This window comes from Onthophagus taurus, chromosome 5 (genome assembly GCF_036711975.1).
Source record: "Onthophagus taurus isolate NC chromosome 5, IU_Otau_3.0, whole genome shotgun sequence".
NCBI lineage: Eukaryota > Metazoa > Arthropoda > Insecta > Coleoptera > Scarabaeidae > Onthophagus > Onthophagus taurus.
In genome coordinates, this window is record NC_091970.1 from 12895909 (window position 1) to 12967997 (window position 72089).

At 35.6% G+C, this 72089-nt stretch overlaps 3 protein-coding genes and 1 long non-coding RNA gene across 6 annotated transcripts; 1 reads left to right on the forward strand and 3 right to left on the reverse strand.

The window, feature by feature from the left end:
* Positions 1-25675: 25675 nt before the first annotated feature.
* LOC139429817 (uncharacterized) lies at positions 25676-29336 on the reverse strand. Its single transcript, XM_071196034.1, has 3 exons — positions 28937-29336; positions 26599-28765; positions 25676-26222 (listed from the first exon to the last, which is right to left on the reverse strand). Exons 1-3 carry the CDS (start codon positions 29334-29336, stop codon positions 25676-25678), a joined length of 3114 nt encoding a protein of 1037 aa, XP_071052135.1.
* Positions 29337-31249: 1913 nt separating this feature from the next.
* LOC139429818 (uncharacterized) lies at positions 31250-35130 on the forward strand. The gene is made up of 3 exons (XM_071196035.1): positions 31250-31894; positions 31959-32544; positions 32904-35130. The coding sequence occupies exons 1-3, from the start codon at positions 31339-31341 to the stop codon at positions 35128-35130; spliced, it is 3369 nt and encodes a 1122-aa protein (XP_071052136.1). The 5' UTR covers positions 31250-31338.
* Positions 35131-39276: 4146 nt separating this feature from the next.
* LOC139429830 (uncharacterized) lies at positions 39277-40555 on the reverse strand. 3 transcript variants are annotated; one of them, XR_011640391.1, is made up of 4 exons: positions 40488-40555; positions 40355-40424; positions 40141-40292; positions 39277-40076 (listed from the first exon to the last, which is right to left on the reverse strand). It is a non-coding gene; the product is annotated as an uncharacterized lncRNA (long non-coding RNA). The 3 variants fall into 3 exon arrangements; XR_011640390.1 differs by having other exon boundaries at positions 40141-40206; positions 40261-40292; positions 40355-40555; XR_011640389.1 differs by having other exon boundaries at positions 40355-40555.
* A 5633-nt stretch (positions 40556-46188) lies between these two features.
* LOC139429780 (uncharacterized) lies at positions 46189-47344 on the reverse strand. Its single transcript, XM_071195925.1, has 2 exons — positions 47240-47344; positions 46189-47174 (listed from the first exon to the last, which is right to left on the reverse strand). Coding segments are annotated over exons 1-2 (900 nt in total). The 5' UTR covers positions 47241-47344; the 3' UTR covers positions 46189-46275.
* Positions 47345-72089: the final 24745 nt, after the last annotated feature.

A 72089-nucleotide genomic window follows, 5' to 3' on the forward strand; every position in this document is an offset into this window, starting at 1 on the left:
AACCATCCTCAGAAGATTCACCTAAATAATTACATATAAAGATCAGTTTAGACATGCATGGATTTAGTGGCGCCAGTTCTATTTGCACGCCAGTAAAGGTAGAGTTTAAGGCCAGTTTTCATTATTTCATGTACTACAACTATATACACAAATTAGGACCTGAACCGAAACGAAAATAGATATATTCTAGGTTTAATGTGGATAATTAAACGTTATCTTTGAATTTGTTAACGTAATTGGGATTTAATTATGAATGCAATGAAAAATAACCTAAATTTGACATTAAAAAATGTTGTGTTTTTGTGAATACTCATCTATGTTGTCATGGTTATGTTTTTAGACTCATCACTGGCGCCAGGGATTTCAGAAGGATGCAGACTTTTCCGGTCCATGCATGTATGATTTCAACTTGCATGCCAGTTGATGTTTACACATGCCATTTAATTTTACTGGCATGCATGTCTAAACTCACTATTAAATTAACAAAATGTGTAAGGTGAAAGTTATAAATTTACTTACGGAAAAAGATAAAATTGGCATCTGTAAAGATATAGACAACTTTTTTGTGTAATAGGCTATAACTACAATTATTACTAGCAAATACGAAAATTCAATTTCAATTTTTTTATAAATTGCACCTGTCAAGCACGTGTTAATGTCAATTTTGTTGTGTGTTATAAGTTTTGTTTTCGTAACATTAACTCAGATTTGGAAAAAAGTATAAAAGTTGTAGCAAATTTCACTCTTAACATTATTGCCGTTTTACAGTTTTGCTCCCAGATGCATAAATATCGAGAAAAGCTCTAAAAGGTGAAAATTAGATCAAATCGTGGTTTTACATCTTGATGTTAGTGCAAAACAGGATTCGGAACATTTTAGAAATAAAGTTTTAATATAAAAATTGTAGCAAATTTTATTCTTAACAGTAAAGCTGTTTTACACTTTTGCTCTCGGATACTCTGGGATATAAATTGTGGTTTTGCATCTTGTTGTTGATAGAACACGAATTCGGAACGTTTTAAAACAAAAGTTTTGGTATAAAGGTTGTAACAAACGTGATTCTTAACAATATTGGTCCTTAGCACTTTGGTCTCAAATTCATCAATATCAAGAAATATTGAAACGGATTCGGGGTTCGGATTATTGTACAGGAAAAGTTTTAGTCGAAAGTTATGGTTTGAGAAAAATTGAGATATAAAACTTTAAATTTCGTCAAGCCGTTCTTTTTGTATTATTTTCCTGAATTTTCGCAATATTTTGGCGTTTTTGCGAAATTCTAAAAAAACATCTAATCGAGCATTAAATATTGTTCATCAAAATCGGTTGAAAGGTTCTCTTGTTATAATTGAAATACTATACAAGTAAAATCCTATCTAATTGGGGGCTAGAAAAATTGGTGGTAATGTTGCATAGGTCAAATCACGAACGTTCATAAATGTAATAAAAATCGTATTCGCTTTTTCTTCCTTCCATCATCCGCTCCTCCTCTTCTTGGCGACGGACAATTTAAAGTTACGACAGTCGAGTTTCACTTGAACCCCCAAGCGTTAATTGTATTAGAACTTCGTTTTCCAACCGTCCAAATCGAATTTTCAACCTGCGGAATTAAAACGAGTATTAACAGAGGGTGGAAAATTCACGTGGATTGTTGTGGGGGTGGTTTGAAAATGGCTGCCCAGGGTGTCGTCGTGGTAATTACGAAATGAATCGTCCAATAGCAACGTTTCTGGCGAGTTTCGACGACGACGTAGTCTCGCGTCGTACCAGAAGTTTGGTTACCACGACGACGACGACTAAGAGAACGCTTGTTTGAAAATATATACCGTTTCTTAACACATAGATAAAAAGAGTAAATTATTTGAATGTATAAAATTCTCAATATCTCCAGAAAAAAAAAATGTAAAGCTCAAATTTTATGTTATCAATTAGTTTGATATAAACTTTAACTAAAAATATGTTTTTTAAATCATTCTAAAATGTTGGTCAGAAAAACAACGTTTTTATTTTTCAAGTTAACAAATCATTTCAAACTTTCTTGATTCTAACTTAACTTCTATCATTTTTAATTTAACTTGATTTATCGATTCTAATCGATTTTTACTCTAATTCAATTCGAAATTCTCACCTTCAGGTTAACAATTACCGATTAATTGCATCACAGCAAGCGTTAAAGGTCTCCCACCACAGTCATCTACAATTAACCCCACTCCGAATATGCTGGCACCCTTCGATGCTCCTCTAAATGAAATTGATTAAATGGTGGGGATAAAGGGAGAGAGATAGACATTGCTTTTGAAGTGAAATAGTAATTTGAAAATAAATCTTATGGGTATACTTATGGTGACATCTATTGGTGAACGAGTAAATTATAAATATAAAGGAAATCTCTATACGTCCGCGTCAAAAGTAACCTTTACATGTCTAATTTTAAAACGGTTTAAGGTCGCCGTTCAATCACGTGATGTTCGCAAAAGTGCTAGTCTTACGCGATTCCTATTCTCGATATTATTTGGTGTTTTCTTCGTGTTTTTTGTGCTCGAATGCCTTTTGGTTTGCGAAATGCCGCACAAACATTTCAGAAATTTATCAATAAACTTGGTTAGGCCTTACTGGCCTAACTTTCCACCAGCGGCTTTCTTCTCTAAAAAGATGACCAATGGTCAAATGAAATATTCCACATTCGATAGAGAACTGCTAGCTATATATCTAGCAGTTAGAAATTCTACCTCTAATAAACGCATTTTTTTCAAAAACTGAAAAACCCCAAAACAAATTCGATATATCAACTATATAGTTGAATTAACCTCCGAGATATTATATATCAAAGGCAAATTCAACACAGTCCCGGATGCATTATCAAAAGTTGATATCAATACCTTAACTTCTGACTATCCCTCAGAGACAATAATAGGAAACGCACAAAATTTAGATAAACAACTAAAATTTCTACTTCAAAAACAAAATCTAAATTTAAACAAAACTTTCCATTTATCTAAGATTAGATCATCCACTTCTAACTTAGATCTTTGGTACGAGAATTCTTTTATACGTCCTAGATTATATATAGCTATGAAATTCCGAAAAATCATTTTCGACAAATTTCTCTAACACATTTAGGTTTCAAAACCACCTTAAATAATATCAAAAATCGTTTCTTTTGGCCACATTTAACCAAGCAAGTAAAATCATGGTGTAAAACTTGCATACCTTGCCAAAAAACTAAAATCCAAAGATACACAAAATCTCCACTTCAGAAATTTAATCTACCTACTGGTAGATTCGAACATATACACATAGATCTAATAGGTCCTTTTACTCCTTCATTAGGCTGTTCTTTTGTACTAACAGCCATAAATCGCTTCACTAGATAGCCCGAAGCGTACCCAATACCTGATGAACATTTTTCAAGATTTGGTATACCACACACTATCACACACGACCAAAGAAGGCAATTCGAGTCCCGATTATTTCGCAATTTCAATAGATTGTTAGGAACGCCTGTAGACGCTTATAGGTGGAACAACGCCCTCTCAATTATGCTATTGGGCCTTAGACCTTCACTTAAAGGAGATCTAGGTTGTTCCCCCGCGGAGTTAGTGTATGGTCAAACCATCCGCCTACCCGAAGAATTTATTATCAGTTCACAGGACCATTTAGAAACGGAACAACTTCTAGTTAGTCTCAAAGAAACGTTTTCAAGTTTATAACCAGTACCTACTACTTTCCATTCAAAAATGAAACCTTTCATTCATAAAGATCTATTTGTTTCAGACTTTGTTTTATTAAAATTAAATCATTTTAAACCTCCCAAGGTTTCCCTTGCACCAAGGTTTGAAGGCACTTTAAAGTTATTAAACGCTTTCAAAAAAACTTTATTATTTTAAAAGATAACAAGGAATTACACTAGTCTACAAAATGTACATTTGACGCCACTGTATTTTTCTTATGTATTTTGGTCCCCTAAACCCAAAAATCACTTTTAAAATTTTTTCTATGGATACATTTTGGAGATATGATTTTTTTTAGGGGTACGACCGATCTGGTCGTGCTATTCATCAAATTAAAGAGTATTGTATAGCCAATAAATGGTATTAATACTTTTTCCAATTGGTTTGGTAGTTTTAAAACAATGGTTCATAATATGTGAAAAAGGGATATTTTTTAGACGAAATGTGAATCAAAAATTCATTCAATATCCGTGGAGAGTCGCAGAAAACTTCTTTTTTACCTTCTACGTAAAGTTTGCTCTTTTAAGAAGACAACAAGGTACGCAGGATGAGAAACTATGATTAAGAATAGCAAGACCAGATCTGTCAAATCTAACTCGAGATATCCTGCAAACAGTCAACTAACCTCTAAAAAAAATCATAGCTCCAAAACGTATCTATAGAAAAAATTTTAAATGTGAAACTACATAAGAAAAATACAGTGGCGTCAAATGTACATTTTATGAATTTTTTGTAGACTAGTGTTAGCATTAATAGTTAATAATAGTTAACTAATTAAGTAGTTAATTAATAATCGTGTTAGTATTGATCGATTATCGCCAGCATTTATAGCTAACGATAAACTTGAAATTGCTTCTAATCAAAATTCAATTCCAAATAAATCTTTAAGAATATCTTGGCAACAAAAATTTGTTATTATATAAAATTATACATTCCTTTCAATAAACTCATAGAAGACACACGTATATAAAACTGCTTGACTAATTTAATTTTGATTAAATTTTTTATTAATTATGAAGGGGAAAATAAAATCTATTAACAATCCCACAACATTCAATATATCACGAATATTTTACTCTTTAAATATCGCCATCTATAAGATGATTTCCAAAATACCAAAGTTAGGTTGTTCAGCAGATTCCCTTACATATTTCAATAATTACCTGAAAATTGCACATTTTTAGATAAAACACAATCCTGAGATAACAACAAATCTATTATAGTTACACTGTCACGGAATCTCTTCTTATATTACACATCTCTTGAATGAAGCATTGTCGCCTCGTTTAAGTGCTTAATTTGTCATAAAAGTCAGTTTTTATTACGCCCTTTTCATGACAAAGTTTAGTAATTTATTATTGTTAATATAACAACTATTTTACAAAATAAATTATGTCATTCACTACTACAATATGTGTACTTCAATGCTGTGTATTTACTTTTCTGTAATAATTTGGCAGAAAGTTATAAATGTGTCAGAAAGTAACCTCTATCAGCCTCTATGGGCCCATATAAAAATGGCCATTGAACGGTGACCTTAAGATTTCGTAATGAACCAAAACATGTCGATTTTTATTTTTTATTAGCCCAAATATACAGTGTGTCCGTAAAGTAGCGAATATAAGCAATAAAATTCATTGAAACGGGTCTAAAGATTTAAATTTTTGTAGCCGTAGTTTTTGCAACAACAATTTTGCAATGACAACGAAGACTTTGTCAAAAGCATAATTTTTTCCGACCAAGGAACATTTACATTGAGTGGACAAGTAAATAGACAAAATTGTCGGTATTGGGCTACCCTATTGATTATAGATATAACAGATACCTCAACCTCATTATAAAATAGGTTACGCGTAAAACAGGAAGGTTTGGATATAATTATCCAGTGGGCGCTATCGCTTGCGTATTCATTTTTCAAAATTTTTATATTGGGTATTGTAGAATAAGTTAGCTAAGAACACAACCCGATCGGAGATTCCGTGGTGTATGTGCTATTAGCCGCGAGATGTCGGCTGTGAATAAAAGTATTTTAATAACAAAATTTTAGAATATCTACTTATAATTAGAATTTATTAAGAAGTTTAATCCTTGTTTATAGATATTACATAGGCAGGGTAATTTATGTGTCGCCATTCATAAAAATTTAAATTTTGCTATACGCGCCTTAACGTATTACCAAGGTCTATAGAACATAAGGTTACCCAATACCGATTCTCCTCCTCTGAGAGGCAAGGTGGGTCAGTGACGTAGCTGGTTCTATGAACAACACAACACGATGCGAGGTTTAAATATTTTATATAGACTGTACCACAGTATATGCACGTGTATAGGGTATCTTTTATTCTGACTGTATCGAACCAGTGACGTCAATTTGCGGGGTAATAATCGATACTACAGAGGCATAGGGAATGAGGTAACCTTATGTTCTATAAACCTTGACGTATTACTACGAAAAACGTAAAATAAGTTGCCTATATTTTAGTACATATTTCTTGCATAGAAAAAAATCGATAATGTGTCCTTCGAGAATAATACCGAATTATTGGAGACTATTCGTCGGTAGGTACCGATTTGTAGACGCCAAATTTTTTTAAGTAGGTGTATGAATAGGTTTTATGAGAGGAAACCAACTGCGTTGAATCTTTTTAGGAAGTTTGTTTAAAAGACTATATTTTATATACCGAGTAAGGCATTCAAATTGAGACTACCTAATAACTCATAAAACATCAACTTTATCAAAAAAGTTTGAAATAAAACTTTCATCGTAAAAAGGGGGAAAGTATTCTGAACGATTTTTATTGCATATTAGAAGCGCCATCAATATTTTTCAATTGTTAGCATACGCTTTTCAAAGGGTACATGTTTTTTAATAAGCATGGTTTTTCGAAGAAAGGGCCAATTGAAAAATTTCCTATAATCCTACACAATATATTAACTGCCCAACGTCGCGTCGTTAGTAATTCATTTCACGTAACCAATAAAAATGTTCTAGTAACCAATAAAGCATACTTGTATCTAATAACAAAATGAAATTGGCTTTTGGATATCATTCTACATCTTGCGATTTCAATAAAAAAAAATATTGCATTAATTGTTGTTTAATTAGTTGTAATTTGTCGTAAAGTTTACAAATTTGTCGCTTCCTTTTTTATAAACAATACTTGAAATATTGCATTTTTGAGGTAGTGCTAACTTGACAGTGGGAATCTGTGGTAAAGAGTGGAGATAACAAAAAACTAATGACGTCATTCATTGTCGCTTAATTTGTTGTAATTTGTCGCGTCCTTTTTTAAATATATGGATTATTACGAACAGCAGCTTAAACATTGAATTTCTTCTAGCGCCTTTTTCTCTATTGAAGATCTTACACAAGATAGGATGTTTGTGTCTAGAAATCTTTGTTCGAATAAATTTTGGGATAATTAATATCTCTGCCTGCTCAAAAAAAAGTCACAAAAGTCATTTTAGTTGTTTCAGCAATCGTGTCCCTTTCCGTGCATAATTAAAATAAGCAATAAAGTTACTAGTTTACAACATAAGTAATTTGCAATTATAAGTAGTTAGCAGGATTTGTTATGTTTTTTTGTTGTTATGTATTAATGATTTTCATTATGTTCAGTCAACACAATAAAGTCAACCTTAAAAAAGTTTATTAGTATATAACAAATCAACCCCATAATAGTTTGCATTAGAACTTTTTAATACGTCTACATTTTTCTGTTTAAAACTTGATTTAAATAGTGGGATTCAATACGCAAATTTTTTGTCTCTTGACATTTTCTCCTAAAATTGTTAGTTTTATCACAAAAAAATAAAATAATACATAGGCTCAAGTGAATTAATTCAGAGATTGATTATTACTAGTCAAAGAAATGAAGATATGTCAAATTGATCTCAGCATTATTTTATTTTTGTGATCAAATTAACAATTTGTTAGTTGTAAAATGTCAAGAGACAAGAAAGTTGCAAATTTTTTCCTTAATTTTAGAGGGCTATAACTTGGAGGAGAAGGGGTTTTGAACAAAAAGTTATATGAATGACACCCCGTAATTTTCGCTGAAAAATCATCCGTTGAAATCTTTCACATACATTGAGAAACACTGGTATAATAAAATCAGAAATACTTCATTTTTATTTATTGAATTTATTGATTCTAATTAATATTTCTTAATTTTCGTATTTGTATTTTAACCAAAGAATTCTCAACGACGAAATAATAAAGAAGGAATTTGTATACGTGAAGTCGTTTATCCAAACTCGAGTAGTTGCAGAAAAAATTTGTTTATACTACATGCTCGTTTGATATGTGTGATCCATTAAACTGTCGGTCGGCCAATTGCTCAAAGGAACGCTCGACGCTACCACGTCTGGAAGTCTGCAATAGCACGAACAAAAATCAAAACTGACTTTTTGAATTTCTACTACAATTTAAATCGAAAATAATTATTGGTTTTTTTTTTATTTTATCCGAGAAAAGTACTAATCGATTTATTTAATTAGTAAGTTAATTTTTGGTTCTCTATTATAAAAAAAGGACAGATATTTTTTGAAATATTTAGATGTAATGCTTAAAGTAATTAAATATTTTATATGTTAAACAATTTCGTGTTCAATCACATAAATTCAATTAATCTCTTATTCTGAGTATGCAACTTCTACTACAAGTTGGATTTCCAATTTTATTCAATTTATTCCTAATGATGTTTTTCTCGTTTGCTGTTAGAGGCAGCACGAGCTAGAGCAACCCAATTCAATCGGTTGGATAACTATGTATATCTATAAACAAGGTTTAAACCTTGTTTTCTAAAAAACCTAAAATAATGGAGATACAATGCTTTACCTCTAAGGTACAGATATATAGATAGCTATATACACCTAATGTTAAAAAGCCAAATGGGACACCAAAATAATAGCTGTGGGACAAAAAGAAAAAGTAGGCTTCGTTACAGCACTAAATACAATAGCTTCTGCTATTGAATACTACATGTCTCTGCCCAAAAATGCGGGCGTTTAAATGTCCATTTTTATATGTGCCGGTAGAGGTTAGTTTTTACCCAAAATACAACTTAATGGCAAATTATTATGGAAAAGTGAATACACAGAATTGAAGTACACACATTTTTCTACACATTGAAGTGTTCCGCGTTGTAAAATTGCTGTATTTGTAACATAAAAAAATCCTAAAGTTTGTCATAAATAACACTTGATTTAAAGCTACTTTTACGAGAAATTAAACATTAAATTGAGATGCCAACTCTTCAAGGATACTAGTAGAATGTAGGAAGAGGTTACGTAAGTAGACGTAAAATTGAATTGTTATTATCTCGAAATTTGGGTAAAACGAAAAATGTGCGATTTCATCAAAATGTTGAGAATTCGCAAAGAAATCTATATAAATCAATAAAATAAAGCTTTGCCATCCGCCTCATAGATGGCGCTAATTATTAAATTTTTTTTCAATGTAATTTAGTAAGTGGTTTGCTGATATTATGCGTATACTAATTGTATCGATGTTTAAAAAACAATATTAATCCAAAATAAAAGACGAAACATAGTAACATAAATAAACTTTATCTACAACTATTGAATTATCTATTCATTATACATTTGATTTTTGACGGGTAATGACACGCATGATTACTCATGATTGACAAAGTGTTGAATAATGAAGCCATTATTCTACAGTTCTGACACGGCCTACTAATCAAAAAATAAAATATTAACAGAAATGACAGCTTTCTTATATTGAGGTTATGCCTGAAATGTCTATCAAGTTTATTTTTTTTCCTTTTTTTGATATTTTTTTTCAAAATTAAATAGTTGTAGATAAAGTATAGTATTCAACTTGCGTATAATGGATGTTACCCACTCAGATTACAAATATTTGTAATAATTTGTATTAAATATATATAAATTATAAATATTAACAGCATCCGATGCTGTAATGAGATTTTAGTAACATTTTATGGAACCAGTTCAAGTTGGTGACATTGGGTCATTAATTTTTCTAGTTGTCAATGTGACAATTTTTGTCTATGGATGTTTAAACACGTTCTTAGCATCGAATACAAGCTCCACAATAATGAGGACATTGAACACTGAGCAATTTCTCTTATTTTGGGAGGTGTACATGAAACATTTTTTCAGGTGAATACATTTTGTGTTTTGACAGTTTCTAATTGTCAATTAAAATTTCTATTTTCAAGTGTTACGGTGTTACCAACTGCTGCATACCTATTGCCCTACATTGTCAAAATTTATTTTATTTTTGTTAAAAAAGAAGGATAAAAACGCGAATTACAAAAAATAGCATAAAAAACACGTTTCATAAGACTTAAAGCACTCATTCATTAAAAAACTCGTGGCTTCGCCACTCGTTTTTCAACTTGAATTCGTGCATTTCAAGCGTGTCATACGAAACTTGTTTTTTAATATACTATTATTATAAAGTAACCGATACAATAAGTTTTGAGAAGTTGTCGTTTGGCGTCTTTTAACAATTTCACCAAAGTTGGATGCAGTTAGTCAGCGTTTTTCTTCCTGGACATAAGTGTCACAAGCATACTATCCAAGAGTTTGCTCCGCTATTTGATTGCGTTTCTCTGGTGAAACCTGATATTATTACAATTATTTTAATTTTAAAAACAACGTGCTAGATACATGCAGATTTACATATCCACTAATTTACAAATCACTTGTATATCAAAAAAAAATCTACATACTGTAAGTAAAATTATATTATAAGTACACAAACCCTGAACGTTGTCAATGTGCTAAAATAATGCTAGAACAATCAACACAAAAGAATACATGAACTATTAAAAAAAAAATGAAGAAAAGAATGCTACTATGCAATACTATTACTATATATATTATAGTTGTACCCTACACACTAAATAACCTGTACTTCTGTAATGTCAGGAGTACGTCTGAAAAATATAATATTTATGAAATAAAAATGTATATTCTTTTTTAAAGCCCTTATTCGAAATTTGAAAATAACCTGCAGCGAGTGCAAAATTCTATCAGACTCGGAAGCAACCTCTGATGCCGACAGTTTCCCTTTGTTTTGATTCAAATTTAACCTTTTTCCGCAATTCAATTTTACCAACAACGACATATATAATTCTGCTTTATTGATAACTTCATTGTGAATCGATTTATGAGCTTTTTTTAATAAATTCTCTATTGCGCCTATGTAGAAATAATTACAGTTAGCAATAGTATACAGGTGATCCAAAAGTAGGCAGCAAAATTTAAATCCCATGTACAGCAACCAGTTTCAAGTCGAAATGAGAGAATAAAGTTTTTCTAGTCGGCCTTTGGGTTCGAGATATTCGATATTAGTTTTATGTGGGTATGACATTTTAGTCATTCAGTTCAACTCGAAATTGGTTGTTCTACATGGGATTTCAATTTAGCTGCCTACTTTTCAATTAGTCTGTATCTCGTAATAATATATATTAATACCATACCATTTATGTGATATAAAATTCCAGTTGATTTCAAGCGGTTCATCGTTTCTATGTTTACAACGCCACTCTCTTTGCAGAAATCAGCACTACAAAACTGGTGATTTTTAAACACGTGATTTATCGTGTTCGGTATTTTTGCTTTGAGACATATAACATCTCCCTTGTCACGATTAATCGCCCTTTGTACGCTCTTTTGCAGTTCTTTTATAATTGGGACGGTAAGATATTTACGCACTTACAAATCGAAATTGCAATTGTTCACCAAGTCGGGGGTTCTCTGTACGCTTTTAAGTGTAGGTACTTACCAATAATAAAAATATAAGATTCACTAAAACTAACACAATACTAAACTTGCACAAAAAGTGTGTAAAGTATATAAATGTAACAATATAAAATAACTAAAATAAAAAACCATATATAATATAGACCACGAAAAAACACAAGAAATAGATTGCGACGTTAAAAAAAAATTGAAAACCAAAATTTTGTATGTGGAATCAGGACTGATAAAACGTCACAAATAAAATAAACAATTCCCAGGAAGTGGGTTGGGCGCCACTTATTTGATAAGCTCAAATAAGAAAGCTTTGCCAATATTAGGGCAAGTCCCGGTTCCAAACACAAAAAAAAAATGAAAACAAAAAAAAAACCGTGTATTTAACGCTGTTGGACAGGGTAACAAAACAACAAAATTACTAAAGTTCAAAATAAAAATTAAATTTAATATTAAAACAAAAAAATATACAGGATTTAGGTCCTTTACAAAAAAAATGGATTAAACAAAAAAAAAGTTGAATACTTTAAAGCGTATCCGAAATCACTTTCTTTTTTTTATATACACGTTTGGACATATGTAATTCACGAGCACACCTTATATAATCTGAACGCGTGAAGATAAATCCATGATATTTGCGGAGCACAAAGGTTTACTGTAGACGAGTTTATTCATCGAGTTTCGAGTTGTTCCGTCGTGGCATTGTTGACTGAGCCGCTCTTCCAAATGGAACATTCCGTCGCTATGAAGACCGAAGTGGATGGAAAATACAGGTCGTTTTTGGTGTGGTGTAAGGAACCACATTGTTATCGTACTCTGTGCGCAATGGATGGGCAATCGCGTTACTTAAGCGGGGGAAGGCGCACTCACTACGCGAACTGTATGGCGGTGTTTGGTAGATAGTGGACTGCGTGCGCGTCGTGCGATACAGCGGATTCCAGTAACACCCGAGCACCGCAGCATACGTCACGAGTGGGTCGACGCTAGGCATTAGTAGGTTGCCGAGTAGAGGGACATTTTGTTTTCCGACGAATCAAGATTCGAATTGAGCACCGGTGATGCTCGTCTACTCGAGCAGTGTCTGCAAAAACGCCCTATCCACCGACAACCGAGCATTATGGTATGGGGTGCGATTACATATGGTGGACGTACACGTCTGCTGCGTGTATAGCAGACCATGATGGGTCAACGATACGTAGATGAGGTGCTACGGTCCGTAGTGCTTCCCTACGTTCGGCGGCGCCTAGGTCTCCTATACATGCACGACTACGTCCGAACGCACATCGGGCGTATTGTACAGACCTTTGTGGAAGAGCACCGTATACGAATGCTTCCTAGGCCAGCTCGTTTTCCGGATCTGAATCCAATCGAACATATTTGGGACATGACTGGTCAGAGACTTCTACGTTATCCGGCTTCCTTGGCTAACGTTGAGGAGCTATGGAGGCGAGTTGAGGTGGCATGGTTGGCCTCAATGGAAAGGTCACGGGGGATACTCTCGCTATCGATGTTTCTCCTCCCAGCAGAGTTGTGCCGCTCTCCTTGTGAGAGTAAGTTAGACTACTTTAGTACCACTTCCATACCAAATTTTATTGCGCTAGACATACGCGTTCAGATTATACAGGGTGTGCTCGTGAATTATTTCCAACAGTGTATATAATTACTTAAATTATTGGCTGCGCTAACTGTATGAATTGTGAATATTTTGCGATAAAACGACTGATACTTAGATTTTAAAGTAACTCACAGTTTCTCTTTTTCTTTCTATTTCTTTCGTGGTCCAGATGTTTGACATATACGTCACCGTAATACAAAAATGACGGAGTTATACTGCAGAATTTGTCGTCAGTTCTTCGAATCCAAAATAATTAAATTTATATAATGATTATATAAAGTGGCCAATAAAATGTCCAATATTTTATTCCCAAAACTAAAAACCCTTAAAACGGAAAACGAAAAGAAAATAAAAATAATCTTTAAAACGAGAGAGACATACCTGTTACAGGATTTTTATATCCCAACCAAAAAAAAAAAGAACCGTAAATGTCGATGCAAAACAAAATGTGTAATAAATCCCGGAATCTGGTGTAAATATAAGCGTAAACCAATTAAACGACTTGCGTTTTCCAAAATACGCCCAATTTATGAATTTTCGAGAGAGATCCCCCAAAATTAGGATTAACAATTTCCTCGCCGAAAAATTCTCAAAAACACGTTCCTTTTGCCTCCAACGTTCACGACCGACTCTCTATACACGAGCGACAAATATCAAACGGGTTTTTCCCTACACCCCCGACCATTACCAAAATTTTAAAACACGAAAATAAATTTCAAAAGGAAAAACAAAATATAGCATAATTAAACCGTGACAAAATATTATAATAACGACACGCTTTCATACGAGCTTCTGCAAATACGCTATGAACGTTTACGACTTCGAAATAATGAATAAATTTTTTATGAAATAAAAAAAAATTACGGTGCCAGTCGCACATTGAAAATCCGAACGCCGCGCGCGGCGCGACGGCACCAGCGCCCGAGTCTGAACCTAATCTGAATCGAACATCTAACGCCCTCTCTACATCAAGGTCGTAACTATATAAATTTTTTTTGCACTTTTAACAACCTCAGCGAATTGAAACGCGTGTAAAGGAATCTACTTAGAATCGGTAAACTAAGACGTTTTAAAACTTTGGTAATAGTCACATAGAGGGTACTTTTCAAAATTATATTTTTCTTAATTTCACTTTTAATGATAATAAAATAACTGATAATAAGAAGGGATAATAAGAAAAAGTTAAAGAAAAAAACTGTTATTAGTTCTAGTTTTAGTTTAATTAACAAAGCTTTCGTACTTATAACTGTTATGTTTATATTCCATTTTATTAAATTTGTTAATTGTGGAAATCTGTAAAACTCCTTAGTTTTACAGATTACCAGAGTACCTTTACTTAACACATAATAAATATCATTTGAAAATAAAACAAAACTAATACGGGGAAAGAAAGCGATGTAAATGCTATATACTAACGGTGGGCAAATGCGGCTCTTTGAAAGATTATTTGTGGCTCTCGATAAATGTAGTCGGGGTCCTTTTTTTTTTTTTAGTATATAAAATATAATTTCTTAAAAAAAATTGTTTTTAATACCTTTTTTGCATACCTTTTTAATATATACGTATTTAATTGCGGCTCGCGAAAAATTTTGAATTTTCAAAAATGGCTCGGACTATCAAGGAGCTTGCCCACCCCTGCTATATACCTTGCGTTAATTTAAATTAATAATTGGATTAGCCCACCAACGGTCACTTTAAGTAAGTTTTAAAGGTTTCAGCATTGATTATATACAGAGGGGTTCAGTTTTTAATCGGGAAACTTTACTAAGATGTAGTACTTGCCAAAATAACACAAGCTTGTATGTATGTAGTTTCATGTGAGGTTGGTTAAACCACAGGTGGTATAGCACTTAGGCCCCAACGGTCCCTTTGTACATCCTCACGGTTTACTTCGGCCATGTGTAGGTCTATTTGGAGGAGTGAAAGATGTTCGAAAGATGGCATGACAACCAGAGATGTTAGACTGGTTGCCGGAACCGACGGCTTAACGTCCCCTCCGAAGGACGGGGAGGCGACTCGGCGTGTATTCACTGGGAATCGAACCCAGGACGCCGGCGTGGTAGCCCGAGAGCTTACCACGGGGCCATTCGCCCCCCTTGGCGAACACAAGCTTGTTATATAAACGTGTTATAAACAATTTGTTTTCGAGCTATGAGCTGTCAAAGTTGAGCCAAAAATTTACCACCAGTTAGTTACCACTACGTAGTTACTACTAGTTAAGACCTTATTTTCAAGCATACCTTAAACTTCCCTAGCGCCCTCTAAGGGGATGAAATTTACCACCCCATTGATTTTTTTTATAAGAACTTTTTCACGCTATGGAATATTAACATAAAAAATATGGGTTATAGAGCACATTCTTTAGTGGTACTTTTTTGTTTCTTTAGTATTTTCCTTTAAGTTAATAGTTTCCGTGTAAAAGAATTAATTATCGTGCCATGTATCACTATGTGCCGCCATGTTTATCTAAAATTATTCTAAAAGTTGGCTCTGAGTAGTGATGTTACGGATGTGAGTTTAGCGGATACGGATGCGGAATCGGATTTTTTTATTCTAATTTTGCGGATGCGGATGCGTAAGCGGATGCCGATTTTTGGATGCGATTTTAACGGATGCGGTTTATTGGAAAAAATTACGTACTAAAATTTTCATGAAAATAACATTTCTATTGTAATTAATAGTAATTAGTAAATTATTAATTGGTAATCAGCAGGGCACGGAACTTTTGTAACAAAACGATACGATTTTCCCACTCCATTCGTTCTCAGCGGCGTTCGTTGAGAAAATCTTGATTAAAAGAACAACATACTGTTCAGTGGGACATTAAAATTTCAAGTTAGAAAAAAATTGTGTTAACAAAAATTATTCCTGAAACAATTCTAAACAAACTTTATCAACAATTTTTTTTGATTTAATCAGTAATTAAGGAGATAACCTCAAAATAATAATATTTCCGTTTTCACACATAATTACACTTAGATGTTTAATTAATAGAGATGTAAAAAATTTTTATTAACATAATTGATTCAAAATCGTGTCAAAATTGTGTTAACAAAAATTGTTCCTGAAACAATTCTAAACAAACTTTGTCAACAATTCTTTTTGATTTAATCAGTAATTAAGGAGATAACCTCAAAATAATAATTTTTCCGTTTTTACACATAATTACACTTAGATGCTTAATTAATAGAGATGTAAAAATTTTTTATTAAGATAATTGATTCAAAATCGAAATTGAAACAAATTTTATTTGAAACATTTTTTGATAAAAACAATAATTATCGAGATAATTAATTTTGATAGCATACTATTCAAAGGGAAATTAAAATTTCAAGTTAGCAAAAAATTTTATTAACAAACACTGTTCCTGAAGTAATTCTAAATAAATATTGTTAATGAAAATTTTCGATTTGATCAATAATTAAGAACATAACCTCAAAAACGTTTTTATATATACAGGCAAGGTCTATAGAACATAAGGTTACCCAATACCGATTCTCCTCCTCTGAGAGGCAAGGTGGGTCAGTGACGTAGCTGGTTCTATGAACAACACAACACGATGCGAGGCTTAAATATTTTATATAGACTGTACCACAGGATAGACACGTATAGGCTATCTTTTATTTTGACTGTATCGAACCAGTGACGTCAATTTGCGGGGTAATAATCGATACTACAGAGGCATAGGGAATGAGGTCACCTTATGTTCTATAAACCTTGATATACAGGTGTATCTGAATGACTGCAACAAACTTCAAGGGTGATTCTTTAGTGAATTTTAAGGGTACTTTGATATATGAACCATGGGCGACTTCGGCTCCCCTAAGGAGCTACACCCCTCCAAAAATGGAGGAAAATTTTGGCTTAATTTTTTTTTCTTAAAAACCATAAACGCTAGGAAAATGAAATTTGGGGAATATGTTTGACTCATAATAGGGCACGTTTTGACCCTATTTGTACTTTCAACCTACCCTACTTATTTATTGTAACGGAGCTCCGTTAAAATATATGCGGGTGCGGTTCCTCAAAACAATGCGGATTATCAGCAGTTGCGGATGCAGATGCGAATATCCGTTACATCACTAGCTCTGAGAACATTTACGGTGAATCCTCATAATTGTTGATGAGTATTAATAATTTTTGACTGTTATTAAGCAAGATAAATTTTTTAATATTGTTTAAAACAACGTAATTTGTTCAGACAGACATTCATCTTATTTATGGTTTTTCTAATGAAAATCACAATTAATTGGTGTTATTTAGTTAGTACTAGATCCTAGTAAGTGCACAACTTCCATGGCCAGTATAAAGAAAAATTGTTTTTCAATAATAGCAGCGCTTTACAGTACAATGTAGCATATTTTATTTTTTTACGCTAAAACTATTATCTTTAAGGAAAAAACTAAAGAGACAAAAAAGTACCAATAATGAATAAACTTTATAACGCATATTTTTTTATGTTAATATTCCATGGCGTTAAAAAGTTGTTATAAAAAAATCAAAGGGGTTGTGAATTTCATCCACTTAGAAGGCGCTATGTAAGTTTCAGGTATGGTTGATAATAAGGTATTAACCAGTAGTACATACATACAAAATTTCAAATTTTACGGTTTATTTATACCTGAAATAAAAGATAAAATGTAAATTTTTGGTTCAACTTTGACAGATCATAGCTCAAAAACAACAGAGTTGCGACCCTATATTTACTCGTTTTCAATCTCATAATTTGTTTTTAAAAGTTTTATTTTAAAATTTTCAAAACACAAAATGAAACAAATGTAAAAATTAATTGTAAGATTATAAAATAATTCGTAATTCTAATGTTACGATGCGGACGTTGAGAAATTCATCAACGAACTGAACTCTTTGTTTTCTTCTAACGTTATTTTTCTAATTCTTATCATTTCGGGTGTCATCATTTTTCTGGTGCACCTGCGAGCCGTAACTCTACACAGGAAAAAATATAGAGTAAAAATCAACTCTAAAACATGGTTCAGATCGTTCCAATATATTTAGAGTTATTTTTTTGCACTATATAGTGTAGGTGAATGGATTAAAATTTTACACTAAATAGTGAGAAGATGGTGTTTATTTAATAGTGTAAAATCGTTACTCTATAACAGTGTATTATATGTAATCTAACTAGATGTTGTCGTTACTCTAATTATATACATTTCTAATCTAATCAGCGTAAAATTAGCACTGTAAATTATTAAAGATTTGTCCTAATTTTACTCTATTAATTGACAAAATATCACTAAATAGTGTGTATCTTTCACTTATTAGTGTGAATTTTTAATAGGACGTATAGAGTATTTTTAGGGTTGTAATAAAAATCAAAATTATAAAATATTTGTTTTTATTTTTACTTGTAATATATTGTTGTAACAGAAATTTAAAAAAATTTAATTATTTTTATATAACCATACTTAATCCATTTTAAAGTTTCCACCGAGTCGCCATGAAAACTGCATCTAATGAGTCTTCTATAAGTTTTGTGTATGTATAGTTGTACTATCGCCCTAACCTTATTTACTACATGGCGTAAGGGACAGAAAACAAATCCCCCGCACGGTCGCTTTGCCGAGTACGGCCGAAGAATCGGAGACTGGAGGGGCGTACTCATTTTCTCTCGAACCTTTCCTCTAGCCTTGTCGTCTCTTCAACCCTGAAGTGCCGGGCGCCCGACGCCAGCTTAAAGTCGAGCGCGCCTTGGATTCGAACAAAAATACACAATTTCGTTTTTACAATTCAAATAACTGGACCAATGTTATGACGTAGTCGATTTTAAAAATTCATAAAATAGTCAAATATATTCATTAAAATAAACTAATTGAACTTTAATAAGTGAAAAAAATTGTTTCTTAATTTTAAAATACGTTTCTGTACTGTATATCTTCGTAAAGTTAAAGAATTTAGTTAAAATTCGATGTAAAAATCGTCTCTTAATTTCCATTAGTAATATTTTTTTCTCTTGGCATTTTGACCGTTTAATATTATAGAAAGTCTCAATAATTTCAAGCCATTTACGACCATTAATGCGTTTACGCACCATTTCTACACATTTTTTCCCCTTTTTTTGACATAAGGCTTTTGTGCATTTTTTTTTTCTTGAGTTGATATATTTTTTTGTAATAAGTCTTAAAATTTTACAATAATTTCACACCTTCATGGTAAATGGGTTAACAATAAACTTTTTATTTTTTGTACATTTTAGTAATGTTAAAAAATTTATTACCTTATTCATATAAGGTAATATAATAGTTATTTATATTACAAGTGGGCTAGAAACATAATTACAGTACGAGTGTGGAGAATTGCACGACGAGGTCGTAGACCGAGTCGTGTAATCACACGAGTACTGTAATTATACTAATTATGCTCTAGCCCACGTGTGATATACAGCATTTTATCTACGACTGCTAAAAATTACTAAAAAAATCAATTTCTTTAAAAAAGTCTATTTGACATTTATAAAAATATTTTGAAATGATTGTTGACAATTTTGAATTGTCAGTTTCAACAACATGTTTACTCATCTGGAATAAGTGTTTTGAAATGTAAAAGCATAACAATTAATGTTTATAATAAATAGTATTGTTTTTCTGTAAGTAGATAGCACTTTTTCTTTTGTATTGTTGCTCGTTTCAATAAATTAAGTCTGTTCTGATTAGGCTAAAAATGCGTTACGTAATGAAACCAGTGCGGTAATGAACTTCATTACGTAACTCAAATCACCTCAAATGAGTGCGGTAATGATGACTTATCCACGCAGTCGTAGATAAAATTTCTGTGGAAACTACCTTAATAAAAACAACCTTAATAAAATTAATAGAAACCATCAATTTTTTTTTTCTTGCAATTGAATCCTGGATATAATGGCGGCTCTACTATGAAACGTAAACAATAGAGTTGATTTCCGCAGAAATACCCTGAAGGGTGCTCCAGGAGAAGAGAGGGGGGGGGGTTTAGTGGGTAGCAGGGGCTAATTAATTGTAGTCCCACACTCCCGGCCGAAATACGATTTTTCCGACCCACGAACTATAGGCGTCATCAGTAGGCCGGGGTGCGTTAGGCATTTTCCCCTCCTCTGCGCAAAAAAAAGGAATATATATACGAGCCCTAACAACTATATATTGGGACATAATAGAATTTATATGTAATTAACAACAATTAAACAGATTATATTGTTTTAATACATTTTTTAAAATTAATATCATTTAATTATACAAGTAACAACAATTTTATCTAATGAACAACACAAAAACAAAATACATATCCTATTACTTCTAATTAAACTAGAAAAATGTAAATTTTGCCTGACAACTAAATATTGGGACATTGCACGATTTGTATTTCTAATATGGAATAACATCGCCCTTAGATTTTATAACCGCTTGAATTCGGTTGGGCATTGAATTCACTAAGGTTCTACACTGTTCAGGAGTAAATCCATCCCAAATTTGCTTTATTTTGGCTTTAATTATTATTATTTAAGTTCTGGCAATGTCCGTTGTGGGTTGTTCCTCAAAGTTTGTTTTATTTTGTGCCACACTGTTTCAATTACATTCAGATCTGGACTGTTGGTAGGCCAATACAGGACATTAATATTTTGATCGCCAACCACTTTTTTGTAGTTTTGGCCGTATGACAAGCCACGCCATCCTGCTAAAATATGTAATTTTCGCCAACATTTAACTGCACGATACTTGGTAGTATGCTGTTTTGTATTATTTGTTGATATTTTGCGGCGTTCACGGTGCTATCAATAAATTCAAAGCATCCTTATCCTGAAGCTGTCATACAGCCCCAAATGATTACTCCCTTCGGAAATTTTACACAACGTTTTAAACAATCTTTATGAAATGCGTCATGTTTATTGCAAATTTCGATTCATCGCTGAATATTATCTTGGAAAAGTCTTCTGCTGACCAAGACAGTTTAGATTTTGCCCATGTGAGCCTGGCTTTCTGTTGTTTTTCTGTTAACAGTGGTTTTTCTTTTGCTTATAAAACAACAATTTTCTAAAAGCGATATTTTTTAATTATTGCTTGTAAGTAAACCTCGTAAAATTTTAATTCACTTTTAAGAATCCATTTGCAACAGCATTCCCTTGATATATTTAATCCAGTTTCATTATTCCATTCAGCGGTAACTTGTCTTAAAATATTTCATCGTCCTTTTTTGCAGATTTTTACAAGTATTCTTTTATTTCTATCAGAAACTAACTTTGGACGACCTGAACTTTTACCCTTTTTTTCTAAAATTTGCCCAGTTTCTCCATAATGTTTAATTACTTTCCACGCTGTGCTTTTAGGAATATTAAGTTCGTCTGCCTTTTCACGTATTGTTTTATTGTGGCAATAATTTTTAATCACTAATTCACGGATTTTTGAATCTGTACAGATACCACGCACCATTTTAATTGATAAATACAGATTTACTCAACAGCAACAATGTTTAGAACAAGCTTTAGAACAAACCGACAATTTAACATTTTATTTTACGTCACAGTTTACTTATCTTAATTTGTTCCATTTTTATGGAAGTTACTTTGCATTGTCCCAATATTAAGTTGTCAGGTAAAATACACATTTTTCTAGTTTAATTAGATGCAATAGGGTATGTATTTTGTTTTTTGTGTTGTTCATTAGATATAATTGTTGTTAATTATATAATCAAATGATATTAATCTGAAAAAATTATTAAAAGAATTTTATTTTTACACATTTTATTTTGTCCCAATATAACTATAGTTGTTAGGGCTCGTATAATAAAATATTTTGTCCACGACTACCTTATAATATATACCTTATGAATGAGTTTTCTAAAACAAAATGGTAGTCATTTTTCACGGAGTGAATAATAGCGGTGAATAATAATCATTATCCACGGGTAGCCATCTTGACCAGACTAATAATAATTATTTGAAACGTTAAAAGTTCAAAAAACGTGAATTTAATTCAATTTTTTAGGAGTTTCTAAATGTTTGACATTAAAAAAACCTAAACAAATTCCTTTTTTCGTATGATTTAAGCATAAATTAATTAATTTTCCTAAAGAAAACGACGTTTTATAAAACTGACATTTAATTTTGACAAATTGTTGTGAAGTTGGTTACAGTTAGTAACATTGAATTTGTGTCACATTGACGTTTAACCTTTATTCAAAAATTTATTTAAAAAATAAATTTATGGAATCAATTTCAATAGTCGTGGACAAAGTATAGTATTCTACTCGTATATAATGAGCTATTATTCACTCAGGTTAATTATGCCACTCGCTACGCTCGTGACATAAACTTAACCTTCGTGAATAATAGCCCTCATTATTATTAATAAAATTTTCTTTGTAAATAAATGAATTATATACTCAAAATCAAATGGTTTTTCATTATAATATGGAATATTATCATGCTCATAAATAACAATCTATAAAATTCAGTTTACAGGTAGTTTCCACAGAAATTTTATACTACCTTATGTGAATAAGGTAAAAAAAAATTCGCAAAAGCCTTATGTCAAAAAAAAGGCAAAAAATGTGAAGAAATGGTGCGTAAATGGCTTGAAATTATTGAGACATTCTATAATACTAAACAGTGAAAAACCCATTTTAAATGAGATTAGAAAAAAATATTACTAATGGAAATTAAGAGACGATTTTTACATCGAATTTTAACTAAATTCTTTAACGAAGATATAGAGTACAGAAACGTATTTTAAAATCAAGAAACAATTTTTTTCACTTGTTAAAGTTCAATTATTTTATTTTAATGAATATATTTGACTATTCGCACTGCGTTTATGAATTGGAGTGGTTTCAAGACAATAATAACGTAGAACGATTAAAATGGCCTCCACGCTCGCCCGATTTAAATCCCATTGAAGAGGTGTGGGGCTATATGGTACGCGGGTGGGAATTTGACGAACGATTTCGGGACCGAGCTATTTTAGAAGAATACGTTATGCGGAAATGGGATAGTCTTCGTGGCGGGGATTTATGTCAGCGATTGGTCGGCTCAATGACATCCCGATTAGAAGAATGTCAAAATAATAACGGGTTATACACCCATTATTAAATTTTGACATAACAAATTTTATTCATTATTAAGTAGGTATAATTTTTATTATTATACTGTTCTTAATATTTGATGAAATCTTTTTAATTTTTTCAATGCTGACCGACAAAACCAAGTGAGAAACAATAAGCGCATACCTGGCTGTGGTCCTCAAGACGAAAAAGATAAAACTCTTCATCCCGCGGGATGAAGAGTCCCTTCCAAAGCCGGTAAGTTGAGACAACCTTAATAAAATTAATATTAACCATCAATATTTTTTTTCTTGCAATTGAATCCTGGATATAACGACTTCCGCAGAAATCCGGGTGGTCCGGGAGAAGAGTTGAAGAATTGTAGTCCCACACTCCCAGCCGAAATACGATTTTTCCGACCCACGAACTATAGGCGCCATCAGTAGGCCGGGGTGCGTAAAGCATTTTCCCCTCCTCTGCGCAAAAAAAAATATATATATATAATAAAATGTTTTATTATTAATAAAATTTTCTTTGTAAATAAATGAATTATATACTCAAAATCAAATGGTTTTTCATTATAATATGGAATATTATCATGCTCATAAATAACAATCTATAAAATTCAGTTTACAGGTAGTTTCAACAGAAATTTTATATTACCTTATGTGAATAAGGTAATAAATTTTTTAACATTACTAAAGTGTACAAAAAATAAAAAGTTTATTGTTTACCCATTTACGATGAAGGTGAGAAATTATTGTAAAATTTTAAAACTTATTACAAAAAAAATATATCAACTCAAGAAAAAAAAATTCGCAAAAGCCTTATGTCAAAAATACGCAAAAAAATGTGAAGAAACGGTGCGTAAACGCATTAATGGTCGTAAATGGCTTGAAATTATTGAGACTTTCTATAATATTAAACGGTTAAAATGCCATTTTAAATGAGATTAGAAAAAAAATATTACTAATGGAAATTAAGAGACGATTTTTACATCGAATTTTAACTAAATTCTTTAACTTTACGAAGATATACAGTACAGAAACGTATTTAAAATTAAGAAACAATTTTTGTCACTTATTAAAGTTCAATTATTTTATTTTAATGAATATATTTGACTATTTTATGAATTTTTAAAATCGACTACGTCATAACATTGGTACAGTTATTTGAATTGTAAAAACGAAATTGTGTATTTTTGTTCGAATCCAAGGCGCGCTCGACTTTAAGCTGGCATCGGGCGCCCGGCACTTCAGGGTTGAAGAGACGACAAGGCTAGAGCAAAGGTTCGAGAGAAAATGAGTACGCCCCTCCAGTCTTCGATTCTTCGACCGTACTCGGCAAAGCGACCGTGCGGGGGATTTGTTTTCTGTCCCTTACGCCATGTAGTAAATAAGGTTTGGCCGATAGTACCTGCCAGCCTTTTTTCAAATGCAATGTGTGCAGCAGTAGAAACAACCAAAGAGGAGATTTTGACCGAAATTAATATTTTGTATCAAAATTTTTATAAAGACCTTCATGCAAAGGTACTTCAATTGCAGACCTCTTTGAGAGAACTTGCACAGTTTAGGGAAGGGCTGGCGTCGAGTTCTAACCACTCTTTAACAACGTCACTCGACATCACCGTTGGAACATTAACCGTTGAAATGAAAAAAGCAGAATTCATTTTGTCTTCTTTACATACTAATAACTTCCCTTCCTAGCTAAAAGATGTCCGGTGGCAACAACTTCGGGAGGGTGCTCACGTTGGAGCGAAGAGTTGCGTCATTGGAGGTAAAAGTAGATACCCTGTTTCAGCTGGTAGGCTATATCTATAATCTTTTTTGCACGTTTTTAATTTCATAATCTTCTTAGGTAAACAGTATTGTCTCAGAGTCGGCAGTGGTGAGAGGGCAGGTGCATGTTCAAAACATGCACATACACCATTGTTCGACTGGGATAGAACCTCCGACACCGACACCTGCAGCGCTTCCGCCCCCGTATGAAGTGCGGGATGAGCAGGAAGAGGAGGAGGAGTGGTAACCATTTTTCCTCCTCTTCCTTAGGTTAGGTTAGGTTATGTTAGGTTAAATGGTTAAGGTGTTATACTTATTATTATTATTATTATTATTATTCTTAAATATATGTATATATAGTTTCTTTTGCTATATTTTCATTCAGTCTTATCCTGTTAATGTTATAATTCATTTAATACGAGAATCATGATCGACGAAAAATTAAAGTGTTTACCGCAACTTCTAACACTGCCTATAGTAAATTTTAGTAAAGGTTCGGTCGAAGAACACTTTACAAGACACAGCAATTTATTTGGTGGAAAATGTAAGCGAGGTTTAATTGTAGGACCCTCAGGTGTCGGAAAAACAAATGCTATGTTATCGCTTTTAGTTGCATGTAATGGGTTGCGCTTCCTAAACTTGTACTTATGTTCTAATTCGTTATACCAAAATAAGTCGATTTAAGTAAAAGTTCACAAGACTTTATTAACAATCGAACATTACAAATACATTATTATTATTATTATTATTCTTTACAATTTTTTCTAAAATTAAATTCATTTATTCGCATTCAATCTTTTTATCAACCAATGACCCCACGCCAAAGTATTACATCCGTTCGGTAATATGTATCGTTTATCATCGCACGATGAAAGAGCAATTTTATTCTTTAATTCGGTATACATAGTATGAAATTCTGACTTAAAAATGTACATTTTTTTATGAACCGATCCGCCACATTCAACCACACGTTTATAATCGGTCACGCTTAAATGTTTATCTATAACATATTTCTTTACTCCTTTAGCCTTTTTTACATTATCATTCAACAAGGTGATGCAGTACGCCTTAGCTCCTGTTCCAACAAATGACGTTATGCACCTGTTTGGATATTCATCTTTCATTCTTCCCAACACAGATCGACCGCGAGGTATATTGTGTATATTCTCTAACGGATAATTGGACGTGTCAAGAAATTCAATATTTTCTTTTATATCGTCATATACATTGGGAGTAGTAATTTCTAGGATTAGGGAGTCAGTATCGGTGTATAAAAGTGTTATGTTATTTCCATATTTAACTTTTAAGTAATCATAGAAGAAGCTGTAATCAAATCAAATTATCGCAAAATATTTTCGAAGATTTAAAATTTGGTTTAGCTATTAGGGCTTCCACGCCCGGTTTCTTATGGCGACATTCCCAGTGGGTAACTAGTCTTATATCCACTCGCTTTTCCACATTTTCCACTGTCTTACCGTATACGATGTTATTCATTGCTTTGTAATGATTTTTTTCAAATTCATTCTTAGCTTTCGCACGTTTATCGGAATTGAAATCGATGTAGCTCCGCATCCAGTTGGATTGTTTAAATTCTAATACTCTGTAAATCTTCGTTAGTTTCAATCCGAACTTGATACACTGCTTTAGATTCACGTAATGAATGATGTATTTTGTTTTATTTTCCAAATTTGCTATTAACTTTGCATTTTTTGAACCTGGGGGTACAATCCGTTCTGGACAAAATGGCAAATCGTTGTGTTCATCATGTATTGCTTCCGGATACTCTAAATCTACCTCGAACACGTAACCCTTTTCGGAATCGTCTTCCGTATTGTAAATATCTAACTTTTGAATCTCTTCATCTGATAGCCATCGAAATCCCCCCGTCGGTAATTTTCGTCTCATTGCGTGTCCATACAAATTCGTAGCGTCGAGATACAAAATATAAGATGGGTCTTTGGTTTCATCAAATTCCATCATTAATTTATTGTTAGCCTTCGCACTGCGTTTAGTGCACATACTTAATCCACCGCGAATACCATTTTTAAAGAAGCGTAACATGTCTATGTCCGTTAATAATTCTAATTTTACCCCTGTCATTCGTAATAATGCATCCCAAGCGAAGCCCGGCGCTGTGAAGTAATGACATGGATCTAAAGAGTAATACTTCATCGAGATGGTTCGGAAATTCTCAAATACGTCCGCCAAAAGTAAAACGTCAGACGTTAAATAAATGTCGCTATATTCGCCTAAAGTGCGACAGTTAAATAAGTTCCACACCGTTTGTGCACGACAATAATTTTCTTCGGTTATACTATCGTCGCATAAAGTATTGTAAAAACTACTTCGATCTGGCAGAGCGGTAAGATTCAGCTTTTCGAATGAATCCACAAAGGAATACGGAAAAACTCCTTTCTGATGTATAAGTCGAAACTGTTCTTCGTTCCTAAAATATTTTCTGATTTGAACGCATTGGTTGTCTTCCAAAAATGAACCCAACTTCTCTAGCGATAAAGCCATAAACCTAAATGAATCCACAAATCTCAATTTCATATGAACCAGCCTTAGCTTTCCCTTGCTGTCAATGTTTTCTCCTACGATAATTTTTTTCGAAAATGATATATACTTTTCTTTATTCTGTGCTATAACGTCCACGTCTTCTTCTTTTAATGCCATATCGTTCACAAACATATGACAATCGTAGTTCGAAAGATTGTGAAAGAATATCGGTATGAACTTTGGTAATTGATAATTGATGTTACATACAGCATGTGCGGGTCCTCTATACAACCCAGTTAGGTGATCATGATCGCACACTTTATTACCTTCTTTTATTTTGTGCGAACAAATGTGACAGATATCCTGCATCTCATGTATTAATCTATCTATAGGTGGTAATGGGAGCATTTCTTTTGGTTGGCTTAAATAATTTTTGTATATATTCAGAACGTCATGTTCCAACTTGCTCATGAAAATTTGAGCAGCATTACATCCGCGATATATTTCAAACTTCGACAATGATTCGTCATATGAACATTTTATATAATATGCAAATGCATAAGGTTCGTGTTTGAAACATTTGACGGAGTATGAATTATCATCGTTAAGTTCTGTTGCTTCCGCATCGGCGATCGGTTTCTGTAATGCTTCAAAATCTGCATACACCACGAACGGTATTTTTAATTGTCGTTCAAAATTTTCGAACTGTAGCATATTTTCCTTTTCTTCATTTCCATATTTATTTATTTTCAAATTTGTTGTTGGTAAAATTGCCCTTACCTTGCTGCAATCGTCACTTTGATGACGGATAAGTTTATTTTCTGACGTAAAGAATACCAAGCATCCGTCGCAAATATGCTTTTCATGACCATTCTGCGATGCTTGCGATGATAGTAATCGAGACAGATTTTTTATCCAACAATAGTGACTATTCCCGGAATCATTTGTAACCAATAATAAATTTATATGTCTTTCTTCTTTTTGTCGACATATATACATTGTAATTATGTCATAATTCATAACACCGTCTTTAAAATACTCATTTATTCCATATACATTAATAGATAGTTTGTTCTGCTTTTCAAATACAGGTATATCTCGTAATTTAACTGGAAAAACAATATTTGAATAGTCTAAGCCGCAGTCTAGGTACTTCGGATACGAAGATGTCCTCTGTGGTAAACCGTTCGGTTCATGTAGTGCGGATGTTACAGCCCATACAAAACATGCATCATCCGCGTTTTGTATATTTATCACAGCACGCTTTGCTTTTATTTGCGATGGTAGATCGATGTAATTAGATGCTCTGATAGGATTATATTTGTTTAAATTTAACTCCATATAGAGAATTTGCATTAAAGTCCATCCTAAATAAAATATTGAAACATTTATTTTTTAATATATAGACATTTTTGATGAAATTTCATCAATAAATTCCTTATATATTTTATACAGATCCGACGCTAATGATACTACCTTATTTTTCGTATTGAATGATTTTATTTCACAGTCTTCCTTTGATTGTAAAAAATACAAACCAAAACATTCCATATTTAATTTTACATTTCGGTGAATATCGATTGCGCTTTGTATTAGATTTAGTATTTTTTCTCGAATTCTATGAGAAAATTCATCCAAATCCACAAAAAAACCTTCTTCACTTATTCGATAACTGACAATTTTGTCACCGAATGCTCCAGCTATTCTCTCCACTCCGTCATCGATTATAACAAAAGCGTTACGCTTGTGTGCGTTGCTTCGTAAATGTGCAGAGTAACATTGTCTATTTACATAATCATCGCAAGCCTCACATTTTACTGCTTTTGGAATTTGCGGTGCGTCAAGCTTGATTCTCTTGCCAATACAAGATAATCGTTGATGTCTTTTTAAATTGTCAACTCGAGTAAAACTTTTTCCACAATCCTCACACACGACCATTTTACAATTTAATGTTGTACACTTCTACTTGTTATGAAAGAACTACGTCAATACCACATTTCGCAGGCGTTTATAAACCCTCACCGCTCCTGAAACTTATTGGGGAGGAGGAGGATGCATCGAGTGCGTTTGTATACATGTATATTTATAACTCCGTATACCTCTGCATAATAAATTAAAAAAATATCTCGCAGGTAGATCATGACTCACTTACTAGTATTAAGTTAATTGACCTCCTCCTCGAACGTATCCCCCCAAAAAATTTGCCGATTCAAGAACCTCCTCGCATATTTTAAAGCTCCGTATACCTTTACACAATAAATTTTAAAAAATATCCCGCAGGTAGATCATGACTCACTTATTTGTATACCTACATGTCCCAAAACCGTATACCTTTGTGTACAATAAGTTAAGAGATATATCGAAAACATTACCAGTTCATTGAGAAGCGTCGAAGGATAAACATAGTAATTGTTTTCATCTAGGTAAACAGGTTACATATAAAGATAAATTTTTAATAACATAACCTAAATAAAGATACATTTTTAATAAAGATAAATTTTTAATAATTTCGTCAAAATAACATGACCTTCTCAAGTTAATTGACCTCCTCCTCTCTTCATCGAATCTCCTCCGACCCTCAAAAGAATCGCCGATTCAAGAACCTCCTCTCCTCATCGAACCTCCTCTGACCCCCAAAAAATTTGCCGATTCAAGAACCTCCTCCTAGAACGCAGGTTCGAGGAGGAGGTTCTTGAATCGGCGAATCTATACTACTGATATTCAGGCGCCAAATGATATCTTGGAGCATGTTGGAGATAAAAAAACAAAATGTGACCAAAACGTGATATTATGACGTTATACGCCGTTCTGAGCCATGTTTGAACTTTCTATCACTTTTGGTTCCGATAATTCTGTTGACCATATTTGTGATATTCAGGCGCCAAATGACATCTTGGAGCGTGTTGGAGATAAAAAACAAAATGTGCCCAAAACATGATATTATGACGTTATACGCCGTTCTGAGCCACGTTTGAACTTTCTATCACTTTTGGTTCCGATAATTCTGTTGGCCATATTTGTGATATTCAGGGGCCAAATGACATCTTGGAGCATGTTGGAGATAAAAAACAAAATGTGCCCAAAGCGTGATATTATGACGTTATACGCCGTTCTGAGCCATGTTTGAACTTTCTATCACTTTTGGTTCCGACAATTCTGTTGGCCATATTTGTGATATTCAGGGGCCAAATGACATCAGTAGTATAGATTCGCCGATTCAAGAACCTCCTCCTCGAACCTGCGTTCTAGGAGGAGGTTCTTGAATCGGCAAATTTTTTTTGGGGGTCAGAGGAGGTTCGATGAGGAGAGGAGGTTCTTGAATCGGCGATTCTTTTGAGGGTCGGAGGAGGTCAATTAACTTGAGAAGGTCATGTTATTTTGACGAAATTATTAAAAATTTATCTTTATTTAGGTTATGTTATTAAAAATTTATCTTTATATGTAACCTGTTTACCTAGATGAAAACAATTACTATGTTTATCCTTCGACGCTTCTCAATGAACTGTTAATGTTTTCGATATATCTCTTAACTTATTGTACACAAAGGTATACGGTTTTGGGACATGTAGGTATACAAATAAGTGAGTCATGATCTACCTGCGGGATATTTTTTAAAATTTATTGTGTAAAGGTATACGGGGCTTTAAAATATGCGAGGAGGTTCTTGAATCGGCAAATTTTTTTGGGGGGATACGTTCGAGGAGGAGGTCAATTAACTTAATACTAGTAAGTGAGTCATGATCTACCTGCGAGATATTTTTTTAATTTATTATGCAGAGGTATACGGAGTTATAAATATACATGTATACAAACGCACTCGATGCATCCTCCTCCTCCCCAATAAGTTTCAGGAGCGGTGAGGGTTTATAAACGCCTGCGAAATGTGGTATTGACGTAGTTCTTTCATAACAAGTAGAAGTGTACAACATTAAATTGTAAAATGGTCGTGTGTGAGGATTGTGGAAAAAGTTTTACTCGAGTTGACAATTTAAAAAGACATCAACGATTATCTTGTATTGGCAAGAGAATCAAGCTTGACGCACCGCAAATTCCAAAAGCAGTAAAATGTGAGGCTTGCGATGATTATGTAAATAGACAATGTTACTCTGCACATTTACGAAGCAACGCACACAAGCGTAACGCTTTTGTTATAATCGATGACGGAGTGGAGAGAATAGCTGGAGCATTCGGTGACAAAATCGTCAGTTATCGAATAAGTGAAGAAGGTTTTTTTGTGGATTTGGATGAATTTTCTCATAGAATTCGAGAAAAAATACTAAATCTAATACAAAGCGCAATCGATATTCACCGAAATGTAAAATTAAATATGGAATGTTTTGGTTTGTATTTTTTACAATCAAAGGAAGACTGTGAAATAAAATCATTCAATACGAAAAATAAGGTAGTATCATTAGCGTCGGATCTGTATAAAATATATAAGGAATTTATTGATGAAATTTCATCAAAAATGTCAGAATTCCAGGAACGAGATTCAGGTAAGCTTAATGTGACATAATATACCTATATATTAAAAAATAAATGTTTCAATATTTTATTTAGGATGGACTTTAATGCAAATTCTCTATATGGAGTTAAATTTAAACAAATATAATCCTATCAGAGCATCTAATTACATCGATCTACCATCGCAAATAAAAGCAAAGCGTGCTGTGATAAATATACAAAACGCGGATGATGCATGTTTTGCATGGGCTGTAACATCCGCACTACATGAACCGAACGGTTTACCACAGAGGACATCTTCGTATCCGAATTACCTAGACTGCGGCTTAGACTATTCAAATATTGTTTTTCCAGTTAAATTACGAGATATACCTGTATTTGAAAAGCAGAACAAACTATCTATTAATGTATATGGAATAAATGAGTATTTTAAAGACGGTGTTATGAATTATGACATAATTACAATGTATATATGTCGACAAAAAGAAGAAAGACATATAAATTTATTATTGGTTACAAATGATTCCGGGAATAGTCACTATTGTTGGATAAAAAATCTGTCTCGATTACTATCATCGCAAGCATCGCAGAATGGTCATGAAAAGTATATTTGCGACGGATGCTTGGTATTCTTTACGTCAGAAAATAAACTTATCCGTCATCAAAGTGACATTGCAGCAAGGTAAGGGCAATTTTACCAACAACAAATTTGAAAATAAATAAATATGGAAATGAAGAAAAGGAAAATATACTACAGTTCGAAAATTTTGAACGACAATTAAAAATACCGTTCGTGGTGTATGCAGATTTTGAAGCATTACAGAAACCGATCGCCGATGCGGAAGCAACAGAACTTAACGATGATAATTCATACTCCGTCAAATGTTTCAAACACGAACCTTATGCATTTGCATATTATATAAAATGTTCATATGACGAATCATTGTCGAAGTTTGAAATATATCGCGGATGTAATGCTGCTCAAATTTTCATGAGCAAGTTGGAACATGACGTTCTGAATATATACAAAAATTATTTAAGCCAACCAAAAGAAATGCTCCCATTACCACCTATTGATAGATTAATACACGAGATGCAGGATATCTGTCACATTTGTTCGCACAAAATAAAAGAAGGTAATAAAGTGTGCGATCATGATCACCTAACTGGGTTGTATAGAGGACCCGCACATGCTGTATGTAACATCAATTATCAATTACCAAAGTTCATACCGATATTCTTTCACAATCTTTCGAACTACGATTGTCATATGTTTGTGAAAGATATGGCATTAAAAGAAGAAGACGTGGACGTTATAGCACAGAATAAAGAAAAGTATATATCATTTTCGAAAAAAATTATCGTAGGAGAAAACATTGACAGCAAGGGAAAGCTAAGGCGGGTTCATATGAAATTGAGATTTGTGGATTCATTTAGGTTTATGGCTTTATCGCTAGAGAAGTTGGGTTCATTTTTGGAAGACAACCAATGCGTTCAAATCAGAAAATATTTTAGGAACGAAGAACAGTTTCGACTTATACGTCAGAAAGGAGTTTTTCCGTATTCCTTTGTGGATTCATTCGAAAAGCTGAATCTTACCGCTCTGCCAGATCGAAGTAGTTTTTACAATACTTTATGCGACGATAGTATAACCGAAGAAAATTATTGTCGTGCACAAACGGTGTGGAACTTATTTAACTGTCGCACTTTAGGCGAATATAGCGACATTTATTTAACGTCTGACGTTTTACTTTTGGCGGACGTATTTGAGAATTTCCGAACCATCTCGATGAAGTATTACTCTTTAGATCCATGTCATTACTTCACAGCGCCGGGCTTCGGTTGGGATGCATTATTACGAATGACAGGGGTAAAATTAGAATTATTAACGGACATAGACATGTTACACTTCTTTAAAAATGGTATTCGCGGTGGATTAAGTATGTGCACTAAACGCAGTGCGAAGGCTAACAATAAATTAATGATGGAATTTGATGAAACCAAAGACCCATCTTATATTTTGTATCTCGACGCTACGAATTTGTATGGACACGCAATGAGACGAAAATTACCGACGGGGGGATTTCGATGGCTATCAGATGAAGAGATTCAAAAGTTAGATATTTACAATACGGAAGACGATTCCGAAAAGGGTTACGTGTTCGAGGTAGATTTAGAGTATCCGGAAGCAATACATGATGAACACAACGATTTGCCATTTTGTCCAGAACGGATTGTACCCCCAGGTTCAAAAAATGCAAAGTTAATAGCAAATTTGGAAAATAAAACAAAATACATCATTCATTACGTGAATCTAAAGCAGTGTATCAAGTTCGGATTGAAACTAACGAAGATTTACAGAGTATTAGAATTTAAACAATCCAACTGGATGCGGAGCTACATCGATTTCAATTCCGATAAACGTGCGAAAGCTAAGAATGAATTTGAAAAAAATCATTACAAAGCAATGAATAACATCGTATACGGTAAGACAATGGAAAATGTGGAAAAGCGAGTGGATATAAGACTAGTTACCCACTGGGAATGTCGTCATAAGAAACCGGGCGTGGAAGCCCTAATAGCTAAACCAAATTTTAAATCTTCGAAAATATTTTGCGATAATTTGATAGCCGTTCAATTGAATGTCGCGGAAGTTCGTTATTGCAAACCGCTGTATGTGGGTTTCAGTATATTAGAGCTTTCGAAAACCGTAATGTACAGCTTCTTCTACGATTACTTAAAAGTTAAATATGGAAATAACATAACACTTTTATACACCGATACTGATTCCCTAATCCTAGAAATTACTACTCCCAATGTATATGAGGATATAAAAGAAAATATTGAATTTTTTGACACGTCCAATTATCCGTTAGAGAATATACACAATATACCTCGCGGTCGATCTGTGTTGGGAAGAATGAAAGATGAATATCCAAACAGGTGCATAACGTCATTTGTTGGAACAGGAGCTAAGGCGTACTGCATCACCTTGTTGAATGATAATGTAAAAAAGGCTAAAGGAGTAAAGAAATATGTTATAGATAAATATTTAAGCGTGACCGATTATAAACGTGTGGTTGAATGTGGCGGATCGGTTCATAAAAAAATGTACATTTTTAAGTCAGAATTTCATACTATGTATACCGAATTAAAGAATAAAATTGCTCTTTCATCGTGCGATGATAAACGATACATATTACCGAACGGATGTAATACTTTGGCGTGGGGTCATTGGTTGATAAAAAGATTGAATGCGAATAAATGAATTTAATTTAAAAAAATTGTAAAGAATAATAATGTATTTGTAATGTTCGATTGTTAATAAAGTCTTGTAAACTTTTAAATATAGGTCTTTATACGTTTTAAAGAACGTTAGTTTTTGAGATCCAAGAATTATGAGACGGACCTAATCCTAACCATTTCACAAACACTTGATTTCCTTTTCGCCGTAGCACTTTTTCCACCAAGTAGACGTCAGGATATTTAACTTTTTGTAATTCCTCTCGATAAAAACCACCCATAATTTTTTCATTGGATGCATCTTTGAGCAGATATGTTGTTGGGAAAGTATTACGAACAGAATGTATTGTAAACACTTCGTTAGACCAATTGGGAGTATAGTTTTTGGTGAAGGCGTGTCGATGCTTGCTCACTCTGACGTGATCACCGACATTAAATTTTTTGGTATAAGGATCGGCAATTTTTATGTAATTATATACAGTTTTTAACAGTGTCGATGCGTTTCTGTTATTTACCTCGCTAGGTTTCATTCCTATCGTCCTGTGAACTTGGTTGTTATAATCCAGAATTAATTTGGGAAGCAATTCCAACCAACGATAGTTACCTTGCATACTAAATTCTTTCCACATTTTTTCTTTTATTGTTCTATTAAACCGTTCAACAATAGAACTCTTTAAATTGGAAAATGAACTGTAGTGATTGATGTGATATCGTGACATGAGCTTTTTAAAATCCTCATTGTAAAATTCTTTTCCGTTATCCGTTTGCAGATTCTTCGGTATGTTTTTCCGCTTTTCCGATAGAATTGTTTCCATAGCTCGCGTAACTTCTTTGCCAGTTTTGTTTTTTAGTGGTACAGCCAATCCATACTTTGAGAAAGCATTAATAACTGTTAGAATATATTTAAAATTACCATTTGCTTTTGAATAAGGTATCATCTCCACTAAATCAGCTTGAAATAAGTCCGTTAAACCTTTTATAATAACACGTCTGCGTTTATACTTTTTCCTCGCGGACGCGTGCAACTCGTTTACGACGGACCTTTTAATATCGCTCATTTTCTGGATATTTCAATGAGCAGTTCTACCATAAATGGTTTCTTGAGTAAAGTGGTCTTCGTTGTGGGTTTGCAAACTATTTTATCTCCAAAGAAGAGAACATTTAACTTTTTATTTGGATCGAAGATACTCCCGTTAATAATCATTTCAACGTCTCCTTCAAATCGGTATTTCACTATTTCACCAATATATAAAAAGTTTATATATTTACTTACGTAACCTAAATTTTGAATAATGTAATAATTATCCGTTGTATCCGTAGTTCCATCTCCGCTAAACGTAAGTATTGTTGGTTGTTTGAAATATCGTTGTAAGTTTTCACGTTTATTAAAATGAGCAGCAATGTTGTGTCCGTGTACGTGTTTACCAAACTTATCGATCGTCATACTAGACGAATGTTTTCCGAACTTGCTTAAACTCATCTGCTCTAGTTCACAAACGTCGGTGTTTTAAAACAAAAAATGTGAGAGTCGTATATTTATGATAATATTTTAACGTATAATCTCCGCCTCTGTTAGCTCCGATATTATTGATGATATTTCATTGACATGTGCAGAATGACCTGCAGTTTGCGAGGCCATCAACAAACGCAGTCTGTCGACAAGTTCGTTGGGATCGTCCCAATACTCGTATTCGATAAGAGCCCCAGGAACGACTTGTTTTTGTAATGCACCACCGACTTTTTTCTTCGGATTCGGCCAGTATTTAGCCCAATGCACCTTGGGTTTGTTACCTTCAACGATAGGCTTGATAATATTCTGAAATTTCCCACTGTCGTCCTCAGTAGTCATACCTGCCTCTGGAATGTAATTAATGTACGGAGCATTTGAACGTAGTAAGATATCTTTGTAGTTGCGCATGTCCTGAATTGTAAATTTGCCCGGTTCGTTTTTAAATAGTAAATCATATAAACCAACGGTTCCCGTATATTTGAAGTTTCCAACGTGAATATCCTGATCCTCAAAGTGAACAGGACTGACTCCAATGTAGAAACCTTCGGGAGTTTCGCGAACACCGTATAAACGATCATAATCATCTTTTAAATCAGTTGTTAAACCAACAATATACGTTCTGGGCAAAGGATGAAACTGACTCAAAGCGGCTTGTACCTCTGGATTGTTCCTCATCTTTCTTCTATTTCATCTTTAAGTCGTTCTATTCGATTATGTGCGTCCGAAATAAGAGCTCCGGTATCCTCGCTAGAATCGAGGAGTTCTTCTTCTTCGCCCGGCGGAACTTCATATACTTCTTCTTCTGCATGAGCTAATGGACCAAGAGGAGAAGACGTGGGAGAAGATACCAACCTTTTTTCAGGAGTCGATGTAGCAAATTTTCGTCGTTGTTCTTTTAATGGAACTTTCGGTTTTCGAATAAAATATTCGGTCTCGGTTTTAGCTGGTACGTCAGAAATATCCGGCGAGTAGCGTTGTATCTTAGATATCAATTTTTCTTCTTTTGGAGATAAACTTCGTTTTGGAATGGATAGTAAAGGCGCAGTGTCAAGTTTTGCGACAATATCCTGTAAGGGTCTTGCGATGGGTGCATATGCGGTTTCCGACCGAATCCTTGACTCCTCTAAGTCTTCTTTTAAAGAATGAATTTTGTCTCTCACGACTTCTCGTGCCGCGATAAGTTCTGCAGCTATCGTCTTGTTCATTGTATGATGTATGTGAAGTTACTACGAACTGTACAGCTGAAGTCGTTAGTTTTAAACTTCAATGAATTTATCAAAACCCTTACGGTAACGTCCCTTAGATACACTACAATCTAAATCAATAACTAGGATGCCGTGTCTATTCTCCCAACAAGCATCGCTAATTTCCTTTAGCCGATGAAACTCCATATCGCTCATTATGTGATCTTCAAATACGTGTTTTAAATTTGTTAAGTCTTGTTTAAATAACACCAAAAAGTTACAATTATCGCGAACTAATTGTTTTGGAATTGCACTATAACTTTGACAAATTAGAAAACAATCAATGTTTTTATGTCGACCATACGAAAAAAATTCCTTAATGACATTTTGACCTGTACAGGAAACATCGTCAAATACGACTACCGAATATTCTTTCGCATCTTCCGGTCGAATGAACTCGTCTATATTAGAAAATTCATAGTAACCGCAATCTTTTATAGGTTCAATTAAACGTCTTAAAAAATCGTACTTATTTTGGTATAACGAATTAGAGCATAAGTACAAGTTTAGGAAGCGCAACCCATTACGTGCAACTAAAAGCGATAACATAGCATTTGTTTTTCCGACACCTGAGGGTCCTACAATTAAACCTCGCTTACATTTTCCACCAAATAAATTGCTGTGTCTTGTAAAGTGTTCTTCGACCGAACCATTACTAAAATTTACTATAGGCAGTGTTAGAAGTTGCGGTAAACATTTTAATTTCTCGTCGATCATGATTCTCGTACTAAATGAATTGGATAAGACTGAATGAAAATATAGCAAAAGAAACTATATATACATATATTTAAGAAGAATAATAATAATAATAATAATAATAATAATAATAATAAGTATAATACCTTAACCATTTAACCTAACATAACCTAACCTAACCTAACCTAAGGAAGAGGAGGAAAAATGGTTACCACTCCTCCTCCTCTTCCTGCTCATCCCGCACTTCATACGGGGGCGGAGGCGCTGCAGGTGTCGGTGTCGGAGGTTCTATCCCAGTCGAACAATGGTGTATGTGCATGTTTTGAACATGCACCTGCCCTCTCACCACTGCCGACTCTGAGACAATACTGTTTACCTAAGAAGATTATGAAATTAAAAACGTGCAAAAAAGATTATAGATATAGCCTACCAGCTGAAACAGGGTATCTACTTTGACCTCCAATGACGCAACTCTTCGCTCCAACGTGAGCACCCTCCCGAAGTTGTTGCTACCGGACATCTTTTTAGCTAGGAAGGGAAGTTATTAGTATGTAAAGAAGACAAAATGAATTCTGCTTTTTTCATTTCAACGGTTAATGTTGCAACGGTGATGTCGAGTGACGTTGTTAAAGAGTGGTTAGAACTCGACGCCAGCCCTTCCCTAAACTGTGCAAGTTCTCTCAAAGAGGTCTGCAATTGAAGTACCTTTACATGGAGGTCTTTATAAAAATTTTGATACAAAATATTAATTTCGGTCAAAATCTCCTCTTTGGTTGTTTCTACTGCTGCACACATTGCATTTGAAAAAAGGCTGGCAGGTACATCGGAAATGACTGAAGTAGCGGGAATTGTGTCCACCCTTAAGATTTGTACTTTCGGGCTTAATGAGGGAATTTCTATGGTAGGAATGTTTATGTTAGTAGGGGGAGTGGGAATCGACGAAGCTTTAGAAGAAGAAGCCTTAGAAGAAGAAGCCTTAGAAACAAAAGCTGCATTAATAGCTTTAAGGTATGTCCGGTTTTCGGTGCAGTGTTGGGATACCGCCATTAAAGAAAGAGAGTCGTTGGACTCATCGCCGCTAGCCATTTCCGAGTGTGTCACTTCAACCTTTGACAGAGTCGCAGGTTCAACTGACACACGCTTGTGTTTGGTACTTCGCGAACGAGCACGGGTCTCCCGTCGAAGCTCTCTATACTTATCTGGCGGTAACCACACACCTGCACCCTTCTTCCGGTGTTCACGGTTCCCCGACTTTCGACGAAGTGAAAGTGAAAGGTGTTTCACATTCTTATCGTCGACTTTCGAGGAACCTGCGATGTTTGGAAGCGCCGTAGCTTGCTGCACATTAGATTCAACGTTTGGATCCATCGGCTGCTCATTAGGCTGCACGTTTGGATCCAGAGCCTTCTCAACAGTCGACATGTTCAACAGGTTTATGTCAAAACTGTTTAACAGAAAGGATTCCTGGCTGGCGAAACCCGGAGCAGTTAAATCAATTTGACTAAAACCGTCTTGAGACATCTTGATAAGAAAAGAAAAGAAAATTAATTAATTTTATTTTAATAAAAAAAACATGTATACTTACATCGCTTGATGAAAAATACAGTTGCACGTTAAAATCTAACTGCAGAGGGTGCTTGTCAACAAAGTGCTGAATGATAGGATATGAATGATAAAACGTTCGAAAAAATAAAGTTATGCTTACCAATAAAAGTTAACTTGAAAAAATAGAAGGAGCTATAGGAATGAAAAACACAACCTTAAAAACAATATATGTCAAGAAAGGAGACTATACTTACCAGAAAAAAGTTGCTGAAATTACGATGTTAAAAACTGATCGGTCTAATCGAACTGATCAGCAGTAAGCTCCTGTAGGAATTGGGAAAAAAATATCAATTTAACATAACAAACAAATAAACAAGTTGTACTCACAAAAACAAAGTAGAACGAGCTGTCATGATGAAATAAAGCAAGAATATATTATATAAACATGGAAGTAGAAAAGGTCACTTACCAAATAAAACACAGCAAAAAAAGAGAAAGCTGAATGAGCAAGGATGTCTAGGAGTGGAAAAAACAATTTTAAATATTATATAAACATGCAAAACAAATATAGTTTTACTCACCAAAAAAGAGAAAGTTGTAGAAAGAGCTGTAGTGATGGAGAGAAAATGAACGTTATATAAACATGATAATAAAGAAGGTTGTACTTACCAAAAAACTGAAGAACACAAACACTTAAGTGACTTTCAAAGGCTGGGAGGTGCCTTCTTATAGTAGAGTAATGAAGGGGGGCGTGGGGTGGGGCGTGACAAGGGGGAGGAGTGGGGAATGGGCGGAGTTAGAGTGGGGGTACTTTTTTTCTGGCTCTACTTTCCTGGCAACCGGGGGGGGGGGGGAATTTTAAATTTCCCCCACTCCCATCCCCACTCTTCCATCTCCACTTTGGGAGGAGCCTGAGGAGGAGCATGGGAGGAGCATAGGAGGAGCTTCAATAAACAATCCTTTTCCCTTTTTCTTTTTTTTTTTTTTTTTTCTTCCTTTTTTCCCCTTTCTTTCTTCCTTTCTTTCTTCCTTTTTTTCTTCCTTTTTTTCTTCCTTTTTTTCTTCCAATTTAATACTTTTTCAATGTACAACCCAAGTCATACCAACCCAACCCAATGTATACATACCATGTATTCATTTAGGTTAACTATTTTTTCTTTTAAATTAAAACAACTTTTTACACTTTTTACAATCTTTTATTATTATTATTATTAATTTACAATCTATAACTGACAATGTTTATATACTAAACCATACATAAAGAACAATCCTTTCTTGCCGATGGTGGACCATCAATATGCGTTTCCCAATGAGGCAAATTATAATGTTCAAAACAGGGCAGCTTGCTTTGTAATCGCTCATCGTTTCTATACTTCAACGGTAATTTAAACCAAACCGCCGCCAAATCTAATGGCTTTACTTTAATGATATAATAATCGATTGGTAAATAACATAATTCGTAGTTTTTAATATTCGCAAAAGATAAATCAGATTCGTATCTTTCCATAATATCCCACACTTTATTAATTATAAAAGTTGAAAGTCCCAATCTGGTAACTAACCGCCAAAGACGTTCCATCTTGAACTGCTCTACCGCTACTACCCGTCTGCCTTTCTCAATTCGTTTACATATAGTTATAGATGTCTGAATACGTATGAAAATAAATAAAAAACATTCGATAAGGAGCACATACTTGGTCTCTTTTTATGATAGGGACACATCGGCGCACCAACCTCCAATTTGCATTCATTTTCCGGCAATTCTTTTACCGGTATTGTTAAAATTCTTCTTAAAAATGTAGCTTTCTCACGTCCTTTTACGTACGCTACTTTTGTCGAACGACACAAATAATAAACGATCTCATCGAAACGAGACGCAGGAACAAACCCGTCGTTCCAATCAATACAATGATGATGACTCATTAACCAATTCGCCGTATTGCGAAATTTGGTAGATAGTGAAGAAAAGCTTCGACTAGGTTGAAACACGTAATGACTTATACAATGATTACTGTCGTAAGAAGCCAGTTCCTTTGGGATAAATTCTTCATCGTTTATCGTGAAACCTTGAATGTCCAAAATAATAAAATCCCTTTGAAAAACCATAATATCCATAACATACCACTATATGCAAACGTTTCCTTCGATGTTTAGAGATACACTAAATGACGTTGCTTCAACAGTACCACTATATTAATTGCTTAACCATTTTCGTAAGAGGCGAATACACAAATGCTCTGTCATGCAGAATTAATGCGTAAGCTGTCGTACCTTCCGGAATTGGATTTTTCGTTGAATACTCGATTTTTATTTCTACTCCGCTTTTATGTATTGCTTCCTGTTGATACGTGCAATCGATTCCAATTAACGGCGCGTAAGTTTTAAATTCTTCCGGTGAAAACAAAGGTTCGCTTTCTTGATAGTAGTATGCTTGCTGAAATCTTGAATACATATCATACAAAATCGCATAGTGATTGTTATCAAAATCCACATTCAAATTATCGTACGGAAAACGTTCTCCATTCAAGAAAACGGTTACGTTCGTTAAGTTTATATTATCAAATAATGCCATGTTTCCTTTAAATATACCCTTTCGATTTGTTTGAAATCCGATGATTATAAATCTAGGCGTTTCCAATTGTGGAGCAGTTTTGACGGCCCAAGATTGCTTAGTAGTTTGAGGTAATTGAGGGTACTCGTGTATTTCCCACGATCGAAAAGGAACGTGAATGTCTACGTTTCTTTCTGATAGTTTTGTTAATGCCAACTGTTCGCGTAATCCCACCGCCACGTGAGGAACTCTCCATATAATTTTATTAATGATCAATTTCAATTTTTCGTCGTTCGGAGCGGCTGCTGGTTGAAAGATGACGTCCGTATCATCGTGTCCGCGAATTAGCACAAGTTCCTGTCGAACGTTCATCATGATCTTTCTGAAATCTTCTGCGAATCCTAGCAACGTTTTTAGCGGAACGCTAAGACCGAAATTTCCATTTTTATCTAAAGCCTTTGAAACACCCGCTATATCATCTTTCCAAGGTTTTATGTGCCAACCGGCATTCTCTAATTTCACCACCTCGTTCTGCGTAGATGAGAAATAACCCTTCATGCATGAGCTTATACCGACGTTCCGCACACCATCAACATGTACTCCGTTAATAAGATATCGAATATCGCTAAACATAAATGCAACGGGATTGTTAACCAATTGCCCCGTTGCGCTGGCATCTTTTGTTATACTTCCGTCCGCGGCTAACTTACGAACGCTACCCTCGACGTATAGATAACTCTCGCTCGGTAAAGTATAATTATCTATTTCCGGAATTGAAATTCTAATTTCGTCATTGTTATCGAACGTGGTCGATCCAAACGGTTGATGCGAATGGAATTCATAACTTACGATAGAGTGATCTGTTTTTATCTTATCCGTTACTTTTAAAATGTCCATTACTTTAACACTTCGTATCCTAACTGAACTAAATACCTTCGATTGACTGGTGATAATCGATGAATGGATCGTCTTCTACTGCCGCTACGTTGACTGATGACGCGCGCTTTATAGTTTTCTCCATTAAACAATTTTCTCGCTCTGTCTCTTCTTGACCACCGCATTCTTTTGTTTTGATATAACACTGTCATAACGTTAGTCAAATTTAAATAATTCAATTTATCGATCTCAGGTGAACTCTCACTGTTATTTCTTCTTCTCTGAAGTCTACCAAGTTTCCGTCCTGATCAAGTATACGTACTGTTAAGCTACTAATCACGTTCGTTAAAACCGGTAAATAAATAGGTAGTTGTGGTGATTCGATTATTTTAAAACCTGCCGGAACGTTTGGGAAAAAATGATATAAAACGTGCACGGGAACTCCGTTATTATACGATCCCGTCACTAAATTACAATAAATTTGTAAGGCGTTCGTTTTATTTATGTTTACTACGAAATCGGATTCCACTTCCGTATCTCTAGGTAATATTTGAGGCTTGAAGCCAAGTAACGGCCCTATAGAATTATCGCATGCAAAATTAATTCGACGGGTACTTTTTATTAAAGAATGTTGTGTGTTATTATTCCCCTTAATCCTTATTACGACACTTTTAGCGTGTCTTTTGTCTAGCTGTTCATTCACGAACTCGGCAATATCATCAATATCGTACGTTCCAACAGGTACTATTATATTGTTTTTAAAATGTCCTGTCTTATCTTCGTATTGGATTACGTTGTTGTTTTTATTAACGTTTGCTAAACTATTAAACGTTTCGAAATTCAAAAGAGCCAACTCGTAACTACCAAATTCGTTCAAATAGATCGGAGGATTAAAATTACAAGTCAATTCAGATGACTTTCCAGTCAACGTAAATGTATATGTCGTGTGTATTGCTTCTTTCTCCATTACTTCTGAACGTCTAAACGTCTCTAGACTCTAATAGGTTCTTTTATTACTTAGAAACTTCAGACACAACTGTCCGCAATTTTGATCTATTTCTCTTTGATATCGACAGTAATTATACTTTACTTGACCACCCCTACCGTCTGACAGCAAATATTGTTCAATTTCTAACGGCGGTCTTAAATCACCGTAACTGTCGAAATAGTATATGTCCTTGTCGTCTTTCTTATAGGCGACCCAATGAGTCCCTCGTCCTTTCAAGTTATCCAAGTTAACAATACCTCTTTCCTTCTTTTTAATCTTACTCGGGAGATTGTCTCTCATAAATATACCCCGAAAATGTGGAATTTTTAGTACTTTCGCAAACTTTTCCAACTCGACGTTAGTTAACGCACGACGAGGTATTCGAACTAGTTTTTTGAACTAGTGGTTATACCGCAACCTTTCTTATAGGGCTTATTGAAGTAACCTGTGCCGCCAACATTATTCCCCTTTCCTTCAATAAACAAACCGCAACCTTTCTTATATGGTTTTATATAAAATCCGCTACCTACGGCCTTTGCTTCCATAGCCTTGTTATGTCTTCGTTCTTCATCTAATTGCTCTCTAGCTGTTTTCGCGTTGTTTATAGTTCTTGCAATAGCGGCAGCACCACCGCCGATACTACCTAGGGCACCTAAAGCTGCGAACAGGGGAATTAAAGGTAAAAATCCTCCCGTTTTCGGAATTCGAATAACTCGACCTCTAGGTTCGGAAATTCTTTTTCTTATCTTTTTCAAAGCTCCGTACGCCGCTTTAACGTTTGTCAACAAATTCTTAGCACCTGATCTCGATATTGCGTTGCGAGCGAATCGAAGTGCATCTACAAAAGATATAGCTCCACCACGCTTTACACGCGTTCGGACTTTTTTTAAAGGTCGTCGACCCGTACGATTTCTTTTTCTACCTACGCCCATACCGACCGCTACTTTTGCTTTCATTAAGGCGGCAACTGCGGACGATGCCACTTTTTCTCCAAGAGTAGACTCTTTATTTCGTATTCGTTCTTTCGCTGCTGTATACAATGCTCTGTCTGCGTCGTGTCTAAATTTTAAATTTGAACTGACCGTATATGCTATATCGTGTTTCTTACACGCTTCGTCTAATGGATTCACGCCTCGATCTCCTCTCGATAATCTCTTTTCCAACTTGGTACCCGGTCCACAAAAATTATATCCTGGCAAATGAAGTTCTATCGGAAGTTTATCTATCAACTTGTTAAAAAATCCTCGACCAATTCGTTTGCCTGTCAAACGATAACTGTTACGATTAGGTTCTAACAAATTCATTTTATAATTTCACTCCTTCTTCCTTTTCTTCACAGTTAAAAACTAGAAATGAAGCTCTGCTGTTGTGCTTTAAGCTTTTATTCCTTTTAAATATTTTACAAAAACAATTTTGCTCTTAATTTATACTTAAATCTATTAATATTATTATTATTATTATTCAGCTACACTTAAATCTACTAATATCCTAAAAATTAATTGTTACTCAGTTAAAAACATTTCGATTACTCTACAATGCTAAAACGTTCTTGATATATATTTAATCTATAATCTACATCTAAATATTTTTCTAATAACTTATTTACGTTTCTTATCCTAGTCTTAAATCTAATTCCGTCCAACATCTTTTCTTCCCAGTCACTTATCCTTGATTGTCTGTAAGCAAACGTCCAAGTGTGCATTCGGTACACTCTATTTTTCGATTCGCAAAACGTCACTTTTTTTTCCATTTTATTCACTTCACATCTTCATTAATGCGTGCAAATCTAAATCCAGTAATATCTTATCCATACCGTATACGAGCAGTTCTTTAGTTACGCACAAATGTTCACTTGGTGCACCGTTTGAAGCAACCAATATATTCGATTTTATATCACCTTGCATTGTTGATACCACATCGATCACGCTATCGTAATAATTTTTATATTCCATACACTTTAATACTTCTACCCTACTCGAAACTAAATCGCTAAGTTTCCACAATTCGTGTAACGAGTCGTAAGCCAGGTAAAATATTTCTGACCCCCTTTCCATTTTCAACACTTTTCGTACATTTTCTATCCATTGGCTGCTGCAGGTCACGCCGCTTACAACGAAATGTGGTGGTGTCGATAAATCACCAACAAAACTATTCATAATCAATTGTCTGCTATTAATCACATTTTTCCATTCGTCTTCGGTAAAAGTTATGCATTGTCCTTTTCCCATTAATCTTATAACCGGATCAAAATGTAGATTGGCAGACATGCCAACCGATATCCATTTCGTTCGACTTTTATTTAAATAATATGTACTCTCGGAGAATAATGGCGCTTGATTACCTTTTTGGAGATTATTTTTCACTGCTTCATTTAATACTACGTTACTTGTGAAAGGTAACTTTCCACAATTTTCTACATAATGTTGTTGATTGCTAGGAAATACGTACTCCGCTAAGTCGGAAGCCAACAAATTAATTCCATCGAATACCACATCCTTTTTTCTTTGATTATCACTTCCTAGCGACACATTTGTTGCAGTTGTCTCATTACAATTACCCTCCATTTTGATGTTTCGGGCAGGTTTTTTATTTTCACCCTTTTCAAATGAATTTACAGCAGCTCTCTTAGTTGGACATTTGGGGTTCGGTCTGGTTGCCACTAAACATCAATATTATTGTTTACATTAGTACATTATTTACTTGTATTACATTTGAATTACTTACTCGTTACGTTAAAAATCCTCTGTACTAAATGCACCAAAAATCTACACGATATTTTTAATATGTACTAAATACACAAAAACCTTACTCTGAAGCACAACACTCTGCGGTACAACTTCGACCAACGTTTGTATTTATAGCAATACATAAGGTTGCTGGTGGGGGGAGTAATATTTCACATCATTACCGAATATATCTATTATACATGTTCTAACATGTCATTATATCGTGAGACGTCAGACAAAACGCATGACAAATTTATTAAGAAGCTCTTAAAAAATATCTCGCAGGTGGATCATGACTCATCTACTACTAACAAGTTAGTTGACCTCCTCCTCAAACCTGTCCTCCCAAAAAATTTGCCGATTCAAGAACCTCCTCGCATATTCTTAAATACCCGTACACCTTTACATAATAAAATAAAAAATATCTCGCAGGTAAGTTATGACTCACTTATTTGTATACCTACATATCTCAAAACCGTATACCTTTGTGTATAATAATAAATTAAGAGATATATCGAAAACATTAACAGTTCATTGAGAAGCGTCGAAGGATAAACATAGTAATTGTTTTCATCTAGGTAAACAGGTTACATATAAAGATAAATTTTTAATAACATAACCTAAATAAAGATACATTTTTAATAAAGATAAATTTTTAATAATTTCGTCAAAATAACATGACCTTCTCAAGTTAATTGACCTCCTCCTCTCTTCATCGAATCTCCTCCGACCCTCAAAAGAATCGCCGATTCAAGAACCTCCTCTCCTCATCGAACCTCCTCTGACCCCCAAAAAATTTGCCGATTCAAGAACCTCCTCCTAGAACGCAGGTTCGAGGAGGAGGTTCTTGAATCGGCGAATCTATACTACTGACATCTTGGAGCATGTTGGAGATAAAAATCCAAATGTGCCCAAAACGTGATATTATGACGTTATACGCCGTTCTGAGCCATGTTTGAACTTTCTATCACTTTTGGTTCCGATAATTCTGTTGACCATATTTGTGATATTCAGGCGCCAAATGACATCTTGGAGCCTGTTGGAGATAAAAAACAAAATGTGCCCAAAACGTGATATTATGACGTTATACGCCGTTCTGAGCCATGTTTGAACTTTCTATCACTTTTGGTTCCGATAATTCTGTTGGCCATATTTGTGATATTCAGGCGCCAAATGACATCTTGAAGCGTGTTGGAGATAAAAAACAAAATGTGCCCAAAACGTGATATTATGACGTTATACGCCGTTCTGAGCCATGTTTGAACTTTCTATCACTTTTGGTTCCGATAATTCTGTTGACCATATTTGTGATATTCAGGCGCCAAATGACACCTTGGAGCGTGTTGGAGATAAAAAACAAAATGTGCCCAAAACGTGATATTATGACGTTATACGCCGTTCTGAGCCATGTTTGAACTTTCTATCACTTTTGGTTCCGATAATTCTGTTGACCATATTTGTGATATTCAGGCGCCAAATGACATCTTGAAGCGTGTTGGAGATAAAAAACAAAATGTGCCCAAAACGTGATATTATGACGTTATACGCCGTTCTGAGCCATGTTTGAACTTTCTATCACTTTTGGTTCCGATAATTCTGTTGACCATATTTGTGATATTCAGGCGCCAAATGACATCTTGGAGCGTGTTGGAGATAAAAAACAAAATGTGCCCAAAACGTGATATTATGACGTTATACGCCGTTCTGAGCCATGTTTGAACTTTCTATCACTTTTGGTTCCGATAATTCTGTTGACCATATTTGTGATATTCAGGCGCCAAATGACATCTTGGAGCGTGTTGGAGATAAAAAACAAAATGTGCCCAAAACGTGATATTATGACGTTATACGCCGTTCTGAGCCATGTTTGAACTTTCTATCACTTTTGGTTCCGGTAATTCTGTTGACCATATTTGTGATATTCAGGGGCCAAATGACATATTGGAGCATGTTTTAGATAAAAAACAAAATGCGCCCAAAACGTGATATTATGACGTTATACGCCGTTCTGAGCCATGTTTGAATTTTCTATCACTTTTGGTTCCGATAATTCTGTTGACCATATTTGTGATATTCAGGCGCCAAATGACATCTTGGAGCATGTTGGAGATAAAAAACAAAATGTGCCCAAAACGTGATATTATGACGTTATACGCCGTTCTGAGCCATGTTTGAATTTTCTATCACTTTTGGTTCCGATAATTCTGGTGACCATATTTGTGATATTCAGGGGAAAAATGACATCTTGGAGCATGTTGGTGATAAAAAACAAAATGTGCCCAAAACGTGATATTATGTCGTTATACGCCGTTCTGAGACATGTTTGAACTTTCTATCACTTTTGGTTCCGATAATTCTGTTGGCCATATTTGCGATATTCAGGGGCCAAATGACATCTTGGAGCATGTTGGAGATAAAAAACAAAATGTGCCCAAAACGTGATATTATGTTGTTATACGCCGTTCTGAGACATGTTTGAACTTTCTATCACTTTTGGTTCCGATAATTCTGTTGGCCATATGTGTGATATTCAGGGGCCAAATGACATCTTGGAGCATGTTGGAGATAAAAATCCAAATGTGCCCAAAACGTGATATTATGACGTTATACGCCGTTCTGAGCAATGTTTGAACTTTCTATCACTTTTGGTTCCGATAATTCTGGTGACCATATTTGTGATATTCAGGTGCCAAATGACATCTTGGAGCATGTTGGAGATAAAAAACAAAATGTGCCCAAAACGTGATATTACGACGTTATACGCCGTTCTGAGATATGTTGGAACTTTCTATCACTTTTGGTTCCGATAATTCTGTTGGCCATATTTGCGATATTCAGGGGCCAAATGTCACATTGGAGCATGTTGGAGATAAAAAACAAAATGTGCCCAAAACGTGATATTATGACGTTATACGCCGTTCTGAGCCATGTTTGAACTTTCTATCACTTTTGGTTCCGGTAATTCTGTTGACCATATTTGTGATATTCAGGCGCCAAATGACATCTTGGAGCCTGTTGGAGATAAAAATCCAAATGTGCCCAAAACGTGATATTATGACGTTATACGCCGTTCTGAGCCATGTTCGAACTTTCTATCACTTTTAGTTCCGATAATTCTGTTGACCATATTTGTGATATTCAGGCGCCAAATGACATCTTGGAGCGTGTTGGAGATAAAAAACAAAATGTGCCCAAAACATGATATTATGACGTTATACGCCGTTCTGAGCCATGTTTGAAATTTCTATCACTTTTGGTTCCGATAATGTTGACCATATTTGTGATATTCAGGCGCCAAATGACATCTTGGAGCATGTTGGAGATAAAAAACAAAATGTGCCCAAAACGTGATATTATGTTGTTATACGCCGTTCTGAGACATGTTTGAACTTTCTATCACTTTTGGTTCCGATAATTCTGTTGGCCATATGTGTGATATTCAGGGGCCAAATGACATCTTGGAGCATGTTGGAGATAAAAATCCAAATGTGCCCAAAACGTGATATTATGACGTTATACGCCGTTCTGAGCAATGTTTGAACTTTCTATCACTTTTGGTTCCGATAATTCTGGTGACCATATTTGTGATATTCAGGTGCCAAATGACATCTTGGAGCATGTTGGAGATAAAAAACAAAATGTGCCCAAAACGTGATATTACGACGTTATACGCCGTTCTGAGATATGTTGGAACTTTCTATCACTTTTGGTTCCGATAATTCTGTTGGCCATATTTGCGATATTCAGGGGCCAAATGTCACATTGGAGCATGTTGGAGATAAAAAACAAAATGTGCCCAAAACGTGATATTATGACGTTATACGCCGTTCTGAGCCATGTTTGAACTTTCTATCACTTTTGGTTCCGGTAATTCTGTTGACCATATTTGTGATATTCAGGCGCCAAATGACATCTTGGAGCCTGTTGGAGATAAAAATCCAAATGTGCCCAAAACGTGATATTATGACGTTATACGCCGTTCTGAGCCATGTTTGAACTTTCTATCACTTTTAGTTCCGATAATTCTGTTGACCATATTTGTGATATTCAGGCGCCAAATGACATCTTGGAGCGTGTTGGAGATAAAAAACAAAATGTGCCCAAAACATGATATTATGACGTTATACGCCGTTCTGAGCCATGTTTGAAATTTCTATCACTTTTGGTTCCGATAATGTTGACCATATTTGTGATATTCAGGCGCCAAATGACATCTTGGAGCATGTTGGAGATAAAAAACAAAATGTGCCCAAAACGTGATATTATGACGTTATACGCCGTTCTGAGCAATGTTTGAACTTTCTATCACTTTTGGTTCCGATAATTCTGTTGGCCATATTTGTGATATCCAGGCGCCAAATGACATCTTGGAGCATGTTGGAGATAAAAATCCAAATGTGCCCAAAACGTGATATTATGACGTTATACGCCGTTCTGAGCCATGTTTGAACTTTCTATCACTTTTGGTTCCGATAATTCTGTTGGCCATATTTGTGATATTCAGGGGCCAAATGACATCTTGGAGCATGTTGGAGATAAAAATCCAAATGTGCCCAAAACGTGATATTATGACGTTATACGCCGTTCTGAGCCATGTTTGAACTTTCTATCACTTTTGGTTCCGATAATTCTGTTGACCATATTTGTGATATTCAGGCGCCAAATGACATCTTGGAGCGTGTTGGAGATAAAAAACAAAATGTGCCCAAAACGTGATATTATGACGTTATACGCCGTTCTGAGCCATGTTTGAACTTTCTATCACTTTTGGTTCCGATAATTCTGTTGACCATATTTGTGATATTCAGGCGCCAAATGACATCTTGGAGCGTGTTGGAGATAAAAAACAAAATGTGCCCAAAACGTGATATTATGACGTTATACGCCGTTCTGAGCCATGTTTGAACTTTCTATCACTTTTGGTTCCGATAATTCTGTTGACCATATTTGTGATATTCAGGCGCCAAATGACATCTTGAAGCGTGTTGGAGATAAAAAACAAAATGTGCCCAAAACGTGATATTATGACGTTATACGCCGTTCTGAGCCATGTTTGAACTTTCTATCACTTTTGGTTCCGATAATTCTGTTGACCATATTTGTGATATTCAGGCGCCAAATGACATCTTGGAGCGTGTTGGAGATAAAAAACAAAATGTGCCCAAAACGTGATATTATGACGTTATACGCCGTTCTGAGCCATGTTTGAACTTTCTATCACTTTTGGTTAAGATAATTCTGTTGGCCATATTTGTGATATCCAGGCGCCAAATGACATCTTGGAGCATGTTGGAGATAAAAATCCAAATGTGCCCAAAACGTGATATTATGACGTTATACGCCGTTCTGAGCCATGTTTGAACTTTCTATCACTTTTGGTTCCGATAATTCTGTTGACCATATTTGTGATATTCAGGCGCCAAATGACATCTTGGAGCGTGTTCTAGATAAAAAACAAAATGTGCCCAAAACGTGATATTATGACGTTATACGCCGTTCTGAGCCATGTTTGAACTTTCTATCACTTTTGGTTCCGATAATTCTGTTGGCCATATTTGTGATATTCAGGGGCCAAATGACATCTTGGAGCATGTTGGAGATAAAAATCCAAATGTGCCCAAAACGTGATATTATGACGTTATACGCCGTTCTGAGCCATGTTTGAACTTTCTATCACTTTTGGTTCCGATAATTCTGTTGGCCATATTTGTGATATCCAGGCGCCAAATGACATCTTGGAGCATGTTGGAGATAAAAATCCAAATGTGCCCAAAACGTGATATTATGACGTTATACGCCGTTCTGAGCCATGTTTGAACTTTCTATCACTTTTGGTTCCGATAATTCTGTTGACCATATTTGTGATATTCAGGCGCCAAATGACATCTTGGAGCGTGTTGGAGATAAAAAACAAAATGTGCCCAAAACGTGATATTATGACGTTATACGCCGTTCTGAGCTATGTTTGAACTTTCTATCACTTTTGGTTCCGATAATTCTGTTGACCATATTTGTGATATTCAGGCGCCAAATGACATCTTGAAGCGTGTTGGAGATAAAAAACAAAATGTGCCCAAAACGTGATATTATGACGTTATACGCCGTTCTGAGCCATGTTTGAACTTTCTATCACTTTTGGTTCCGATAATTCTGTTGACCATATTTGTGATATTCAGGCGACAAATGACATCTTGGAGCGTGTTGGAGATAAAAAACAAAATGTGCCCAAAACGTGATATTATGACGTTATACGCCGTTCTGAGCCATGTTTGAACTTTCTATCACTTTTGGTTCCGATAATTCTGTTGGCCATATTTGTGATATCCAGGCGCCAAATGACATCTTGGAGCATGTTGGAGATAAAAATCCAAATGTGCCCAAAACGTGATATTATGACGTTATACGCCGTTCTGAGCCATGTTTGAACTTTCTATCACTTTTGGTTCCGATAATTTTGGTGACCACATTTGTGATTTTCAGGGGCCAAATAACATCTTGGAGCATGTTGGAGATAAAAATCCAAATGTGCCCAAAACCTGATATAATGACGTTATACGCCGTTCTGAGCCATGTTTGAACTTTCTATCACTTTTGGTTCCGATAATTTTGGTGACCATATTTGTGATTTTCTGGGGCCAAATGACATCTTGGAGCATGTTGGAGATAAAAATCCAAATGTGCCCAAAACGTGATATTATGACGTTATACGCCGTTCTGAGCCATGTTTGAACTTTCTATCACTTTTAGTTCCGATAATTCTGTTGACCATATTTGTGATATTCAGGCGCCAAATGACATCTTGGAGCGTGTTGGAGATAAAAAACAAAATGTGCCCAAAACATGATATTATGACGTTATACGCCGTTCTGAGCCATGTTTGAAATTTCTATCACTTTTGGTTCCGATAATGTTGACCATATTTGTGATATTCAGGCGCCAAATGACATCTTGGAGCATGTTGGAGATAAAAAACAAAATGTGCCCAAAACGTGATATTATGACGTTATACGCCGTTCTGAGCAATGTTTGAACTTTCTATCACTTTTGGTTCCGATAATTCTGTTGGCCATATTTGTGATATCCAGGCGCCAAATGACATCTTGGAGCATGTTGGAGATAAAAATCCAAATGTGCCCAAAACGTGATATTATGACGTTATACGCCGTTCTGAGCCATGTTTGAACTTTCTATCACTTTTGGTTCCGATAATTCTGTTGGCCATATTTGTGATATTCAGGGGCCAAATGACATCTTGGAGCATGTTGGAGATAAAAATCCAAATGTGCCCAAAACGTGATATTATGACGTTATACGCCGTTCTGAGCCATGTTTGAACTTTCTATCACTTTTGGTTCCGATAATTCTGTTGACCATATTTGTGATATTCAGGCGCCAAATGACATCTTGGAGCGTGTTGGAGATAAAAAACAAAATGTGCCCAAAACGTGATATTATGACGTTATACGCCGTTCTGAGCCATGTTTGAACTTTCTATAACTTTTGGTTCCGATAATTCTGTTGACCATATTTGTGATATTCAGGCGCCAAATGACATCTTGGAGCGTGTTGGAGATAAAAAACAAAATGTGCCCAAAACGTGATATTATGGCGTTATACGCCGTTCTGAGCCATGTTTGAACTTTCTATCACTTTTGGTTCCGATAATTCTGTTGGCCATATTTGTGATATTCAGGGGCCAAATGACATCTTGGAGCATGTTGGAGATAAAAATCCAAATGTGCCCAAAACGTGATATTATGACGTTATACGCCGTTCTGAGCCATGTTTGAACTTTCTATCACTTTTGGTTCCGATAATTCTGTTGACCATATTTGTGATATTCAGGCGACAAATGACAGCTTGGAGCGTGTTGGAGATAAAAAACAAAATGTGCCCAAAACGTGATATTATGACGTTATACGCCGTTCTGAGCCATGTTTGAACTTTCTATAACTTTTGGTTCCGATAATTCTGTTGACCATATTTGTGATATTCAGGCGCCAAATGACATCTTGGAGCGTGTTGGAGATAAAAAACAAAATGTGCCCAAAACGTGATATTATGGCGTTATACGCCGTTCTGAGCCATGTTTGAACTTTCTATCACTTTTGGTTCCGATAATTCTGTTGGCCATATTTGTGATATTCAGGGGCCAAATGACATCTTGGAGCATGTTGGAGATAAAAAACAAAATGTGCCCAAAACATGATATTATGACGTTATACGCCGTTCTGAGCCATGTTTGAACTTTCTATCACTTTTGGTTCCGATAATTCTGTTGGCCATATCTGTGATATTCAGGGGCCAAATGACATCTTGGAGCATGTTGGAGATAAAAAACAAAATGTGCCCAAAGCGTGATATTATGACGTTATACGCCGTTCTGAGCCATGTTTGAACTTTCTATCACTTTTGGTTCCGATAATGTTGACCATATTTGTGATATTCAGGGGCCAAATGACATCTTGGAGCATGTTGGAGATAAAAAACAAAATGTGCCCAAAACGTGATATTATGACGTTATACGCCGTTCTGAGCCATGTTTGAACTTTCTATCACTTTTGGTTCCGATAATTCTGTTGGCCATATTTGTGATATTCAGGGGCCAAATGACATCTTGGAACGTGTTGGAGATAAAAAACAAAATGTGCCCAAAACGTGATATTATGACGTTATACGCCGTTCTGAGCCATGTTTGAACTTTCTATCACTTTTGGTTCCGATAATTCTGTTGGCCATATTTGTGATATTCAGGGGCCAAATGACATCTTGGAGCATGTTGGAGATAAAAATCCAAATGTGCCCAAAACGTGATATTATGACGTTATACGCCGTTCTGAGCCATGTTTGAACTTTCTATCACTTTTGGTTCCGATAATTCTGTTGACCATATTTGTGATATTCAGGCGCCAAATGACATCTTGGAGCATGTTGGAGATAAAAAACAAAATGTGCCCAAAACGTGATATTATGACGTTATACGCCGTTCTGAGCCATGTTTGAACTTTCTATCACTTTTGGTTCCGATAATTCTGTTGGCCATATTTGTGATATTCAAGCGCCAAATGATATCTTGAAGCGTGTTGGAGATAAAAAACAAAATGTGCCCAAAACGTGATATTATGACGTTATAGGCCGTTCTGAGCCATGTTTGAACTTTCTATCACTTTTGGTTCCGATAATTCTGTTGACCATATTTGTGATATTCAGGCGCCAAATGACATCTTGGAACGTGTAAGAGATAAAAAACAAAATGTGCCCAAAACGTGATATTATGACGTTATACGCCGTTCTGAGCCATGTTTGAACTTTCTATCACTTTTGGTTCCGATAATTCTGTTGACCATATTTGTGATATTCAGGCGCCCAATGACATCTTGGAACGTGTTGGAGATAAAAAACAAAATGTGCCCAAAACGTGATATTATGACGTTATATGCCGTTCTGAGCCATGTTTGAACTTTCTATCACTTTTGGTTCCGATAATTCTGTTGACCATATTTGTGATATTCAGGCGCCAAATGACATCTTTAAGCGTGTTGGAGATAAAAAACAAAATGTGCCCAAAACGTGATATTATGACGTTATACGCCGTTCTGAGCCATGTTTGAACTTTCTATAACTTTTGGTTCCGATAATTCTGTTGACCATATTTGTGATATTCAGGCGCCAAATGACATCTTGGAGCGTGTTGGAGATAAAAAACAAAATGTGCCCAAAACGTGATATTATGACGTTATACGCCGTTCTGAGCCATGTTTGAACTTTCTATCACTTTTGGTTCCGATAATCTGTTGGCCATATTTGTGATATTCAGGGGCCAAATGACATCTTGGAGCATGTTGGAGATAAAAATCCAAATGTGCCCAAAACGTGATATTATGACGTTATACGCCGTTCTGAGCCATGTTTGAACTTTCTATCACTTTTGGTTCCGATAATTCTGTTGACCATATTTGTGATATTCAGGGGCCAAATGACATCTTGGAGCATGTTGGAGATAAAAAACAAAATGTGCCCAAAACGTGATATTATGACGTTATACGCCGTTCTGAGCCATGTTTGAACTTTCTATCACTTTTGGTTCCGATAATTCTGTTGGCCATATTTGTGATATTCAGGGGCCAAATGACATCTTGGAGCATGTTGGAGATAAAAATCCAAATGTGCCCAAAACGTGATATTATGACGTTATACGCCGTTCTGAGCCATGTTTGAATTTTCTATCACTTTTGGTTCCGATAATTTTGGTGACCATATATGTGATATTCAGGGGCCAAATGACATATTGGAGCATGTTTTAGATAAAAAACAAAATGTGCCCAAAACATGATATTATGACGTTATACGCCGTTCTGAGCCATGTTTGAACTTTCTATCACTTTTGGTTCCGATAATTCTGTTGACCATATTTGTGATATTCAGGCGCCAAATGACATCTTGGAGCGTGTTGGAGATAAAAAACAAAATGTGCCCAAAACGTGATATTATGACGTTATACGCCGTTCTGAGCCATGTTTGAACTTTCTATCACTTTTGGTTCCGATAATTCTGTTGACCATATTTGTGATATTCAGGCGCCAAATGACATCTTGAAGCGTGTTGGAGATAAAAAACAAAATGTGCCCAAAACGTGATATTATGGCGTTATACGCCGTTCTGAGCCATGTTTGAACTTTCTATCACTTTTGGTTCCGATAATTCTGTTGGCCATATTTGTGATATTCAGGGGCCAAATGACATCTTGGAGCATGTTGGAGATAAAAATCCAAATGTGCCCAAAACGTGATATTATGACGTTATACGCCGTTCTGAGCCATGTTTGAACTTTCTATCACTTTTGGTTCCGATAATTCTGTTGACCATATTTGTGATATTCAGGGGCCAAATGACATCTTGGAGCATGTTGGAGATAAAAAACAAAATGTGCCCAAAACATGATATTATGACGTTATACGCCGTTCTGAGCCATGTTTGAACTTTCTATCACTTTTGGTTCCGATAATTCTGTTGGCCATATTTGTGATATTCAGGGGCCAAATGACATCTTGGAGCATGTTGGAGATAAAAAACAAAATGTGCCCAAAGCGTGATATTATGACGTTATACGCCGTTCTGAGCCATGTTTGAACTTTCTATCACTTTTGGTTCCGATAATGTTGACCATATTTGTGATATTCAGGCGCCAAATGACATCTTGGAGCATGTTGGAGATAAAAAACAAAATGTGCCCAAAACGTGATATTATGACGTTATACGCCGTTCTGAGCCATGTTTGAACTTTCTATCACTTTTGGTTCCGATAATTCTGTTGGCCATATTTGTGATATTCAGGGGCCAAATGACATCTTGGAACGTGTTGGAGATAAAAAACAAAATGTGCCCAAAACGTGATATTATGACGTTATACGCCGTTCTGAGCCATGTTTGAACTTTCTATCACTTTTGGTTCCGATAATTCTGTTGACCATATTTGTGATATTCAGGCGCCAAATGACATCTTGAAGCGTGTTGGAGATAAAAAACAAAATGTGCCCAAAACGTGATATTATGGCGTTATACGCCGTTCTGAGCCATGTTTGAACTTTCTATCACTTTTGGTTCCGATAATTCTGTTGGCCATGTTTGTGATATTCAGGGGCCAAATGACATCTTGGAGCATGTTGGAGATAAAAATCCAAATGTGCCCAAAACGTGATATTATGACGTTATACGCCGTTCTGAGCCATGTTTGAACTTTCTATCACTTTTGGTTCCGATAATTCTGTTGACCATATTTGTGATATTCAGGGGCCAAATGACATCTTGGAGCATGTTGGAGATAAAAAACAAAATGTGCCCAAAACATGATATTATGACGTTATACGCCGTTCTGAGCCATGTTTGAACTTTTTATCACTTTTGGTTCCGATAATTCTGTTGGCCATATTTGTGATATTCAGGGGCCAAATGACATCTTGGAGCATGTTGGAGATAAAAAACAAAATGTGCCCAAAGCGTGATATTATGACGTTATACGCCGTTCTGAGCCATGTTTGAACTTTCTATCACTTTTGGTTCCGATAATGTTGACCATATTTGTGATATTCAGGCGCCAAATGACATCTTGGAGCATGTTGGAGATAAAAAACAAAATGTGCCCAAAACGTGATATTATGACGTTATACGCCGTTCTGAGCCATGTTTGAACTTTCTATCACTTTTGGTTCCGATAATTCTGTTGGCCATATTTGTGATATTCAGGGGCCAAATGACATCTTGGAACGTGTTGGAGATAAAAAACAAAATGTGCCCAAAACGTGATATTATGACGTTATACGCCGTTCTGAGCCATGTTTGAACTTTCTATCACTTTTGGTTCCGATAATTCTGTTGGCCATATTTGTGATATTCAGGGGCCAAATGACATCTTGGAGCATGTTGGAGATAAAAATCCAAATGTGCCCAAAACGTGATATTATGACGTTATACGCCGTTCTGAGCCATGTTTGAACTTTCTATCACTTTTGGTTCCGATAATTCTGTTGACCATATTTGTGATATTCAGGCGCCAAATGACATCTTGGAGCATGTTGGAGATAAAAAACAAAATGTGCCCAAAACGTGATATTATGACGTTATACGCCGTTCTGAGCCATGTTTGAACTTTCTATCACTTTTGGTTCCGATAATTCTGTTGGCCATATTTGTGATATTCAAGCGCCAAATGATATCTTGAAGCGTGTTGGAGATAAAAAACAAAATGTGCCCAAAACGTGATATTATGACGTTATACGCCGTTCTGAGCCATGTTTGAACTTTCTATCACTTTTGGTTCCGATAATTCTGTTGACCATATTTGTGATATTCAGGCGCCAAATGACATCTTGGAACGTGTAAGAGATAAAAAACAAAATGTGCCCAAAACGTGATATTATGACGTTATACGCCGTTCTGAGCCATGTTTGAACTTTCTATCACTTTTGGTTCCGATAATTCTGTTGACCATATTTGTGATATTCAGGCGCCAAATGACATCTTGGAGCGTGTTGGAGATAAAAAACAAAATGTGCCCAAAACGTGATATTATGACGTTATACGCCGTTCTGAGCCATGTTTGAACTTTCTATCACTTTTGGTTCCGATAATCTGTTGGCCATATTTGTGATATTCAGGGGCCAAATGACATCTTGGAACATGTTGGAGATAAAAATCCAAATGTGCCCAAAACGTGATATTATGACGTTATACGCCGTTCTGAGCCATGTTTGAACTTTCTATCACTTTTGGTTCCGATAATTCTGTTGACCATATTTGTGATATTCAGGCGCCAAATGACATCTTGGAACGTGTAAGAGATAAAAAACAAAATGTGCCCAAAACGTGATATTATGACGTTATACGCCGTTCTGAGCCATGTTTGAACTTTCTATCACTTTTGGTTCCGATAATTCTGTTGACCATATTTGTGATATTCAGGCGCCAAATGACATCTTGGAGCGTGTTGGAGATAAAAAACAAAATGTGCCCAAAACGTGATATTATGACGTTATACGCCGTTCTGAGCCATGTTTGAACTTTCTATCACTTTTGGTTCCGATAATCTGTTGGCCATATTTGTGATATTCAGGGGCCAAATGACATCTTGGAACATGTTGGAGATAAAAATCCAAATGTGCCCAAAACGTGATATTATGACGTTATACGCCGTTCTGAGCCATGTTTGAACTTTCTATCACTTTTGGTTCCGATAATTCTGTTGACCATATTTGTGATATTCAGGGGCCAAATGACATCTTGGAGCATGTTGGAGATAAAAAACAAAATGTGCCCAAAACGTGATATTATGACGTTATACGCCGTTCTGAGCCATGTTTGAACTTTCTATCACTTTTGGTTCCGATAATTCTGTTGACCATATACGTGATATTCAGGGGCCAAATGACATCTTGGAGCATGTTGGAGATAAAAAACAAAATGTGCCAAAACGTGATATTATGACGTTATACGTCGTTCTGAGCCATGTTTGAACTTTCTATCACTTTTGGTTCCGATAATTCTGGTGACCATATTTGTGATATTCAGGGGCCAAATGACATCTTGGAGCATGTTGGAGATAAAAAACAAAATGTGCCCAAAACGTGATATTATGTTGTTATACGCCGTTCTGAGACATGTTTGAACTTCCTATCACTTTTGGTTCCGATAATTCTGGTGACCATATGTGTGATATTCAGGGGCCAAATGACATCTTGGAGCATGTTGGAGATAAAAATCCAAATGTGCCCAAAACGTGATATTATGACGTTATACGCCGTTCTGAGCCATGTTTGAACTTTCTATCACTTTTGGTTCCGATAATTCTGGTGACCATATTTGTGATATTCAGGTGCCAAATGACATCTTGGAGCATGTTGGAGATAAAAAACAAAATGTGCCCAAAACGTGATATTATGACGTTATACGCCGTTCTGAGATATGTTGGAACTTTCTATCACTTTTGGTTCCGATAATTCTGTTGGCCATATTTGCGATATTCAGGGGCCAAATGTCACATTGGAGCATGTTGGAGATAAAAAACAAAATGTGCCCAAAACGTGATATTATGACGTTATACGCCGTTCTGAGCCATGTTTGAACTTTCTATCACTTTTGGTTCCGGTAATTCTGTTGACCATATTTGTGATATTCAGGCGCCAAATGACATCTTGGAGCATGTTGGAGATAAAAATCCAAATGTGCCCAAAACGTGATATTATGACGTTATACGCCGTTCTGAGCCATGCTTGAACTTTCTATCACTTTTCGTTCCGGTAATTCTGTTGACCATATTTGTGATATTCAGGCGCCAAATGACATCTTGGAGCATGTTGGAGATAAAAAACAAAATGTGCCCAAAACGTGATATTATGACGTTATACGCCGTTCTGAGCAATGTTTGAACTTTCTATCACTTTTGGTTCCGATAATTCTGGTGACCATATTTGTGATATTCAGGGGCCAAATGACATCTTGGAGCATGTTGGAGATAAAAAACAAAATGTGCCCAAAACGTGATATTATGACGTTATACGCCGTTCTGAGCCATGTTTGAACTTTCTATCACTTTTGGTTCCGATAATTCTGTTGGCCATATTTGTGATATTCAGGGGCCAAATGACATCTTGGAGCATGTTGGAGATAAAAATCCAAATGTGCCCAAAACGTGATATTATGACGTTATACGCCGTTCTGAGCCATGTTTGAACTTTCTATCACTTTTGGTTCCGATAATTCTGTTGACCATATTTGTGATATTCAGCGGCCAAATGACATCTTGGAGCATGTTGGAGATAAGAAACAAAATGTGCCCAAAACGTGATATTATGACGTTATACGCCGTTCTGAGCCATGTTTTAATTTTCTATCACTTTTGGTTCCGATAATTTTGGTGACCATATTTGTGATTTTCAGGGGCCAAATGACATCTTGGAGCATGTTGGAGATAAAAATCCAAATGTGCCCAAAACGTGATATTATGACGTTATACGCCGTTCTGAGCCATGTTTGAACTTTCTATCACTTTTGGTTCCGATAATTTTGGTGACCATATTTGTGATTTTCAGGGGCCAAATGACATCTTGGAACATGTTGGAGATAAAAAACAAAATGTGCCCAAAACGTGATATTATGAGGTTATACGCCGTTCTGAGCCATGTTTGAATTTTCTATCACTTTTGGTTCCGATAATTTTGGTGACCATATTTGTGATTTTCAGGGGCCAAATGACATATTGGAGCATGTTCGAGATAAAAAACAAAATGCGCCCAAAACGTGATATTATGACGTTATACGCCGTTCTGAGCCATGTTTGAACTTTCTGTCACCTTTGGTTCCGATAATTCTGTTGACCATATTTGTGATATTCAGGCGCCAAATGACATCTTGAAGCGTGTTGGAGATAAAAAATAAAATGTGCCCAAAACGTGATATTATGACGTTATACGCCGTTCTGAGCCATGTTTGAACTTTCTATCACTTTTGGTTCCGATAATTCTGTTGGCCATATTTGTGATTTTTAGGGGCCAAATGACATCTTGGAGCATGTTGGAGATAAAAAACAAAATGTGCCCAAAACGTGATATTATGACGTTATACGCCGTTCTGAGCCATGTTTGAACTTTCTATCACTTTTGGTTCCGGTAATTCTGGTGACCATATTTGTGATATTCAGGGGCCAAATGACATCTTGGAGCATGTTCGAGATAAAAATCCAAATGTGCCCAAAACGTGATATTATGACGTTATACGCCGTTCTGAGCCATGTTTGAATTTTCTATCACTTTTGGTTCCGATAATTTTGGTGACCATATTTGTGATTTTCAGGGGCCAAATGACATCTTGGAGCATGTTGGAGATAAAAATCCAAATGTGCTCAAAACGTGATATTATGACGTTATACGCCGTTCTGAGCCATGTTTGAACTTTCTATCACTTTTGGTTCCGATAATTCTGTTGACCATATATGTGATATTCAGGGGCCAAATGACATCTTGGAGCATGTTGGAGATAAAAAACAAAATGTGCCCAAAACGTGATATTATGAGGTTATACGCCGTTCTGAGCCATGTTTGAACTTTCTATCACTTTTGGTTCCGGTAATTCTGTTGACCATATTTGTGATATTCAGGGGCCAAATGACATCTTGGAGCGTGTTGAAGATAAAAAACAAAATGTGCCCAAAACGTGATATTATGACGTTATACGCCGTTCTGAGCCATGTTTGAACTTTCTATCACTTTTGGTTCCGATAATGTTGACCATATTTGTGATATTCAGGCGCCAAATGACATCTTGGAGCATGTTGGAGATAAAAAACAAAATGTGCCCAAAACGTGATATTATGACGTTATACGCCGTTCTGAGCCATGTTTGAACTTTCTATCACTTTTGGTTCCGATAATTCTGTTGGCCATATTTGTGATATTCAGGGGCCAAATGACATCTTGGAGCATGTTGGAGATAAAAATCCAAATGTGCCCAAAACGTGATATTATGACGTTATCGCCGTTCTGAGCCATGTTTGAACTTTCTATCACTTTTGGTTCCGATAATTCTGTTGACCATATTTGTGATATTCAGGCGCCAAATGACATCTTGGAGCGTGTTGGAGATAAAAAACAAAATGTGCCCAAAACGTGATATTATGACGTTATACGCCGTTCTGAGCCATGTTTGAACTTTCTATCACTTTTGGTTCCGATAATTCTGTTGACCATATTTGTGATATTCAGGCGCCAAATGACATCTTGGAGCGTGTTCTAGATAAAAAACAAAATGTGCCCAAAACGTGATATTATGACGTTATACGCCGTTCTGAGCCATGTTTGAACTTTCTATCACTTTTGGTTCCGATAATTCTGTTGACCATATTTGTGATATTCAGGCGCCAAATGACATCTTGGAGCGTGTTGGAGATAAAAAACAAAATGTGCCCAAAACGTGATATTATGACGTTATACGCCGTTCTGAGCCATGTTTGAACTTTCTATCACTTTTGGTTCCGATAATTCTGTTGACCATATTTGTGATATTCAGGCGCCAAATGACATCTTGGAGCGTGTTGGAGATAAAAAACAAAATGTGCCCAAAACGTGATATTATGACGTTATACGCCGTTCTGAGCCATGTTTGAACTTTCTATCACTTTTGGTTCCGATAATTCTGTTGGCCATATTTGTGATATCCAGGCGCCAAATGACATCTTGGAGCATGTTGGAGATAAAAATCCAAATGTGCCCAAAACGTGATATTATGACGTTATACGCCGTTCTGAGCCATGTTTGAACTTTCTATCACTTTTGGTTCCGATAATTCTGTTGACCATATTTGTGATATTCAAGGGCCAAATGACATCTTGGAGCATGTTGGAGATAAAAATCCAAATGTGCCCAAAACGTGATATTATGACGTTATACGCCGTTCTGAGCCATGTTTGAACTTTCTATCACTTTTGGTTCCGATAATTCTGTTGACCATATTTGTGATATTCAGGCGCCAAATGACATCTTGGAGCGTGTTCTAGATAAAAAAGAAAATGTGCCCAAAACGTGATATTATGACGTTATACGCCGTTCTGAGCCATGTTTGAACTTTCTATCACTTTTGGTTCCGATAATTCTGTTGGCCATATTTGTGATATTCAGGGGCCAAATGACATCTTGGAGCATGTTGGAGATAAAAATTCAAATGTGCCCAAAACGTGATATTATGACGTTATACGCCGTTCTGAGACATGTTTGAATTTTCTATCACTTTTGGTTCCGATAATTTTGGTGACCACATTTGTGATTTTCAGGGGCCAAATGACATCTTGGAGCATGTTGGAGATAAAAAACAAAATGTGCCCAAAACGTGATATTATGACGTTATACGCCGTTCTGAGCCATGTTTGAACTTTCTATCACTTTTGGTTCCGATAATTCTGTTGGCCATATTTGTGATATTCAGGGGCCAAATGACATCTTGGAGCATGTTGGAGATAAAAATCTAAATGTGCCCAAAACGTGATATTGTGACGTTATACGCCGTTCTGAGCCATGTTTGAACTTTCTATCACTTTTGGTTCCGATAATTCTGTTGACCATATTTGTGATATTCAGGCGCCAAATGACATCTTGGAGCGTGTTGGAGATAAAAAACAAAATGTGCCCAAAACGTGATATTATGACGTTATACGCCGTTCTGAGCCATGTTTGAACTTTCTATCACTTTTGGTTCCGATAATTCTGTTGGCCATATTTGTGATATTCAGGGGCCAAATGACATCTTGGAGCATGTTGGAGATAAAAATTCAAATGTGCCCAAAACGTGATATTATGACGTTATACGCCGTTCTGAGCCATGTTTGAATTTTCTATCACTTTTGGTTCCGATAATTTTGGTGACCACATTAGTGATTTTCAGGGGCCAAATGACATCTTGGAGCATGTTGGAGATAAAAAACAAAATGTGCCCAAAACGTGATATTATGACGTTATACGCCGTTCTGAGCCATGTTTGAACTTTCTATCACTTTTGGTTCCGATAATTCTGTTGGCCATATTTGTGATATTCAGGGGCCAAATGACATCTTGGAGCATGTTGGAGATAAAAATCTAAATGTGCCCAAAACGTGATATTGTGACGTTATACGCCGTTCTGAGCCATGTTTGAATTTTCTATCACTTTTGGTTCCGATAATTTTGGTGACCACATTTGTGATTTTCAGGGGCCAAATGACATCTTGGAGCATGTTGGAGATAAAAAACAAAATGTGCCCAAAACGTGATATTATGACGTTATACGCCGTTCTGAGCCATGATTGAACTTTCTATCACTTTTGGTTCCGGTAATTCTGGTGACCATATTTGTGATATTCAGGGGCCAAATGACATCTTGGAGCATGTTCGAGATAAAAATCCAAATGTGCCCAAAACGTGATATTATGACGTTATACGCCGTTCTGAGCCATGTTTGAATTTCCTATCACTTTTGGCTCCGATAATTCTGTTGACCATATATGTGATATTCAGGGGCCAAATGACATCTTGGAGCATGTTGGAGATAAAAAATAAAATGTGCCCAAAACGTGATATTATGACGTTATACGCCGTTCTGAGCCATGTTTGAATTTTCTATCACTTTTGGTTCCGATAATTTTGGTGACCACATTTGTGATTTTCAGGGGCCAAATGACATCTTGGAGCATGTTGGAGATAAAAAACAAAATGTGCCCAAAACGTGATATTATGACGTTATACGCCGTTCTGAGCCATGTTTGAACTTTCTATCACTTTTGGTTCCGGTAATTCTGGTGACCATATTTGTGATATTCAGGGGCCAAATGACATCTTGGAGCATGTTCAAGATAAAAATCCAAATGTGCCCAAAACGTGATATTATGACGTTATACGCCGTTCTGAGCCATGTTTGAATTTTCTATCATTTTTGGTTCCGATAATTTTGGTGACCATATTTGTGATTTTCAGGGGCCAAATGACATCTTGGAGCATGTTGGAGATAAAAATCCAAATGTGCCCAAAACGTGATATTATGACGTTATACGCCGTTCTGAGCCATGTTTGAACTTTCTATCACTTTTAGTTCCGATAATTCAGTTGACCATATATGTGATATTCAGGGGCCAAATGACATATTGGAGCATGTTTTAGATAAAAAACAAAATGCGCCCAAAACGTGATATTATGACGTTATACGCCGTTCTGAGCCATGTTTGAACTTTCTATCACTTTTGGTTCCGATAATTCTGTTGACCATATTTGTGATTTTCAGGGGCCAAATGACATCTTGGAGCATGTTGGAGATAAAAAACAAAATGTGCCCAAAACGTGATATTATGACGTTATACGCCGTTCTGAGCCATGTTTGAACTTTCTATCACTTTTGGTTCCGGTAATTCTGGTGACCATATTTGTGATATTCAGGGGCCAAATGACATCTTGGAGCATGTTCGAGATAAAAATCCAAATGTGCCCAAAACGTGATATTATGACGTTATACGCCGTTCTGAGCCATGTTTGAACTTTCTATCACTTTTGGTTCCGGTAATTCTGGTGACCATATTTGTGATATTCAGGGGCCAAATGACATCTTGGAGCATGTTGGAGATAAAAAACAAAATGTGCCCAAAACGTGATATTATGACGTTATACGCCGTTCTGAGCCATGTTTGAACTTTCTATCACTTTTGGTTCCGGTAATTCTGGTGACCATATTTGTGATATTCAGGGGCCAAATGACATCTTGGAGCATGTTGGAGATAAAAAACAAAATGTGCCCAAAACGTGATATTATGACGTTATACGCCGTTCTGAGCCATGTTTGAACTTTCTATCACTTTTGGTTCCGATAATGTTGACCATATTTGTGATTTTCAGGCGCCAAATGACATCTTGGAGCATGTTGGAGATAAAAAACAAAATGTGCCCAAAACGTGATATTATGACGTTATACGCCGTTCTGAGCCATGTTTGAACTTTCTATCACTTTTGGTTCCGATAATTCTGTTGGCCATATTTGTGATATTCAGGGGCCAAATGACATCTTGGAGCATGTTGGAGATGAAAAACAAAATGTGCCCAAAACGTGATATTATGACGTTATACGCCGTTCTGAGCCATGTTTGAACTTTCTATCACTTTTGGTTCCGATAATGTTGAGCATATTTGTGATTTTCAGGCGCCAAATGACATCTTGGAGCATGTTGGAGATAAAAAACAAAATGTGCCCAAAACGTGATATTATGACGTTATACGCCGTTCTGAGCCATGTTTGAACTTTCTATCACTTTTGGTTCCGGTAATTCTGGTGACCATATTTGTGATATTCAGGGGCCAAATGACATCTTGGAGCATGTTGGAGATAAAAAACAAAATGTGCCCAAAACGTGATATTATGACGTTATACGCCGTTCTGAGCCATGTTTGAACTTTCTATCACTTTTGGTTCCGATAATGTTGACCATATTTGTGATTTTCAGGCGCCAAATGACATCTTGGAGCATGTTGGAGATAAAAAACAAAATGTGCCCAAAACGTGATATTATGACGTTATACGCCGTTCTGAGCCATGTTTGAACTTTCTATCACTTTTGGTTCCGATAATTCTGTTGGCCATATTTGTGATATTCAGGGGCCAAATGACATCTTGGAGCATGTTGGAGATAAAAATCCAAATGTGCCCAAAACGAGATATTATGACGTTATACGCCGTTCTGAGCCATGTTTGAACTTTCTATCACTTTTGGTTCCGATAATTCTGTTGACCACATTTGTGATTTTCAGGGGCCAAATGACATCTTGGAGCATGTTTTAGATAAAAAACAAAATGCGCCCAAAACGTGATATTATGACGTTATACGCCGTTCTGAGCCATGTTTGAACTTTCTATCACTTTTGGTTCCGATAATTCTGTTGACCACATTTGTGATTTTCAGGGGCCAAATGACATCTTGGAGCATGTTGGAGATAAAAAACAAAATGTGCCCAAAACGTGATATTATGACGTTATACGCCGTTCTGAGCCATGTTTGAACTTTCTATCACTTTTGGTTCCGATAATGTTGACCATATTTGTGATTTTCAGGCGCCAAATGACATCTTGGAGCATGTTGGAGATAAAAAACAAAATGTGCCCAAAACGTGATATTATGACGTTATAGGCCGTTCTGAGCCATGTTTGAACTTTCTATCACTTTTGGTTCCGGTAATTCTGGTGACCATATTTGTGATATTCAGGGGCCAAATGACATCTTGGAGCATGTTGGAGACAAAAAACAAAATGTGCCCAAAACGTGATATTATGACGTTATACGCCGTTCTGAGCCATGTTTGAACTTTCTATCACTTTTGGTTCCGATAATTCTGTTGGCCATATTTGTGATATTCAGGGGCCAAATGACATCTTGGAGCATGTTGGAGATAAAAATCCAAATGTGCCCAAAACGTGATATTATGACGTTATACGCCGTTCTGAGCCATGTTTGAACTTTCTATCACTTTTGGTTCCGATAATTCTGTTGGCCATATTTGTGATATTCAGGGGCCAAATGACATCTTGGAGCATGTTCGAGATAAAAATCCAAATGTGCCCAAAACGTGATATTATGACGTTATACGCCGTTCTGAGCCATGTTTGAACTTTCTATCACTTTTGGTTCCGATAATTCTGTTGACCATATTTGTGATATTCAGGCGCCAAATGACATCTTGGAGCGTGTTGGAGATAAAAAACAAAATGTGCCCAAAACGTGATATTATGACGTTATACGCCGTTCTGAGCCATGTTTGAACTTTCTATCACTTTTGGTTCCGATAATTCTGTTGGCCATATTTGTGATATTCAGGGGCCAAATGACATCTTGGAGGATGTTGGAGATAAAAATCCAAATGTGCCCAAAACGTGATATTATGACGTTATACGCCGTTCTGAGCCATGTTTGAATTTTCTATCACTTTTGGTTCCGATAATTTTGGTGACCACATTTGTGATTTTCAGGGGCCAAATGACATCTTGGAGCATGTTGGAGATAAAAAACAAAATGTACCCAAAACGTGATATTATGACGTTATACGCCGTTCTGAGCCATGTTTGAACTTTCTATCACTTTTGGTTCCGGTAATTCTGGTGACCATATTTGTGATATTCAGGGGCCAAATGACATCTTGGAGCATGTTCGAGATAAAAATCCAAATGTGCCCAAAACGTGATATTATGACGTTATACGCCGTTCTGAGCCATGTTTGAATTTTCTATCACTTTTGGTTCAGATAATTTTGGTGACCATATTTGTGATTTTCAGGGGCCAAATGACATCTTGGAGCATGTTGGAGATAAAAATCCAAATGTGCCCAAAACGTGATATTATGAGGTTATACGCCGTTCTGAGCCATGTTTGAACTTTCTATCACTTTTGGTTCCGATAATGTTGACCATATTTGTGATATTCAGGCGCCAAATGACATCTTGGAGCATGTTGGAGATAAAAAACAAAATGTGCCCAAAACGTGATATTATGACGTTATACGCCGTTCTGAGCCATGTTTGAACTTTCTATCACTTTTGGTTCCGATAATTCTGTTGACCATATTTGTGATATTCAGGCGCCAAATGACATCTTGGAGCGTGTTGGAGATAAAAAACAAAATGTGCCGAAAACGTGATATTATGACGTTATACGCCGTTCTGAGCCATGTTTGAACTTTCTATCACTTTTGGTTCCGATAATTCTGTTGGCCATATTTGTGATATTCAGGGGCCAAATGACATCTTGGAGAATGTTGGAGTTAAAAATCCAAATGTGCCCAAAACGTGATATTATGACGTTATACGCCGTTCTGAGCCATGTTTGAATTTTCTATCACTTTTGGTTCCGATAATTTTGGTGACCACATTTGTGATTTTCAGGGGCCAAATGACATCTTGGAGCATGTTGGAGATAAAAAACAAAATGTACCCAAAACGTGATATTATGACGTTATACGCCGTTCTGAGCCATGTTTGAACTTTCTATCACTTTTGGTTCCGGTAATTCTGGTGACCATATTTGTGATATTCAGGGGCCAAATGACATCTTGGAGCATGTTCGAGATAAAAATCCAAATGTGCCCAAAACGTGATATTATGACGTTATACGCCGTTCTGAGCCATGTTTGAACTTTCTATCACTTTTGGTTCCGGTAATTCTGGTGACCATATTTGTGATATTCAGGGGCCAAATGACATCTTGGAGCATGTTGGATATAAAAAACAAAATGTGCCCAAAACGTGATATTATGACGTTATACGCCGTTCTGAGCCATGTTTGAACTTTCTATCACTTTTGGTTCCGATAATGTTGACCATATTTGTGATTTTCAGGCGCCAAATGACATCTTGGAGCATGTTGGAGATAAAAAACAAAATGTGCCCAAAACGTGATATTATGACGTTATACGCCGTTCTGAGCCATGTTTGAACTTTCTATCACTTTTGGTTCCGATAATTCTGTTGGCCATATTTGTGATATTCAGGGGCCAAATGACATCTTGGAGCATGTTGGAGATAAAAATCCAAATGTGCCCAAAACGTGATATTATGACGTTATACGCCGTTCTGACCCATGTTTGAACTTTCTATCACTTTTGGTTCCGATAATTCTGGTGACCATATTTGTGATATTCAGGGGCCAAATGACATCTTGGAGCATGTTGGAGATAGAAAACAAAATGCGCCCAAAACGTGATATTATGACGTTATACGCCGTTCTGAGCCATGTTTGAACTTTCTATCACTTTTGGTTCCGATAATTCTGTTGGCCATATTTGTGATATTCAGGGGCCAAATGACAT

Excerpts from the sequence above, each read along its gene's own strand:
- LOC139429817 (XM_071196034.1), bottom strand. The coding sequence starts at position 29,336 with ATGGTCGTGTGTGAGGATTGTGGAAAAAGTTTTACTCGAGTTGACAAT. Across the intron at positions 28,766-28,936 it reads ATTAAATATGGAATGTTTTG|GATGGACTTTAATGCAAATT; the intron begins GTTTGTATTTTT and ends TATTTTATTTAG. Across the intron at positions 26,223-26,598 it reads CCAGGTTCAAAAAATGCAAA|CTTCTTCTATGATTACTTAA; the intron begins GTTAATAGCAAA and ends ATTTGATTACAG.
- LOC139429818 (XM_071196035.1), top strand. The coding sequence starts at position 31,339 with ATGGTCGTGTGTGAGGATTGTGGAAAAAGTTTTACTCGAGTTGACAAT. Across the intron at positions 31,895-31,958 it reads ATTCCAGGAACGAGATTCAG|GATGGACTTTAATGCAAATT; the intron begins GTAAGCTTAATG and ends TATTTTATTTAG. Across the intron at positions 32,545-32,903 it reads CAAAGTGACATTGCAGCAAG|CCAACCAAAAGAAATGCTCC; the intron begins GTAAGGGCAATT and ends AAATTATTTAAG.